The sequence below is a fragment of the Capsicum annuum genome, chromosome 3 (genome assembly GCF_002878395.1).
Source record: "Capsicum annuum cultivar UCD-10X-F1 chromosome 3, UCD10Xv1.1, whole genome shotgun sequence".
NCBI classification, from domain to species: domain Eukaryota; kingdom Viridiplantae; phylum Streptophyta; class Magnoliopsida; order Solanales; family Solanaceae; genus Capsicum; species Capsicum annuum.
This window is the reverse complement of record NC_061113.1, coordinates 4,343,464-4,414,747: the sequence shown is the minus strand read 5'-3', so window position 1 is coordinate 4,414,747 and position 71,284 is coordinate 4,343,464. Positions and strand designations below refer to the sequence as shown.

General features: G+C 37.2%; 6 protein-coding genes across 9 annotated transcripts; 4 read left to right on the top strand and 2 right to left on the bottom strand.

The window, feature by feature from the left end:
* Positions 1-13,851: 13,851 nt before the first annotated feature.
* On the top strand, positions 13,852-24,711 carry LOC107865622. The gene is made up of 6 exons (XM_047408083.1): positions 13,852-13,995; positions 14,389-15,141; positions 16,116-16,453; positions 16,880-17,879; positions 24,249-24,355; positions 24,579-24,711. The coding sequence occupies exons 1-5, from the start codon at positions 13,852-13,854 to the stop codon at positions 24,306-24,308; spliced, it is 2,295 nt and encodes a 764-aa protein (XP_047264039.1). The 3' UTR covers positions 24,309-24,355; positions 24,579-24,711.
* A 768-nt stretch (positions 24,712-25,479) lies between these two features.
* LOC107864316 (protein NO VEIN) lies at positions 25,480-36,964 on the top strand. Its single transcript, XM_016710655.2, has 3 exons — positions 25,480-26,949; positions 33,430-33,641; positions 35,081-36,964. Exon 3 carries the CDS (start codon positions 35,306-35,308, stop codon positions 36,962-36,964), a length of 1,659 nt encoding a protein of 552 aa, XP_016566141.2. The 5' UTR covers positions 25,480-26,949; positions 33,430-33,641; positions 35,081-35,305.
* Positions 36,965-38,063: 1,099 nt separating this feature from the next.
* Positions 38,064-45,615, top strand: LOC124885481 (protein NO VEIN-like). Of its 2 annotated transcripts, none has more exons than XM_047408908.1 (5): positions 38,064-39,636; positions 40,670-40,779; positions 41,693-42,095; positions 42,211-42,528; positions 43,929-45,615. In XM_047408908.1, the coding sequence occupies exons 1-5, from the start codon at positions 38,071-38,073 to the stop codon at positions 44,493-44,495; spliced, it is 2,964 nt and encodes a 987-aa protein (XP_047264864.1). In that variant the 5' UTR covers positions 38,064-38,070; the 3' UTR covers positions 44,496-45,615. The 2 variants fall into 2 exon arrangements, with proteins under 2 accessions (XP_047264864.1, XP_047264865.1); XM_047408909.1 differs by having other exon boundaries at positions 43,614-45,615.
* On the top strand, positions 44,498-45,687 carry LOC107865621 (protein NO VEIN-LIKE). Its single transcript, XM_016711846.2, has 2 exons — positions 44,498-45,019; positions 45,119-45,687. Exons 1-2 carry the CDS (start codon positions 44,668-44,670, stop codon positions 45,541-45,543), a joined length of 777 nt encoding a protein of 258 aa, XP_016567332.2. The 5' UTR covers positions 44,498-44,667; the 3' UTR covers positions 45,544-45,687.
* Positions 45,688-45,960: 273 nt separating this feature from the next.
* On the bottom strand, positions 45,961-51,576 carry LOC107864315 (alkaline ceramidase). 3 transcript variants are annotated; one of them, XM_016710653.2, is made up of 3 exons: positions 51,067-51,576; positions 48,025-48,280; positions 45,961-46,739 (listed from the first exon to the last, which is right to left on the bottom strand). In XM_016710653.2, exons 1-3 carry the CDS (start codon positions 51,161-51,163, stop codon positions 46,226-46,228), a joined length of 867 nt encoding a protein of 288 aa, XP_016566139.1. In that variant the 5' UTR covers positions 51,164-51,576; the 3' UTR covers positions 45,961-46,225. The 3 variants fall into 3 exon arrangements, with proteins under 3 accessions (XP_016566139.1, XP_016566140.1, XP_047264866.1); XM_016710654.2 differs by having other exon boundaries at positions 48,025-48,273; positions 51,067-51,452; XM_047408910.1 differs by lacking the exon at positions 51,067-51,576 and adding an exon at positions 49,707-50,703 and having other exon boundaries at positions 48,025-48,273.
* Positions 51,577-53,570: 1,994 nt separating this feature from the next.
* On the bottom strand, positions 53,571-64,743 carry LOC107864313 (probable sucrose-phosphate synthase 2). The gene is made up of 12 exons (XM_016710652.2): positions 64,142-64,743; positions 59,715-59,947; positions 59,177-59,240; positions 58,384-59,082; positions 57,307-57,438; positions 57,095-57,226; positions 56,828-57,004; positions 56,692-56,745; positions 56,532-56,594; positions 55,303-56,244; positions 55,078-55,205; positions 53,571-54,007 (listed from the first exon to the last, which is right to left on the bottom strand). Exons 1-12 carry the CDS (start codon positions 64,451-64,453, stop codon positions 53,725-53,727), a joined length of 3,219 nt encoding a protein of 1,072 aa, XP_016566138.2. The 5' UTR covers positions 64,454-64,743; the 3' UTR covers positions 53,571-53,724.
* Positions 64,744-71,284: the final 6,541 nt, after the last annotated feature.

Sequence of the window (71,284 nt, the reverse complement as noted above, 5' to 3'; positions counted from 1 at the left end):
GAGATTCGTCAGGCCCGTGCAGATCAGTTTTTAAATCTTCATCAGGGGAATATAAGCGTGAGGGAGTACAGTCTCCGATTTAATTCCTTGTCAAGATATGCTCCTAATGTTGTAGCTACTATGGATGACAGAGTTCATCAATATGTGGATAGGCTGGATCTATATCTGGTTAGAGATTGTACTATTACCGCTTTGAACAAAGATATGGACATAGAGAGGATCCAAGCTTTTGCACAGAAAATGAAAGATCAGAGGCAGAGGAGAAGAACACAGGAATTAGAAATAGGATATTCTAAGAGGGCCAGATCTACAGGGCAGTTCATGGCACCCTAAGAAGGGTTCAGACCACAGTTTTCTGCTAGACCACTAGGCCATCATCTTCTTATTCTGCAGCTAGTGCCCCACCACAGTTCCAAGGGTCAAGAGGAAATCAATTTGGGCACAGAAGTGAGAGTCATAGTTCGCGTACAGTGGGGTACCAAGGGTAAGGGAATATGAGTCAATCAAGACCTCCTCGAGAGCCATGCAATAAATGTGAAAGGTATCATTTGGGCGCATGTCGGCTGGGGACCAATGTTTGCTTTTGGTGTGGTATGTCGGGGCATATGATGAGAGAATGCCCACGAAGAGGCATAAGGGGTATGGCACGACCTACGGGGTCATTTGTTGCATCATCATCATCGATGCCTTATTCAGGAAGGGGTGCACAAAAAATGGGTCGTGTTAGAGGTGATAGAGGAGCCACGAGTTCTAGCGGGGCTCAAAATTGTACGTATGCTCTAGAAGATCGACAGAATTTAGAGGCTTCCCCAGATGTGGTTACGGGTACGTTTTCTATCTTTTCATTCGATTTATATGCCTTAATTAAACCTGGTTCTACATTATCTTATGTTACTCCATTAGTTGATGGAAAGTTTGAAAGAATACCCGAACTGTTAGTTAATTCATTTGAAGTGTCCACACCGGTTGGGGAATCTATTATAGCTAGAAGGGTTTACCGAAACTGCATAGTAACTGTTTGTGGTCGTGATATGATGGCTGATCTTGTGGAGTTAGAAATGGTAGATTTTGATGTTGTAATGGGTATGGACTGGTTGGCGTCTTGTTATGCCACAATTGGTTGCTGCACGAAAAAGGTATATTTCCATTTTCTAAATGAATCAGTCCTTGAATGGAAAGGTGAAATTAGTGCGCCAAGAGGTAGATTTATTTCTTATTTTAAGGCAAGAAGAATGATTTCCAAGGAATACATATATCATTTAGTTAGAGTAAGGGATACAGAAGAGGAGCCACCAACTCTTCATGCTATTCCGGTGGTAAATGAATTTTCTGATGTATTTCCTGAAGATCTTCCAGGTTTACCTCCTGAACGAAAAGTAGAGTTTGGTATTGATGTAATACTAGGAACCCAACCAATCTCCATTCCTCCATATAGAATGGCCCCAGCAGAATTACGAGATTTGAAAGAGCAATTGAAAGATTTGCTAGAGAAGGGATTCATAAGGCCTAGTATGTCCCCCTGGGGAGCACCAGTGTTATTTGTGCGCAAAAAGGATGGCTCGCTGAGAATGTGTATTGATTATCGGCAATTGAATAAGGTGACTATTAAGAATAAATATCCTCTCCCAAGAATTGATGATTTATTTGATCAGTTACAGGGCACCAAGTGCTTTTCTAAGATTAATTTGAGGTCAGGTTACCACCAAGTGAGGGTCAAAGAGAAGAATATACCTAAGACAGCTTTCCAAATACGGTATGGTCATTATGAGTTTCTAGTTATGTCATTTGGGCTAACAAATGCATCCGCATCTTTTATGGATTTGATGAATAGGGTGTTTAAGCCATTCCTGGATGTATTTGTGATAGTTTTTATAGATGATATTCTAGTTTATTATAGATCAAAAGAGGACCATGCCAATCACTTACGGCAGGCACTGCAGACTCTTCGTGATTGTAAGCTTTATGCAAAGTTCTCTAAATGTGAGTTTTGGTTAAGGTCGGTGGCATTTTTGGGTCATATTGTATCTAGTGAAGGGATAAAGGTTGGTGCTCAAAAAATAGAAGCTGTGAAGAACTGGGCAAGGCCCACAACACCTATTGAGATTCATAGTTTTCTCAGGTTGGCCGGTTATTATAGAAGGTTTGTTAAAGGCTTTTCTTCCATTTCAGCACCCTTAACCAAACTAACCCATAAAGCATCCAAATTCCAATGGAATAATGCCTGTGAGAAGAGTTTTCAAGATTTAAAGAACAAGTTGATTTCTACACCCGTGTTGGTACTTCCAGAAGGCACCGAAGGGTATACAGTGTATTGTTATGCTTCCAGAAGTGGTTTAGATATGTATTGATGCGGCATGGTAAGGTAATAGCATATGCTTCTAGAAAAGTGCAGCCATATGAGAAAAATTATCTTAAACACGATCTTGAGCTGGCAGCAGTTATTTTTTCTTTAAAGATATAGCGCCACTACTTATATGGGGTTCATGTTGATATATATACTAACCATAAGAGCTTGCAATATATTTTTAATCAGAAGGATCTAAATTTAAGGCAGCGGAGATGGCTTGAACTATTAAAGGACTACGATGTTGATATCTTGTATCATCCAGGGAAAGCAAATGTGGTAGCTGATGCGTTAAGTCGTAAGGCTATGATGGCGCCTATAGAAAGGCAAGGGATGATTAAAGATCTTCACCAGTTAGCTAGTTTGGGAGTTCGCCTTCTTGAAACTCTGGATAAAAAGCTTATCGTACATAATGTTGCGGAATCTTCATTAGCAGCTGAAGTGAAAGAGAAGCAATATGCAGATCCTATTTTATTACAGCTTAAGGAGAACGTTCAGAGTGGTACGACCAAGGCATTTGAGCTTACGTGAGAAGGAGTACTTTAGTGCCAAAACTGATTGTGTGTGCAGAATGTAGACAGGCTAAGAAAGAAGATTATGACAGAGGCACATTGTTCAAGATATTCCATTCATCCAGGATCAACCAAAATGTATCAAGATTTGAAAGATATGTATTGGTGGAATGACATGAAGAAGAGCATTGCAGAATTTGTAGCTGAATGTCCAAATTGTCAAAGTGTTAAAGTTGAGCACCAAAAACCCGGAGGTTATATGCAATGCATTGATCTTCCAAGCTGGAAATGGGACATGATCAACATGGATTTCCTTATTGGTTTGCCTCATACATCCCGGAAGTTTGATTCTATATGGGTGATTGTTGATAGGCTTACCAAATCCGCACATTTCCTACCAGTTAGGAACACTTACACAGTTGAAGAGTATGCGAAGTTGTACATTAAAGATATAGTCCATGGAGTGCAAATCTCTATTATATCAGATCGGGGAACCCAATTTACCATAAAATTTTGGAAGTCTTTTCAATGCCAATCTCTATTATATCAGATTGGGAAACCTAATTTATCGCAAACTTTTGGAAGTCTTTTCAGAGGAGTTTGGGAACACAAATGAAGTTGAGTATAGCTTTTCACCCTCAAACAGATGGACAAGCAGAACGTACCATGCAAACACTTGAAGATATGCTACGTGCTTGTGTAATAGATTTTAAGGGCAACTGGGATGATCATTTACCTCTTATTGAGTTTGCCTACAATAATAGCTATCATTCAAGTATCAAAATGGCACCATATGAAGCTTTATATAGAAGGAAGTATAAGATCACCAATAGGATGGTTCGAAGTGGGTGAAACTCTTTTGTTCGGACCGGATCTTGTTTATCAAGCTATAGAGAAGGTTAAAGTAATTCGGCAATGACTGAAAATAGCCCAAAGTCGACACAAGTCATATGCGGATAGTAGAAGGAGAGGGCTAGAGTTTTCTATAGGTGATTGGGTATTTTTGAAGGTATCACCAATAAAAGGGGTAATGAGATTTGGCAAGAAAGGGAAGTTGAGTCCACATTATATAGGCCCATATAAGATCACTCGACGGTTTGGACAAGTTGCATATGAATTAGAGCTACCCCAAGAGCTCTCATCGGTACATCCGGTATTTCATGTGTTAATGCTTCGAAAGTGCATCGGAGATCCATCACATATAACTTCTACTGAGGATGTGCAAGTTGCGGAAGATCTCACCTATGAGGAAGTGCCTATTGCTATTCTAGATCGCCAAGTAAAGAAGATGAGAAATAAAGAGATAGCATCTGTGAAAGTACGTTGGAGAAATCATCAAAGAAAAGAGATTACATGGGAAGCTAAGGAAGCAATGAAATCTAAGTACCCTCATTTGTTCAAAGATGAAGAGGAATTTCAAGAAACGGAGTTAGAACATTAACAAGTAAGTTTTTTTTTATATTTGCATAGTATTTATGTGATGATGTGAATGTTAATGATGGACTTGAACTTGTTTCGGTTGAATAACTATGCTAACATTCGAGGACGATGTCCTAAAGGGGGGAAGGATGTAACACCCCGTATTCAAGTACGTGTATTGGCGTATTCAAGTATGTGTATTGGTCTTATTTATATGAAATTAATTTTTTTATTTTATTTATACCAGAATTTACCCGTCGATGGTTCCATGCAAAGGTTATTGAATAAGCTTTCCAACGATATAAATATTGCCAAAAATGGATAGGTTTCAAATATAATCGAGCACGTTCGAAACTATAAAATGGTGGCCGGGATATTTGGGCATAGTAAATGTGCAGGAAAATTTCCTGCATACAAACTACTGAGGCCAGCCGAATTTTTGGGTCAACTTCGAATGATCATAACTCCCTTAATATAATGAACTAGAAGAGCTGAGACCTATGAAAAGAAATATCTTTGAGTCTTCTTTCCAATGCAATTGGTTTCATCCAAATCCAACATCTGAGTAAGGAGTTATATTCGTTTTACTTTAGCCTATCAAAACAGATTATTAGGGTCAACTTCAAACGACCATAACTCCTTGTACAGGATGAACTGGGTGACCTACTTTATATTAAATGAAAGCCCTTTGAATTATCCTTCCAACGATACCAATTTCACCCAAATTTGGTATCGGAGCAAAGAGTTATGGTCGATCTACTTTAGATTATCAAAACAGTCCACCAAAGGACAGATTTGACATTATTTAAATTTTAAAGGTATTTTGGTTATTTCCTATTATATTATGGACGAGAATATGTGTATATATACATGTATATGAGTTCAAAACTCATTTTCACCATCAATCATTGAGAAAGAACAAACCCTAGCCAAATTTGACCTTTAAATTACTTTTGATTCAACCGTAGAAATTCCAAAGTAATCCGGTAACTGTGTTTGTCATCTCGAGAGCTTCGAACGGCACCTATTATTTGTGGAAATAGGATTTCATAATCAAAAGGTGAATTCTAAGGTATGAATATTGTTTGCCTTTGTTCTTTTCCATATGTATATGTGTGATAGAGGATTATATGTATTGGTTGTTATTGAAAGGTGATGAAAATAGGGTTGTGGACTATTTTGCATGGTTTGGTTGTATTGAATTGTGGAAGGTGGATATGGTAATTGAGTTATGGAAGGTGGATATGGTGATATACTATTGAATTGATGATTATTTATGTCTATGGCTCAATTTGGTTTAGTGGATTGGTTGGAAGGATAAATGAATCCAAACTTGATATTGGAGGATGTTGTATGAATATGCATGACATGTGAATGTAATTGGAGTATAAGAGGGTTAAAGTGACATCCTTTATAGTGTAATTAAGGCTTACTACTTAACCACTAGTTTGGTGAATTCAAATAATTGAATTTTGACGTTTGGTCGCTAATACTAGATTGCTATATATGTTCATTGTAGATAAGTAATCCGAAAAAATGGGAAGTCCATTTGGGACTAGTATTTAAGGTTGACAGTCAGGTATGTAAAGCATACTCTATACCATATCTTTGGCATGAAAGTGAACAATTGTTCTATTAAGAAAGTTTCCAAAGTTATTCAATAACATGCGATCCATAATGGTTTTGTATGATGTCCTACGTTACCAATGAACTTGTTTCCACCCTATAAGATGTCAAGACATTCCAATACTTACTTGTCTTCCAAATCTTACATGTTTATTGCACTAATGAATGTCAGAAGGTATCCGGTTACTTAAACAAGATCTATGTGCTATTAATGACTCCAAAATGTTTTATTAATATACCAATAAGTTCCTACTTCATTGTTATGGCATTGATGACTCCAAAACACTTCATTTATGTGCCAATGAGTTCTTACTTCATTGTTATTGCATTGATGGTCTATTTATATGTCTCTTATTGATGTATCATTGTTTCAAAGTATCAAAAATGCGGTGGCGACCGAAATAACAATCTCAAAGATTAATTGAACCAAGTGATGGAAGTTCTCTCTTATCGGGTGCTATCCTAGGGGCATAAACCTCTCATGGGTTGATCCCTATTTATGTGTTTATGGGTGGTATCCCAAGGGCATAAGCCTATCATGGGTCGATTCCAGTTGATATGTACTGGAGGCAGCCTAATGGTCACAGTACAGTAATGATACAAAGATGATAAGAACGAAGGTAAAGTGATTGAATAAATACAATGTACAGGTTGTCACAAGTTCTAGTAAGTGTGGTCCACTCCTATTACGATTTATTCACTTGTTTCTGATTTCTATTGAGCTCCTATATCATATGTGATTATCTACAGCTTTACATACTCAGTACATATTTCGTACTAATGTCCCCACAGGGGACCTGCATTTCATGCTGCAGGCACAGGTACCTCAGCTCATACACCGCACAAGTAGAAGCCAGGATATCCAGCTACTTTTGGTGAGCTCCAGTTTGCTTCGGGGCTTTCCGTGTCATATCCAGTCACTTTTGGTATTGTATAGAAGTTAGTTATATGGCGGGGTATGTCCCGACCTTAGTTAAACTCTTTGTATTGTCTAGAGGCTTTGTAGACCTAATGTACAGTCAATGTGGTGTTTTGTTAATAGATGTGATGGCTCCAACGGCCAAGTATTGTATATACATATATATGTGTGCTCGAGCTTATACAGGTGATTATTTTCTTTTATATGCGACATGATGTTGTCTAAATTTTGGGTTGTCATAGAGGTATGCATGGGAAGTATAAGGTTATGAGCTGGTTCTCCTGGGCCTCCTCGGTTACGGGTGCCAGTCCACCCCAATAGGTTTTGAGGCGCGACAGTTGGGTTGCGTATTGATGCAGAAGGGTAAGGTTATAGCTTATGCTTCTAGACAGTTGAAACTCCATGAGAAAAATTACCCCACCATGACCTTGAGTTGGCTGCTATTGTGTTTGCTTTGAAAATCTGGAGACACTATTTGTATGGTGCCCATGTTGATGTTTTCACTGATCATAAGAGTCTGCAGTATGTGTTTACCCAGAGAGAATTGAATCTTAGGCAGAGACGATGGTTAGAATTGTTAAAGGACTATGATGTGAGTATGCTGTACCATCCGGGCAAGGCCAATATTGTGGCGGATGCCCTAAGTAGAGTGTCCATGAGTAGTGTTTCGCATGTGGTAGAAGGTAAGAAAGAGTTGGCTCGTGATGTACATCATTTAGCTAGATTGGGGGTTAGGTTGTTTGACTCTGCTGAAGGTAGTATAGGGGTTTAGAGTAGTTCTGAATCCTCCTTGGTTTTGGAAGTGAAGGAAAAGTAATACTTAGATGCTAGTTTGGTCAGACTGAAGGAGTCAGTCAAGGACCAAAAAGTAGAGGTTTTCTCCCAAGGGGGAGATGATGTGTTGAGATTGCAGGGTAGGTTGTGTGTCCCGAATGTTGATGATCTGAGATAGAGTATTATGGCTGAAGCGCACGGGGTGCGATATTCTATTCGTCCTGGTGCCACCAAGATGTACTGAGACTTGCGAGAAATCTATTGGTGGAGTAGCATGAAGAAAAATATAACAGCGTTTGTAGCTAAGTGTGCAACATACCAACAGGTTAAGGTTGAACACCAAAGACCTGGTGGTATGATGCAAGAGTTTAGTATTTCCACCTGGAAGTGGGAAGAGATAAATATGGACTTCGTGATTGGTTTACCTCCTTCCCGACGCAATCATGATTCCATTGGTTGATAGGTTAACTAAGTCTGCTCATTTATTGCCTGTTCATACTTCATATACTGCTGAGGATTATGCTAGATTGTATATCCGAGAGCTAGTCAGACTGCATGGGGTTCCCTTGTCTATCATTTCGGATAGGGGTACTCAGTTTACTTCACAATTTTGGAAAGCTTTTCAGAAGGGTCTTGGTACCCAAGTGCTTTTGAGTTCTGCTTTTCATTCGCAGGCCGATGGTTAGGCTGAGCGGACCATCCAGACCTTAGAGGATATGTTGAGAGCTTGTGCACTTGACTTTAAGGGAAGTTGGGATGATCACTTACCGTTGATAGAATTTACTTACAATAACAGTTTCCACTCTAGTATTGGCATGGCTCCATTTGAAGCCTTATATAGGAGGAAGTATACATCACTCATAGGTTGGTTCGAGGTGGGTGAAGCGGTTGTGAGTGATCGTGATTCGGTATTTGAGGCTATGAAAAAGTTAAGTTGATTAGGGAAAGGTTGAAAACTGTGCAGAGACGTCAGAAGTCATATGCGGATGTTAGAAGGAGAGACCTTGAGTTTGAAGTTGGTGACCTAGTGTATCTGAAAATTTCACCCATGAAGGGGGTGAAGAGATTCGAAAAGAAGGGGAAGCTTAGTCCCCGTTATGTTGGTCCTTACAAAATTCTTAGCCGTATTGGTAAGGTAGCTTATGAGGTCGAGTTGCCTTCCGAGTTGTCCTCTGTTCATCCAATATTCCATGTCTCCATGCTTAGAAAGCATATTAGCGATGCTGTGGTAGTGGATTCCTCTGTGAGTGCTGAAATTCAAGAAAATCTTTCTTTTGATAAGAATCCTGTTGAGATTCTTGATTTCAGTGTCCGAAGACTAAGGAACAAAGAAGTTTCCTTGGTCAAGGTGTTGTGGCGAAACCAATCTGTTGAGGGTGCAACTTGGGAAGCTGAGGCGGATATGCGATCCAAGTACCCACACCTATTTTCCACAAACTCCGATCAAGCCGAAGGTACCGTTCTTTCCTAAATCATGCACTTTTGATAAAATTTGCAGCAGTTCAGCTGTCATTTATTATGTGTTCAGATTTAGTTTCTTGAATTTATGCATTCTATGTTGCATTCGGAGTGAGAAACGATGTGGTGATGAGTCTAACGAATGGTTTCAGCTGTATGCTCTATTCCCTATCTAATCTTGGCATTTCTAGCATCATTCGAGGATGAATGTTTCCAAGGAGGGATGATGTAATACCCCGAAAAATTTTTCGTTGAAATTTTGTGCATAAACGTGTTGGGTTCTATCTTCTAGAATGAATTATAAATTTTTCATGCGGAATGTCTTAGATTATGACCCACCATTGCGTAGAGTATCGAATAAGCTTTCCAACGATATGTGGATCATCCAAAATGGACACCCGAGCGATGAGTTATGAACATTTCGATCGAACCGTAAATAGTAGTGAACAGTAAAACGTGCAGGAAAAAGTACTGAGGCCTGGCGTATTTTTGCTCCAACTTTAAACGATCATAACTCCTCATACACAATGATCTGGGTGAGATACCATATATCAACGGAAAGATATGAGAGTCGTCTTTCTAATGAAATTGGTTTCATCCAATTTGGATATCGGAGTAAAACGTTATGGTTGATCTACTTCAGACTATCAAAACAGTCCACCAAAGGACAGATTCGAGAATTATTTGATTTTTAAGAGCGTTTTGGTCATTCCCCCTCACCCAAAATCCGTCCAAACCCTATATTAAAGCCTATTAGAAGCATTATATGTTATATTTCATTAAATTCCCTCAAAAATAAAACCCTAAGCTCCTACATCCAACTTCAAGAACCTCCAAAGTTCACCATTAATTCTGCAAATTTATTCAAGATTCCAAGTTCCTAGTTCAAGAACTCCAAGAACCATCATTCAAAGGCATGATTAATATCTCAAAAATGAGTATCGATCTAAAGTTCATCATTCAAGGTATGTGGGGTTTTTCAACAAGAACTCTCTTTCGTTCTTGTGTCCAAAAGTAATTTTCTTTACAAAGGCATGATTTTTATTTGATTTTTACGAATTTGAAGCATGAACCCATATCTTATGATGATTATTATGAAATCTTGATGTTTATGATTTTGAAAGATGAATTTACATGTGTGGAGATATAAAGCATGAATCTTGAACGATATTTATCATGATTTTGATATTTGGGTCGTGAATCCCCATTGGAAATTGTGTTTTTTTTAGAAAGTGTGTGTTATAAGCACGTTGATGTTGAATATTTTGAGATATTTTGAATTATTTGACCTTTTGGTCTTAATGGAGTTGTTTTGAACTCGAGTGTGAAAGAAATCCACAACGTGGTTGATTTTGATAGATGGGAAGCATGATGGCTCCCGATGTATATTTATATATTACTGAAATTATTTTGTTGTGGATTGTCTTTGAAATGATCTGAGCTAAGTCCGGGAGAAATCTTTAGCACCGAGTGGGAGGCATAAAGAGACCTTACTTTCCTAGAACTACGTGCTCCCGTAGGAGTGAACCTGAGGCTGATTTATATAGTGATCACTAGTTTGTGTGGATTTGATATCGATAGTTCTACTCCGATGGCAAGGATAGGACGGCTCTCCCCAACGTGGCTTGTACGTTGGACTCCATGTAGCTCACATGATTTATGTAGGTTATAGGATCTCCCAGTGTGTGTGTGTTTCCTTGTGTCTATGGTGAATGGTGAAGTGATTTGAAAGTGGAATTGTGAAAGTTATTCTTTCGAAAGATTTAAATGACATTTACATTATGAGAATTGATATTCTTGATGAACTGAAAGTGATTGACAAATTATATGACTCACATGTGTTATTGTACTTATTTCATCCTCTCATGATTATGATGATTTTCTTTGGGCTATGTGAGTCTTTCATACATCCTGCATATTTCTTATAAATATTTATGATAATGATGTTTATACAACTGCATACACCCCCATATACTCGGTTCCTTTCCATGGTACTGACCCACATCTTCGGATATGGGCTGCATTTTCTCGAAATGTAGGTTCAGGTGCTCAGTTCTAGGTTCGACAGTGATTCTTCGGGCACACTGTTGTACATCCTCTGTTGTGGTGAGTCCTCATGTTCCGAGGACGTGATGTCTGATGTTGGTTTTACGGAATTGTTTACATTTGATAACTGAGTATGAGTCAGTTGTGACATGTCTCAATGGCTCGCTGGTTTTATTGATTTTCTTAGAGGCTTGTCAGACTAGTATAGATGTTGGGAGTTGACTAATAAGTCGTATTTTGTTATCTTTTTGAAATTATTTTATTCTTGGATGATGATTACTTTGTTGATATTTGAGGGTTATTTATGAAAACCCCATTAATTTGTGTTGAACTGAATGAAAATGGCTCAAAGAATTAGCTTGGGGCTACTCGTAGCCTCAAGCACCGTGTGACGCTCCGGGACTCATTTTTCGGGACGTTACAATTACCCAAACAAGGAAGTGCGTCTCCTTACAAATGTTGCTAGAAATACTCAAACAGGAAAGTGTAAGATTAAATTAGGTGTCTACATATATTTTTCTGGCAAATTGTAAGATTAAAATAGCAATGGCTGAGTGTCGAAGTCTGACACTACTTGGAGAGGGTCTCCCTCACTAATAATTAACAAAGCTCAAATTAACAAGATAACTTATAGCGATGACAGACCTCACTTAACCGCATGGCTAAAACAAGAGTTTTCAGTAGTGAGCTTTCTTCTCTCTCTTTGGAGTCATCTTCCTAACCCCACACGATATATATATCTATGATCACATGCATACATCATATCATTTTAATTAGTTGGCCCCTTATATTAATAATAAAAATAATATAAAGATACATCATAACATGAAATTTGGATCAAACTATTGTTAAATGAGGAACAAATTCAATGAGTTTGTCTGATTTTTCATGATCAAAATGCTGAAAACGCATGGAGAATACAATACCTTAATTAAGTGTGCAATTTTCACGTTAAAAAATAGACGGATCATTAAATATATTTGTACCAAAGGTGCTCTATCCTCATGAGCATTCAATGAATCTTTTACATTTTAAATAATGAGCCTTCAATATTAATTTTACTGTTCAAGAATCTGAAAAAAAACTGTCATTTTCTGAACTGATGGGACAATAGAGGACAATTTTTTTTATACTCTAAAGGCTCATGCAAAGCAATGCACCTTCAATGCATCTAGGCTCATGCAAACAATGTACTTAAGATTTAAAACTTTCAAATTAATTAAAATTCTTATTTTGATTTAAATAAGAAATAGTAATATTTAACATTTTTAAATAAATCAGAATTTTGGTTCATATAATAAAATGTCTATAATACTATTTAAATAGTTTTTAATCAAATTCTAGAAACATATGAGTGATTGTTGTATTTTTTTTTTTAATATTTTATTTTTGCTTTTGATTGGTAATTGATTAGAGTTTTCTCCTTGCATCCGTTACAATCATCCTTTTTATTTTTCTCTATTTATTTAGTTAGTAAATTTAAAGATTATATGTGTGTTACACATAATCAATAACTGACTATGGATTCTCCTCTTTTGATAATTTCTCATATTTCTTTTTAAGTTGAATATTTTTTATCAAAAAATTATACTAAACAAATATTTTGCAAGTAATCGAAAAAATCAACGATTTATCTCTTTTTTTTGTTCAATTATTTTTATAGAAATTGTAGTTCTCTTTCCAATTACTGGAAGCTTTACTCCTTTCACATATATTCGATAGTTTATAAATATATTTACTATTTATTTCGAAAATATGTAATACTAAATTTTTAAGGCGACATTATATAGCGTTCTTATTATAATGATTCTTGTTGATTTGGTTATTTTTAACCCCTCTTCGTCAAGGTTTATGCACTTTTTATTTGCTATATCATACAGTTCATGTTGAAAATAGTTTATTTGTTGAAATTAGAATTTTTTATTATAAAAGTAAAAAATAAATCTTTCTTTTTCAGATTGGAATTAATGTTTTTGAGTGCAAGTTAATATAGCTTGAATCACATTTATGAAATACTTATGATTTTTAAGTTTGTTTTTCAATCCTTCTCTTAGTCGTGTCGATTTCAAATTGTATTATTGATTTCTGGCCTCACGAAAAAATTGAAGACTTATCTTTTTGAATGCTAAGTAATTTATTATTTTTAATTACTTATTACAAATAAGTAGTATGTGAGTTCATACATGGTACATTTATACATTCAATACACTCACATTGCTATTTTGTTATCTTCAGTTGTTGCCTTCTATTAATGCGTTGCTTGAAGGTGCATTGCTTCGCATGAGCTTTTAAAGTATTCAAAAGTTGTCCTTTATTGTTCCATCAGTTCAGAAAATAACAAACTTTTCCAGATTTTTAAACAATATATAATATTGAAGGTTCATGACTATTAATGAATTTTTGTTTAAAATGTAAAAGATTCACTGAATGCTCATTAGGGTAGAGCACATTTAATGTAAATATATTTAAACGGTTCCTCTATTTTTAACGTGAAAATTGCATATTGAAGGTGCTCCATTCGCCATGCGTTTTCATCATTTCGGTCATAAAAATTCTGACAAACCCATTTATTGAAATTGTTTCCCATTTAACACTATTTTAATCCAAAATTCACCTAAAGATATCACTATCTCCATCGTCATATCCGAACAAATCTCAGGAAATGTAAGCGAAAATCTTAGTGGTCGAAAGACCTAGAAAGCACAGGTTCGAAATCAAGAGTTAGGGGTTCCTGAGATACAACCTATAAGACGATGGATGATCTAGGTGAACAAAATACAATCTTGCAGATGAAGCCACGGTCGACGATAGAAGAAGAAGTACCAACCGATAAAGTCGCAGCTCAAGCTCAACGGAAAATCGAAAGGCTCCTACAAGATAACCAAAAAGAAAGGACTGTGATAGCGGACCAATATAAGAAGAAAATACAAGTTTAAATTCGTGACCTCCTGATCACATGCCAATAATTTTACGGTTATTTCAACACATTGATACACAGTGCTACTAGATATAGTCAAAGTCAAAGCCCATTTGTCAGTGAAGACAGTCCACGCTCTTTTTTACTACTTTTTACTGTCAAAGATTTTCTTGTACCCTTTTCTCTAATGTACGGATACCCACCATTCAATGGCGGCGCCGCCGCCGGCTTTCCCGTAGAACTAATGTCACCGCACAACGGCGGAATCAGCAACTGGAACACGGTGGAGTTATCTCTCAACGGCGGAGGAGACAGCGGAATCAGCAGCTGGAGCGGAGCAGTACCACTGCGTGAAGGCGGAGCCAGCAACTAGAACGGAGCAGTGCCACCACATAACGGTGGAGGCAGCAACTGGAACGGAGAGCCGCCGCCGCATAACGGTGGAGGCAGCAACTGGAACGGAGCAGAATCACTGCACAACGGCGGAGTCAGCAGCTGGAACGGAGCAGTACCACCGCATGACGGCGGAGTCAGCAGCTGGAGCAGAGCAGTACCACTGCATGACGGCGGAGGCAGCAACTGGAACGGAGCGCCGCCACCGCATAACGGTGGAGGCAGCAACTGGAGCGGAGCGCCGCCACCTCATAACGGCGGAATCAGCAGCTGGAACGGAGCAGAATCACTGCACAACGGCGGAATCAGCAGTTGGAGCAGAGCAGCAACACCTTACAACGGCGGAGTCAGCAGCTGGAACGGAGCAGAATTACCACACAACGGCGGAATCAGCATATGGAACGGGGCGGCACCACCAGTAGGGTATCACAGCCCTAATTTTTCCATCCAAAGACCTAATTTTCTTCGTTTTTTAGTCCAACCAAACCCAAATACCCAATTCCAGCGTCCTCAGCCTCCTAAGGGTTCCTCTAATCTCAGTGAAATTGTTCAGAAAGTTGATAAGGCTGCAAAGAAGGCGCGGCGAGACCTTATAGATGCAGGTGAAAATGTATCTACTTGGAAAGTATCTCAAGCTGCATTGGCTATAGTTAAAGCTGATTCTTGGGAGTCTTTAGGCGTTCAAATGCAGCGAGTCCCCTCTCTGAATAGCCTCATACTTATCCAAGGGAAGGTACATTTTCGTATACTGATAGTTTTGTGAACCATGCTTTGAACAAAATCCTAGGGAAGCTACATTTTCATGTTTTGATAATTTTTGTAATCATGCCTTGAGCAAAAAATTATCTGGGGAAGTGGTATGGATCGCGTACACTTTACCCTCCTCAGACCCAACTTTGTGGAATACACTAGGTATGTTGTTGTTGTTAATGCCTTGAGCAAAAATCCTAGGGATGGTGCACCCTCCGTCTTGTAATGAGTGTCACTTTATCTCATAACAAAGTACTTCCTCCGTTTCAAAAGAATAACTTGTTTTGACTTGGCACGGAGTTTAAGAAAATAAACAATATTTTTGCATCTTTTGGTCATAAATTATAGATATGTCAAATGTACCAAAATTCTCTTTAGGTCTTAAACATGCTTGTGGAAAGGTGGCATTATGGAGTTGCTAAAAAAGGAAGGGGTCATTTTTTAAATGGACTTAAAAGAAAGTAGGTCATTCTTTTTGAAACGGAGGGAGGCAAAAGTATGGTTTACTAAGTGTACCCCTATTTATTACTCATGTATTTTTTGAGAATTCCGTATATTAAGGAAGTAGTTGCGCAGCAGCCACAATATAGGAGTTAGAAATAATATAGAATAACAATGTACAAACAAGAACCAATTCCAAGGAAAAGGCAGAATATATTGGATTGGGAAGTGGGAAGTAATATCACTCCTAGATCCCCCAATATAAGACTCGAGAAATAGTTCTTCAGTATAAGGGTATAATTGAAAAAAACATACTAATTTTTGTCTTGCATCTCTAAGGTTTTGCTAAAGTGACTTATTTTGGGACAGAGGGAGTACATTTTTGTTAGGTTTATCTACTTTTGTTGCATTGCTGTTGATTAAGCTTACAGTTGGATGATTTATTTGCTTTTTTCTTTTTCGTTTGGGATATTCTCTGGAATACTAAAATTCATCTCCCAATCTCTACTTCCCCAGATTGCTGCTTTCATCCACTGCTTTGTCGCTGTTCTAAAAGTTACCACATTGTATGATTTGGAAGTTGCCATATGCAAGAATGAGGGGGTTGGGAAGTTTGAAGAGCTGGAATTGGGTCCTCTGCTGAAACACCCGCTTATCGTTCATTATTTTTCTGTAAATCCTGGTGTATCAGAAGTTTTCAAAATAACGAGTGAGGAGATAATGTCCTTCGTTTCTGAGTTTATGGATCGTAATGGAGGTACAGCTGTGAAGATAGATGAACTTTTGAACTTCATTGCTGAGAAGAAGTCTGCTGGATCCAGAGAGAATCTTGGTGTGCGTATTCAGAGCTTGGGGTATGTGATATAGTTTTACCCATACAAAATCTGATTTACAAGAAACTAGATATTTGTAGAAGATGTTGGTGCTTAAATCTTTCAGATGTGATTTCCTTTTGTGCTGATGACTAATTGAGACCTGATATAACTAAAATGCAAAGATGAAACTTCTTCCTTTGAGACCTTTATCTCATATTTTATAAAATAAAATTTATCTTTTTCACCTACTAATATTACATCTGTAGTCTCTCAGCCTGAATATACGAAGCTTGATAAAATTTAATTAATCTTGGTGGAGAATGGATTTATCCCCTTTCTTGTCTGTGTCAAAACTTCGTTAAGGTATTCTGTATTCTCTAAATACATGCTACTCATTCTTCCTCTGCTATCTCAAATCTGATCATTAGTATTTCCTCATCTCTGCTCCTTCCTTGTCCCTTCCAGGATGCATATTACATTCATCCAGCAAGCAAGGCAGTTTGAAACTAGTGCCATGAACAAATATATGCATACGGAGAAAAAAGAGTCCAGTAAAATTATTAGGAAACATCCTATTCTATCTGCACAAAAGAAGCAGTTAGATAAGAATTTCATTTCCGCATCATCAAATTCAGAAGATGCAAGTAGTGATGATGATCAGGATGAAACTGAAAACATTAAAAGTTCAGAGGAACCACACATTTGTATGCCGTTTGGTTTGAAAGCTGAAGTTGAGGAGTTGGATCAGAATTTCATTTCCATCTCTGAACGCATCACATCATTTTCTTCAGCTAATGGGAAATTTTGTGGTAAACACATAAGATTTATATCATCAGATTCAGAAGATGCGAGCAGTGATGGTGATCAGGATAAAACTGGAAACATCAAGAGTTCAGAACGACCAAGCACATGTCCTTACCCATCAGCATCTGAAGAAATGGCGCGACTAGGTTTGGAAACTGAAGTCAACAGTAGCTTACATACTGCTAGTGGCAGTGATGGATATAGAAATGATATTAGGCAAACTGGAAACATCAAAAGTTCAGAGCGACCAAGCATATGTCCTTACCCACCAGCATCTGAAGAAAAGATGCAACTAGGTTTGGAAACTGAAATCAGCGGTAGCTTACGTACTGCTAGTGGCAGTGATGGATGTAGAAAGGATATTGGGCTATCCGAGATTGATAGTAACTTTCTCGTTCTTGCGGGTAAGATCAAGCGTAATATCAAGCCATCCAAGAGAAAACGAAAATTTGATGATGTTCAGAGTCCCGTGGTTTCAAACAAAGTAGTCAAAAGAAAAGTGGTTCGGACAAAGCCTTTTACTCGTAGGATGGGAACAAAAATTTCTCCATTGAGGAATCAAGCTTCAAATGGTTCATGTAATTTTTCACAAGGTGATGATTCAATTAAGATGTTTGTTAACACTTGGAAAGAGGCATGTCGGACAAACAATGTATACGAGGTATCAATTATTCAGTTTCTGCTGTTTTTCCGGTGTAGTGGAGAAATGAACTTATGCTACACCATTAGATATAATACTGTCCCTAGTCAACTGGCCTTATTTTCTAGTTTGGATTGTCTAAATTGTGCTGCCCACTTTCCTAAAAGGAAAACTTATTTCTTTCAATGCTTTTTCTATATTTTTCATCCAAAAGGTCATGTCTTCCACTTCTACATTAAAACAGGTGCACGTTCTTCAGAAAGTAAATTTATCTTTGCTTTAAGATGTACTTTCCATTTGGAACACTGTAAAACTTGAACTCGCACATTACAATTTTTGATAAACTAGAATGGAACACCTAAATTGAGACACAGTGGGAATAATTCATTGGATTGAATATCATGATGTTGCTTTTGGAAGCTTTTAACAGGAATGTATGCTCTTTTTTATATGATAATTTGCATTTAAGCTACCCTAGCCTACCTACTACAAGTCCCTGTACTTGAGTCAATAGTGGCATTTCTACACTTTTTCCTTTTGGTCACTATCTTGCAGGTCAGAGCACTTTTTCCAACCTCCCCCTCATGTTTGATTGAGAGGGAAGACTATTGTATACATTATTTGTTTATATGTGTAATCGAGTATTTTTCACATCATACAATAGTATGTATACATATCAATTATCAAGAATGTCCTAACTTGGGAAAGTTGGAGCATAGATTTCTGTCATGCCCAACTTGTTACAAAAGTGATCAGCTCGAGCTCCAATCAAGTTTTCCTTTTGTCTTCTTACGAATAAAATGGCGGTCAACCTCAATATTTGGTTCTTTTATGGTACACTGGATTTGAGGCTTTTGGAGAGAGACTTGATTATCACACCAAAGTTTTGCTGAAGTTGGATGTTTCAACCCAATTTCAATTAAAAGATGATGTATCTACATGATCTCACATGTGGCCCGTGCCATAGCTTTGTACTCAGATTTCACACTGGACTGAGGCACAACATTTTGCTTCTTGCTTCTCTATGACATCAAGTTCACACTGATAAAAACAATAGTCGTAGTAGGTCTTCTATCAGTTCTGAATCTATCCTAATCCACCTCTACAAAACTCTCTGTGCAAGAATGCCCGTAATTGCTATATATATGTCAAGTCTAGGAGCTCCTTGTAAGTAATATAGGATCTGTGCCAGAACTGTTCGACTTTAGGTGCATATATGAACTGGCTAACGACACTTTGTGCCAAAACAATATTTGGACGAGTCATAGTTAGATAGTTTGATCTCCCAACTAACCTCATGTATCTCTATCTTTCATAAGGTACACATTAGGAAATATTGGAGTACTGCATAACTTGACTGCCAACTTTCTAGCTTCTGCAAGCAAGTCAAAGATATACTTTCTCTGATGTAAACTTAATGCATATTATTAAATGCGAAAAGTGAAAAACATTGAAATCTGTATGGGTCTGTTGGTTTTTTAAAGAAAGTTGGGGCAGCGAAAAGGGGTTTAAAATGGCTCTCAATGGATTGAATAACTTTTAATAGCTTTCAATAAGCTTTCAATAGCTTTCAATGATTTTATTAAGCATTGAGGGGCTTTAAATAGTTAACATGAAACAAAAAATCTGCATAATTTCAAATTAAAAAACCTACAATTTCTCAACTTGTCACGACCCGAACCGGGGCCCTGGCCGTGACGAGCATTCCGAACCATAAAGGCCCGAAACACCCCTATCTGTCTGATAATCATGCACATAATTCATGACAAAAGAAATGCGGAAGATACACAATATAACGGAAACATGGTCAAGAATCATATGAAAACGAAAATGGGGAATAGTGTCCCACAATCTAAATCAACATCTCTAAAACCATTTGCGAAATCTCTACTACATGACTGAAACAATGTCTATCTGAAAACTGGGACAAGGCCCCCAGCAGACCCAAAACTAATAAATGATAAATGAAATAGCAGACGTCAGGCCTTCCGAAATATAGAAGGCTCACCACTTGATTCTGCGATCTGTCGGAAGAAATTTACTGGTTATCAGGACTCCTAGACTGTGCCTCCGAACCTGGGAGGGAAGGGGGTCAATACAAAAGTACTGGTACGCAGAGAAATCAAAACAGAAGTATAATATTTTTACACAATATAGGTGAGAGCCATTATAAAGCAGTTTCATATCAAATCATTTGAAAACACATGGGCATAATGTAATTGTTTTCAATAACAATGAAATGCAGCCGAGTTAGGTGGAATACCCTACATAATTTACACCAACTGTCAAACCCCGGTTGCCGCCGAGATTAGAGTATACGTGAGGGGAAGACACACAAGATCACACAGCATGGTGTCTCGACCCAATGGTAGTGCCCAAGATCACTTAGCCTGGGCTCCTACCTATAATCCCAATTTGGGAATGGCATAAAGTCAAGTACTCAAGATCACTTAGCCTGGTACCAAATTCCCGTGTCGGCAAACACGGTTTCCAGCGATGAGCCCTTACACTCAAATGCCTTCTTCAGGCATCCACCTATCTCATGTAAAATCAATGCATTCAAATTTCATCTGATTCAATCACATATCATATTCTGTAGGGTATCGTCATACCCGACTTGTAAGCCATCAATATCACATTATTCTTCTCATTCAACCATTGTATTCAACATGTTTCAACACAAATAACCCTCTCGTTTTCAAGTCAAAATCATATCAATTCTCAAAACATTTCATGTCATGCTTTTCAAGATGTTTTCAAACAATTTACATCATATGCACATTCAAAACAAATTCACATTAAGAGAGGGATTTCATATAATTCATGCTCTAAAAATATCACCTTTTCGAAACACACGCATATACATATATAATATGTCAAATCGTTTGGAAGTAGGCCTAAAGATCAAATTCAATATTATAGAAACGTTCAAAACATAATTATATTCGTAGTTTCAAAACCCTCATTTGTAAAACATGAATTTAAAGACCCATGAGATTTTTGGATAACCCCACGTACCTCTATATGCGAATATGATAGGTGCTTCTTGAAGCCTAAATTGCGGGGATTCCAAATCTTCAATTTGTTTTGAAAATCCATGGTTGAATCTTGAACTACTTGGGTTTTTATTTTGAAACCCTAGAGAGAGTTCTTGAACATTTTTGATGAATGAAGGTGTATTTTGGGGTCTTTGGGAACTAAATTTCGTGTTTAGGGCTAAGTAAAGGTGGAAAAGGACCATTTTGCCCCAAAAACGGAGTGTCTAAGTCACTTGAAACCTTTACTTAGGCGCCGTCTATGCTATCGCCTATGTTTACATAGGCGCCGCCTATGCTATCGCCTATGGCCTATACTATCGCGTATGTTTACATAGGCGCCGCCTACTACTTTGAAAGGCCATAACTTCTTGCCCGGGTGCCGGATCTTAGCAAAATTGGTATCGTTGGAAAGCTACCTCAAAGACCTATCATTTGACACATAGTAGGCTCTCTAATTCGACATATACAGAGAGTTATGGTCGATGGAAGCTGACACAAATTACAACGTCCACTAAAACTTAATCGATCGAAATAGTTTCAACTCGTCCTTGAGTTGAAAGACCTCTATGGTTTAAATTCAAGCTTGAATGGATTCACATACTACACAAATAATTAACATGCCATATTGGCATAGGATTTATGGCTTCGGGATTATCAACACATCGGAATCATGGTCTATATTATAGCCCGAAATGCAGGGCGTTACATTATCTCCCCTTGAGATCATTCGTCCTCGAATGATGGGTAGGAACATATTGAAACTTAGAGGTATGGAATAACGCGGACACGACATGTCCTCTAATAAAGAATACACTGATCTGAAACATGACCATATGGCTGAAACTACTGATGTTCTGAATTCTTATACTGGACATGCATATCTGATGCATGGAATACACGACTGAAGCTACTCATAAGCTGAATTCTCATAATGAACATGCATACCTGATGCATGGATTTGTTACTGAGTCGTTCTCATGAACGCAGAATTGAATACACTGATAAGCTGAACTTTTTCTATTGGACATACATTTCTAATACATGTATATCTGACCGAACTGACGTATGAACGTATGACTGAATACGCAATGATAACTGGTGCGGAGCTTGTAATAAGAATCTATGCATGCAACTGAATGGGGTATCTCTCCCTTGGGACCCTATGTCCCTCTATGAATGCTCAATTCACTAAGATGCTCAGAAAACTGAGCCGATGCACTAGGCACCTACAAATTTAATCATAACTGAACATCTGGATTTTGAATCTAGTACATGATGCATGAATTGAGCTATACTCGCAAATACTAGTATACTCTATCTTGGAATAGTAACATATCTGAGATTTTTGGGTAGCATGATTAAATAAAGAGACGAGAAAACAAGCCATACGAATCTGCTTGTTAAACTGACTATACAGACTGAATTATGCTGGACCTTCATACTTAACTGGAGTTTTCTCTTCAACACTCTCTCTAAGGAAGTTCTAGAAATAATAGGGAGCCACGAATCTTGGGTATGGATTACACAAGACACCCACTAAGTAATCATCACAATGACACCACTCTGTAGTCTGGAATATAGACATATAACTCCTAAATTAGGATAGAATTACCAGACCTTTGGCATTACAACTTCTTACTTTCAAGCTTAGCACACTTCTCGAATATCCCTTAACTATATTATTCCCTATAAATATCATATTCATTCAATTCAGCTTAAAATTCTCATATGAGCATTGATAAATTTTTTTTTCTACTAATGTCTAAAATAGCTTAATCCTTACACCGCGATCAAGCCCAACTCTAAATCACAAAAATACAACATGCTACACCACGGTATTATTCTAAACCATATGATGCCACCTTTTATACCTCTTTTAAAAATCACATCCTAAGCATAACATGCCTTACCACTTCAATGACTACTCTGAACTCTTAATATGAAGTCGCTAATGCATATGGCGACCTTCCACTACAATCCCAAAACGTCATTCAAGCCTAATTTATAAACAATATTGTTTTGTTTGAAAGTACTTTCATCGGCTTTGCAAAATGTTGCAAGTATTTTTCTTTCATCACAACATCACATAAATCATAGTTTATAAAATATGATTTCATTTTCACTGACCAAATCTTGTAGTTTTCGCCAGTGAAAATTTTTGAGGCATTCAATGAGAGAGTGCTGCTTGACATCTTTTTGGTTGAAAATATCCCAACGCTTTGAAAATAAGCGCGGATTGAAAATGGTAGCCCTGACGGGTTAAAATGGGTAGTCTTGACGGGTTAAAAAGGTAGCCCTTATGGGTTAAAAATGATATGGTAGCACTTTGGAAGAACTCACGGATCCCGAAAGATCAATGAGGCTCTTGATACCACTGTTGTTTTTTTAAAGAAAAATGGGACAGCAAAAAGGGGTTTAAAATGGCTCTCAATGGATTGAATAACTTTTAATAGCTTTCAATAAACTTTCAATAGCTTTCAATGAATTTATTAAGCATTGAGGGGCTTTAAATAGTCAACATGAAACAAAAAATCTGCATAATTTCAAATTGAAAAACCTACAATTTCTCAACTACTCAAGCAATCTAGTTAAAATTCAAAATTCAACTTCATCTTAATCTGAACAACTTATTTTGCTAAAAACTAGTGCAGTAACTTAAAGTAATTTTCAACAGTCTTTAAGCAGAAAATGCTAATGAAGTATGTGCTTTAAGTAAAAAGGTTCAATTGATGGAACATTCAAGTATCACAACGATTGATCACCACAGTACGTAGATAAAAGAATAGTGTCACTCTCTTCAAGGTAGAGCTGATGGGTGACGAAGCGCATGCCTTTGCGTCTTGGTGCCTGCTCTCTGCCTCTGCTTAATAAGGCGAGGCACATAACTGCAGTTGCATCTGCTTTGGAGTTAAAAGAGTGTCTGAGGAGAGGTTTGACAAAACTGGTTCTCGTGTACTCTTTATCATATTCTGTTTATACACCTCTGTTTCTGCAGTGATCAATTATTTAGTCTAACATCAAGGATGGTTTGGGTAGGATGGGATAATGTGGATGTTGCAAAGTGATATAGGATTTACATTGATATTAAAAAGTTGACTTGTTTTTCTTTGAAACAGATGTATGAAAAGAACAAGCCAGCTTTTTTTTTTTTTCCATAATTAAAAAGTTGGCTTGATCTTTTCATATATTAACCTTTATCTCATCACCTGCTTCTCACAATATTTTTGTGATTTTGCAGCTGTTTTTTTTGCCTTTTGGGCGCTTTTAAGCATATGCTATTGGTATATTGACCATCCTTCAGATGTTGGCAGTCCGAAATCACATGCTGACTTCAGACACTTTTTCTTTCTAGTTTAGGTTTTTGAAAGGATGCTTGAGTTCTATAAGAAGAAGAAGAAGAAAGCTAAAGTGACGGCATTGTTTTCATCATTTACATTTTGTGGGTTGCTTGAAGTTGCTGTAAGTTTACTGATCAGTTATGTTGGTAACTAATGAAATTTAGACACCTGAGGGATATCTGCTTGTTCATGGAAGATATAGAATTCTTGTGTTGAGTAAAACCTCTTTCGAATACACTACCTCTTTAATTATTTCTTATGCAGGCAGTTGCCCCCAGTGTCATTCTAATTCCTGTGATTTTACTAGTTAGTTTCTAGCCTGAATATATAATGTGACTTTGCAGGTTACTTCTATTAAACATGGGATGTGGGATAGTTTTTACGGTAAGCCCCAAACAGTTAACCAATGTGAGTTAACCAGCACAGGCGCTGAAAATTGTACCAGTCACACTGAGAGGCGCTTGGTGTGTGAAAGTGGTGAGTTAAACACCACCAAGATTTTTGTTTTACCTATAAAGAATCGTAACTTATCGTCATGGTTTTCTCTTCAAATATCTTGTATGTAACATCAATATGCGTTCAGCCACTACTTCAAATGAAAAGGGGGAAAGAAGTCTGAGGTACCAGTAATTAGAAGTGTCTAGCCTGAATATGTCTTTTCTGATTGGCTGAAGATTTACATAAGATAATGCATGACTCCGGTAGATTCCAGTGGTGCTTTTTTGATAGCTTTGCTAAGTGCATTCTGATAGTCGCCGCACCTTTATGTTTTTCTAGCTAAACATATGCAACGAAAAAAGCCTGTTATTACCTGCCTTTCTTAGAAAAGAACTTTTGCTTCTTCATTCTGCTAATACCATGATTAAATTGTCTCTTTTGATAAGTTAACATGACTAAAGTCTCTATGCTCTGATTTTTCATTAATTTGCTTCTGGAGTTTCTTGGTTACCCTCCTCTAGTGGATTGCTTACTTTTCCACTAATTTGAATGATTACATAGGTGTCACCGTTGGGGACATAATTGGTAAACTTTCTACATATTTTGAGGGTGATGATAATGCCCTGTCCACTGCAAGTTCACACCATGAGAAGTTCATCTTCCTCTTGAATAAGTTTCGCAAGCTTGGATCTTGGTTGAGAGAGCAATTTTCTGTCACTTGGTTATGGAGATATCTGGTCTTTCCTGGAGAAAAATATGCACCTGTTTAGTCATACTTTACCAAGGTGCTTGACAGCTGGCATGCATGAGAAGCCTTCTCTGGTACCTTCAATGCTTGATTATCAGTTTGATCTGTTGCTATCACAAGCTTCACATTGCTTATGGGAGACTGAAGAAGTGGGCAAGAGAAGAATTTCTGACTTTCTAATGAGACAATTTCCTTTAGTCTGTTTAAAAGTAGCTGGAAGTGACTTAATGATGGCTGTAGATGGTTTTATGAAGATAAGTAAAGGTGATATGACCTTAAAATCTGTTGTATTCTCTGAACCTTTGCTCAAGGAAGATGTAGTTGGAAGATTTCACAAAAATATGTTGGAGAAAATGGGTTTAGAGAATGGTGAAGGACACGGAGCTCATAAACTGATGTCCAAAGAAGCCATGAAGGTCTTGCTAAACGCTCCAGTGTTGATAGATCTGAACTTGTGGTCACATTGGGACGTTGTCTTTGCTCCTTCTCTAGGCTCTCTTGTGGGTTGGCTGTTGAACGAGGTAAATACCAAAGAGTTGTTATGTTTGGTGACTGCATGTGGGAAGGTTGTCCGCGTTGATCAAACAGCAACTGTTGATTCTTTTCTAAATGTACTGCTGCAAGGAAATCCTTTTGATACGGCTGGCAAACTGTTATCTCTTTTGGTCTTATATGGTGGTGAAAAAAATGTTCCTTTTTCACTCCTTAAATGCCACGCACGTCATGCATTTGAAGTTTTAATTGAAAATTATGAGGAAACAAAATCACAGGATCCCCTCAAGCATACTAAATTTCTGCATAGACAGGTCATAAGTGATAAAACTACATTGACTATTAACAGCAAGGTACCGAGGAGTGATAGGGTGGATAGTGCCATGTCTTTTGAATCAAGATTTTTACTTGATTGCCTGGGCTATCTGCCAGTTGAGTTTTACTGTTTTGCTGCAGACATATTGCTTGCAGGATTGCAGCCGTTTGTCAAAGATGCTCCTTCAGCTATCTTAAGTGAATGTGAATGCGTAGAGCAGCGTATTATGCTTCATCGAGTTGGAATGTTTCTTGGCATAATGGATTGGGTTGACGATCAACAGAAGTTGACTTCCAGTTCTGCCTCTAGCTTGTTAATGTCTTCTGGATCATCATGCTTGGGAGTCACAGAGCTTAGCCTCAGCACAGACTCAACCGTTATGCATTTAGTGTCAAACAAATATCCTTTGTGTAGAAGTGGAATTAGCCTCTCTCCGGATCCGATTCGGCAAAATGAAAATCGAGAAGCCTGCTGCTCTGCTGATGTTACTGATGTCCCTCTTGATAATTTTGCTGGTTATTCCAAAATGCGCTTATGTGAGCTTGAGTGTTCTGCTGCCAGGGTTATTTAATCTATTCAACGAGAAGAATTCAATCTGCAGCCCGATCAATCACTAGTTGAAAGTGCATTTTTGAAGAAGCACAATGCTCTCTTGGGGAGAGCACTTCATCGTCTTTCCCAGGAGTTGTATTCACAGGATTCACACTTGATACTTGAGCTGGTCTGTATACTTCACATCTTGTTCTTGTCTGTTCAGTGTTTTCTCAATTCATTGTATATCTAACTCATTCTTGTGTTGGGTTATATTTATAAACTCACAATTCAATGTGGTTAGAAAGGAGTTTGATGTTGATCTTAATACAAAGGTTGTGGTGGTGCTTCATTGAAGGAAGTAAGTTGGAGTTGGAGAACAATTACATGAATTAGACCTACACTAACCTGCAGTTAAAAGATGGACTGTAAAATAACTGAAATGGTGAATTATTTAGCAAAATGGAGCTACCTAGATGGTTTGTAGATGGAACAGAAAGAAGGCAGGCAAAAGTTGGAACACTAGAAAGGTTAGCAAGGTGGTGGAAAAAGGTTAATTCTGATACGGCACTTACCATGGCCTTATAGGGAGAAGATAGGTACCTATTAAATAACACAATGTTGTCCATATCAACTATAAGAACTACACCCACCTAATTCTAATGGAAGGTCTTATTGTTTTTTTCTTTTTTTGAAAAGTCTAACAACTTCATTATTAGACACCAACTCGGAATCAAAGAATGGACAAGTTGTTCATATGACTCAAGTTAAGTCATTCATAGGTATCTAACAAAGTTTGCCGACTATCTATTCAACTTGGAATAATCTACTTATAGGCATATACTGATAGGTTACTTTAATATCCAGTAAGGATTTTAAAGTGAGATCGCCTAAAGAGCAAGAATTACTAGAATTGCCCTTGAACAACTTTCCCAATAGTTACAAGAACCCTAGATTTTGAGAAGAAGAGAGAAAAGAGAAGTTTACTGATATTTCTTAATCCACAAAAACTGCTTACAATTGAGAATGCAATTGTTGCTTTATACAGGGGAATTCCAAAAGTTAGTTATAACTAACTTTCACCTAACAGCTCCAACAACTTTAACTAACTCCCTCTGTCACGTGCTAGTCATGTGACTATTTAATTCCTAATTACAATTGATTAAATGAGAAAGAAAATTACAAAAATCACTAGAGTTGTAACAATACTCCCCCATCACAACATCCTTGTCCTCAAGGATGGAAATCAGGAAACTGCTGGCAGATAATGTGGTAATCCTCCCAAGTACTATTCTCCGTAGGGGCATTGAACCATTTGATAAAGCCATTGTGAAACAGCTCAACCTCTCTTTTGCACCATCCTCGTATCTATAACAGCTTCAGGTACTAGCAAAACAGGTCCTGAACTAGAGTGCACCATAGGTAAAGTAGCAGAAACTGGACGGGATCCTACCTTCAATTGCTGTTGTGATATGTGGAAAGTAGGGTGGATTTTAGCATCCGCAGGCAAATCCAGTGTATAAGCAACCTTCCCCAACTTAGCAACAATTTGGAAAGGTCCAAAAAACCTAGCTGAGAGTTTGTAAAAAGAGTGAGACTTTAGTAACACTTGCCTATAAGGCTGCAACTTAACGTACACCCAATCACCAATGTTGTAGCACCTGTCAGTTCTTCCTTTATCAGCCTATACCTTCATTCTACTTTGAGCTTTAGTCAAGCAAGCCTTGATAGACCTCAAAGTGGCCTTTCTAGCCACTAAGCTTCTGTCGACAGCATCCAATTGAGAGTCAAATGCTAAGTAAGCAGTAGAGGAGGTGGTGGTTAACCATATACAACCTCATAGGGAGTCATCTTGATTGAGGGAATGGTAAGTGGTATTATACCACCACTCAGTTAAGGGTAACCATATAGGCCACTCTTTAGGTTTCTTAAATGGCATGCATCTCAAGTAGCATTTTAAACATCTGTTAACCATCTCAGTTTGCCCATCAGTCTGAGGATGGTATGCAGTGGATGTCAACAAAGAGACCTTCTGAAGAGCAAACAATTCCTTCCAAAATCTGCTAGTGAAAACAACATCTCTGTCTGAAACAATAGACTTAGGCATGCCATGCAACCTAAAAACTTCATTCATGAACAACTGAGCTACATCTAAGACTGAATAGGGATGTTTGAGAGGCAAAAAGTAAGTAGCCTTGCTCAACCTATCCACAACCACAAAGATCACCTTTTCCCAGCATCACAGTGTTTGACAAAGGTATACACCTCTTGCTTCATCTTTTTCCAGTAAAAGTCTTGCCTCAATCTTTGTAAAGTGGCTTTGATCCCTGAATGACCTTCCGCACTCTCATGATGGAAAACCTTAAGTTTTCTTCGAAGAGCTTCATCATTCCCAACCATTAGCTTGCCTTTCCTACTTAATATACTAGCTTGATATTTGAGGTAAGGTTTGTGTGGTAAACCAACTTGAATTGTTTGAATCAACCTCATGAGTGCAGGATCTATCAACCAAGATTGTTTAACCTCTTCCAGTAGGTCAGAAGGTCAGACTGAACTCCGGAAATGCTGTTGAGTTGGATTAAACTATCCTTCCTGGAAAAGGTTCCAGGCATCCGCCACAGTGTTATCTTTCCCTTTCTTATAATCAATGGTATAGTCATACCCTAGCAACTTGACCAACCACTTTTGTTGACTAGGAGTAGTAATCTTCTGTTCTAACAAATATTTAAGGCTGTGATGATCAGTCTTGACCACAAAATTCCTACCAAGAAGTAAGTTTTCCAGTTCTGAACTGCTGAAACCAAAGCAAGTAGTTCCCTTTTATAGACTGACAGATCTTGATTCTTATCACATAAGCCCTGGCTTAAAAAAGCAATTGGTTTACCCTCTTGAGTCAACACTGCACCTATGCTTCCACCTGAGCTGAATGACAAACTCTTTGGAAAAATCAGGAAGAGTGAGTGATACTAGCTTTGAGTGATTCAAATGCTATATTGGCTTTCTCATTCATGCAAACTTCCCATTCCTTGACAAGTCATGCAAGGGCCTCGCAATGAGGCCATAGCCCTTTATAAATTTCCTATAATATTCGGCCAACCCCAGGAACCCTCTTAATTGTTTAATAGTTGCTGGTAAAGGCCAATTCACCACTGCATCTACCTTGTGTGGATCCATAGCTACCCCTTGTCCAAATATAATGTGACCCAAATAATCAATTTGAGAAACTCCAAAACCACACTTGCTTTGTTTGACAAATAAGGTATGATCCCTCAAAATTTGAAAAGTGATTTCAAATGAACTAAATGATCAGACATTGTAGGAGTATATACCAAAATGTCATCAAAAAATACCAAAACAAACTTCCTAAGATGCTTGGAAAAAATCTGGTTCATAAGACTTTGGAAAGTTGAGGGTGCATTTGTCAAGCCAAATGGCATGACCAAGAACTCGTAATGTCCATGATGAGTTTTGAAAGCAGTTTTTGGAATGTCAGGTTCAAACATTTTGATCTGGTGATAGCCAGATCTCAAATCCAACTTAGTAAAGGCACTAGCATTATGTAATTCATCAAGTAACTCTTCAATAACAGGGATAGGAAACTTATCCTTAATTGTGCACTCATTCAGTTGTCTATAATCGACACACATTCTCCAGGATCCATCTTTCTTCTTCACCATGACAATGGGAGAAGAGTAAGGACTATTACTATGCCTGATAACTCCAGAACTCAGCATCTCATCCACTAACTTTTCTATCTCATCTTTCTGAATGATAGGATATCTATAAGGTCTGATGTTAATTGGTGAGGTCCCTTTCTTCAAGGTGATCCTGTGATCATGACTTCTAGAGGGGGATAGCTCCTTAGGGACTTCAAACAAGTCTTTAAAGTCATGCAACAATACCTGAACATCCCCTTGCACTTCTTCTTCCTGAACCAGTTCTAAAGAAAATAGGCTAGCATCCTCTTGTGATGGCTCTTCTCTAAACATCCCAACAAAAATCATGCAAAGTTCCACTGGTTTGGCCAATAACTTGGACATGCTATCCTGCCGAATCACTTTACTTGCAGGAGGTTGCATACCTCTCAAAGACACCTTGTGCTCCCTTACACTAAATTCCATCTTGAACTTCTTGAAGTTCCAGAGAGCATCTCCTAAAGAAATCAACCACTGAACTCCTAGCACCATGTTACAATCTCCAATCTCCAATGGGTAAAATCAGCATGTCTGATTCAAATGTGACCGCTTCCATCTTCCAAGACAAATTCTTGCAAATATCTTTTTATTAGCAATTGACACATCAAAAGGTGAGATAGTGGTGAGTAAACATCCCAACTTCTTAGTTGTATTCAGGTCCAAAAAATTATGTGTTCTTCCAGTGTCTATCAAAACCTGGATAGCTTTTCCCTTGACAGAAACAGTTACCCTCATAGTTCTAAAGTCATGGAGCACATTCATTGCGTGAACTGACACATAAGGTAAAATAACCCCATCCTGATCAGTCTCAAAGTCATGGCCTATCATAGACAATAGTTCAGCACTGTCTACACATCCTCCACTTCCATAACATGTACTAAATCATCCCATTCGTCCACTTTCATGGAAAACAATTGTCTCCTACCCTTACACACATGACCAAATGAATACTTTTCATCACAATTATAACACAAACCCTTACTCCTCCTTTCATTCATTTCCTTGGGTGTTAGCAATTTAGCATTTCTGAAGTTGGTTTTAGGAACAATATTTGGTCGTGGTTTTGTAAAGGGCTGAGTTAGTCTAGTTTGTTGGTTAGAATTCTGAGGAAAAAAAGAGTGTCCTGTAGGAAATTTAGAGATTCTTTGGAGTGCGCAATACTGCAGAGGTGGCAAAAACCTGTTTCTGCACTAATAAGGTTTGCTCTTGGATTTTTGCCAAACTTATAGCCGTAGATAAAGTCGTAGGAGCTAACATTTTCACAGGTAATCCAATTTCGGGCTTTAAACCTCTAATGAAACAACTTATTTCATACTCTTCTGGTAATTCCACCCTAGTTAACAACTCATCAAAAAGATCAATATACTCTTGAACTGAGCCTACCTGTTCCAAGTCCTTGAAACACCCATGGGATCATCAAAAAGTTCAGTCCCAAATCTCGAATACAAACACCTTACATACTCCCCCCCACCTTGGCCATTCACGAGTCAATCTGCTCTTGATATATGACTGGTGCCATTGTAAAGCTTTGCCCTCCAAATTGCATGAAGCTAACTTTACCCTCGTGTCCTCTGGTGTCTCATCAACATCAAAAAATTGGTCACATTTGTACAACCAATCTCGGAGCCCTTCCCTATCAAATTTTGGAAATTTCAGATGAAAATTTCAAGTTGGTATTTGATAATTCCTCTGTCCAGCATTTCCTCGAACATCTTGCACGTCATTGCCATTACCTGGGGAACTGGTCCACCATGATTGTTTTCAATCAGCAACCGTCGAATCTCATTCATGGCCTGGTTAACCCTCTCATCAACAGCTTGTCGAATACCAGCGATAGAATTCGCAATTCCCTCGATCGAGCCTTTGAGAGTGTCAACTTCCTGACGAATTTCTTGCATTCTAGTGTTATGGTCGCCCATACCTGTGGTCAGAGAAGAGAATCACTGGTTCTGGTACCAATGATAGGTTCCTTTAATATCGAGTAAAGATTTTAAAGTGAGATCGCCTAAAGAGCAAGAATTACTAGAATTGCCCTTGAGCAGCTTTCCCAAGAGTTACAAGAACCCAAGATTTTGAGAAGAAGAGAGAAGAGAAGTTTACTGATATTTCTTAATCCACAAAAACTGCTTACAATTGAGAATGCAACTGTTGCTTTATACAGGGGAATTTCCGGAAGTTAGTTATAACTTACTTTCACCTAACAACTCCAACAACTTTAACTAACTCCCTCTGTTACGTGCTAGTCATGTGACTATTTAATTCCTAATTACAATTGATTAAATTGGAAGGAAAATTACAAAAATCACTAGCGTTGTAACATATACTCTTCTGCTGCTTGTTTGTAATTAGTATTGATTCCCCAGGAAAGAAGATACTGTTCTTAAACTTCATGAAATATTAGAAAAACTTGATGCTGGAAGATAAATTCTTTATTTGATTAACAAGGATGTGGATGCTTGAAAAATGATAATGTGCTGATTATAAAATTTTCAATTTTTGCACAACAGGCAATTGGGTGCAAATTGCAACTAAGTCTTAGAGCAATTATGTGGCTAAGTACCCGTTATAACAGGTCTTTGGGTGCCCCTTTTATTTAAATAATGAATCCACTGTATAGCCTGATTAACCTTATTAATTTGTTTTTTTGTACCTTGAGTTCAATGAAATGGTTCCTGACTGCTAATGTTGAACTTACTATAGTGTAACCGCTGTTCAGTGAGGTGACTAGACATCTCTTTGAGATTTCGTAGAGTAATCTCTAATGTTGATTACCTTATTACTTTCTATAATCTTTCATTTGCTCTAGAGTTATAACTTTTGGTTCTGCAGATTTCTTATCACTGCAATATCTCTTATTAGGAATTCTAATAGCTTCTTTATAGTAAAGTTAAATAAGATTGGGGTGCACTGTCCATTTTAGCAGTCAAAAGCATGAATAAACTGATTGCTTCCTTCACAATGGCATGTTAATTCAGGTGCAGAATGCTGATATAATACCTACCCTGAGACTGTCGAGCCCAGTTTGGTTTTCATTCTTCAGGATAAAGGCATTATAGTTCTAAACAATGAGCGTGGTTTTTCTGCTGATGACATCAGAGCACTCTGTGATGTTGGGAACTCAACTAAGAAAGGAAGTAATGCTGGATACATTGGCAAGAAAGGCATTGGTTTCAAATCTGTATTCCGGGTAATATGCACAAACATCTTTGCTGAATTTTATCTAGTTCCTTATAGAATATGTATGAACAATCAAAAAGTTTTGGCTGTATGACCTATCAAAAAGTTTTGGCTGTAAGTGAATGGTTTAGGTGATGTGCCTGTAAGAAATGCTGAGAGAAGTATTTAACACTTGAACTGTGGCCTACTCTATTTATTCTGTTTTGGGTAGGAGTTCTCAACGCTTACTGAGTAGATAAGTACACAAATCGAACCTTTTCATTTGTTGCTTTCAGGAATAAGTGGTAAAAACACGAAGAACAACGTGGATGTCCAGCATTTAGACAATGTACTATTACTTTCCGTTGGTTGTACCCCTCTATCCTCTCCACGAGGTGCCTATAAGACTGCTGGGGCACGGTTCCCAAACATCACGCACTGCGCTCTTGTTTTATGTTGCCTTCTAGTTCTTACCTTTTCAAATTGTTAGAGTGGGTTGGAGTCCCACATTGGTTGGGGAATGGACTGGCGGTTTGTTTATATGGACTTGGGCAGTCTTTCCCTCACGAGCTAGCTATTGGGGTTAAGTTAAGCCTAGGCGTCATATCTTTACATGGTATCAGAGCCAGGTCCATCCCCATTTGGACTCCCAGTCCACGCGCCAGTTGGGCCCTAGGCGTGAAGGGGGGTGTTAGAGTGGGTTGTGGAGTCCCACATTGGTTGGGGAATGGACTGGTGGTCTGCTTATATGGACTTGGGCAATCCTCCCCTCATGAGCTAGCTTTTGGGGTTGAGTTAGGCCTAGGTGTCATATCTTTACACAAATGAATGGCTGATCAATGCATAATTAAACAACTCATGCTTAGGTATAGAAGACTCAACAGACTATGGCAAGTAGCTTTGCTAATAGTACAAGCTGCTGCAATAGGTGCCACTTGAACATTTTTCTCATTTCCTGTTTAATCAGCTAGAATAGTGAGAATATTTACATTCAAGCGCCTGCTACATATGCTTGCACTAGTAACTGCTAAAAATCTTTCACGCTAGTGGCACTACAAAGCTAATCCAGATAATTCCCTTCTTCTCGGAACCACAAGCTGATCCAAATATGATAATTACGATAGAAACTCAGCATCTCTAGGTGCAGAATAGGGAATGTTCTGACAACCAATTGTGGGTGAGTCCTTTTTCTTTTTCTACCTGGATTAGGTTTGTATAGTTTCATCATGCATTTTCAAAATGCTGATGGTGAAACTATTTATTTGCTTGCTCATGCTTCTGGTTGTGCCTTGTGTTATTATTGCTTTTTGAAATGACCACTCCTGTCTGTGGTGTAGCATTTCATTAATTCTTGCTGGATTTCAATATTTTTTCACTTTACCTGCTGTGTCTGAATTCAATTTGCTGGTGTGCCTTGTCCATAAAGTCTACAATCTGTTTTTGGCTAAACTTTTTGTTTTGTTTTTACAGGTCACTGATGCTCCTGAGATTCATTCCAATGGCTTCCATATTAAGTTTGATATCACTAATAGCCAGATAGGTTTTGTTTCGCCAACTGTTGTTCCTCCCTGTGACATTGACCACTATTCCAGATTGGCATCATCAGATTCTGATTGCAATCATTGGAATACATGCATAGTGCTTCCCTTGAGGTCAAGTCTCTTGGAAAGGTCCAGCGGGAAAAATGTTATATCAATGTTCGCTGATCTTCATCCATCATTACTGCTTTTTCTTCGCCGTCTTCACTGTATCAAGTTTCGAAATATGCTAAGTGATTCCATTATTGTTATGAGGAAAGAAGTTGTGGGAAATGGTATCATTAAGGTTTCCTTTGGAGAGAAGAAAATGACTTGTTTTGTCGTATCCCAGAAATTACGGGCTGACACTATTCGTCCTGGTACAGCAGCAACAGAAATTTCCATAGCGTTTACCTTGCAGGAAACACTTGATGGAAGCTACAACCCACATCTGGACCAACAACCTGTTTTTTCCTTCCTTCCTTTGAGAAAGTACGGCCTGAAGTTTATACTTCAAGGTGACTTTGTACTCCCTTCGTCCAGGGAAGGAGTTGATGGTGATAGTCCTTGGAACCAGTGGTTGTTGTCAGAATTCCCTAGCTTGTTTGTTAGTGCTGAGAGGTCATTTTGTGATCTACCATGTTTTAGGAATAATCCAGCAAAAGGTGTTACAGCTTTTATGAGCTTCGTTCCCCTTGTAGGAGATGTTCATGGTTTCTTTTCTAGCCTTCCTCGGATGATTCTTTCTAGATTACGCACGTCAAACTGCTTGTTACTAGATGGTACAGAAAATGAATGGGTTGCTCCGTGCAGAGTTTTGAGCAATTGGACAGAAGAATCTCGTAAGCTCTTGCCTGATAGCTTGCTTTCTAAGCATCTTGGTTTGGGGTTCTTGCATAAAGATATAATTTTACCAGATTTGTTAGCCAGGGCCCTAGGGATTGAGAAGTATGGACTGAAGGTTCTATTTCAGGTTATGACGTCTTTGTGCTCTTCAGAAGATGGTCTAAAATCAATGGGTTTGAGATGGCTTTGTGCGCGGTTAAATACTGTATATAATTTGTTGTCAAAGAGTGAAAACTCAGCAGGTTTTCGGACAGAAAGAGATCTCATGAATGACCTCAGGAAAATTCCATTTATTCCCCTTTCGGATGGTAAGTATGGATCACTGGATGAAGGAGTAATTTGGTTGCATCTTGATTCACTGAGCCCTAAAATTGATGATAAGTGTGCGGCAGAAACTTTTCCAGGACTGTACACTAGTCTTAGAACAGTGAGTTCTGCACTTCTTTCTGCTGCTGCTGCTTTTGGCACATCACATTGTGAATCATCAATATTAGATAATGTTGCTTGGATTTTGTATAGAGCTGGTGTCCAACCGTTATCGGCGCATCAAATAGTAAAAAAACATATTGTACCATCTCACTACGGAGAGCGAAATGGACAAAGCCGTAGAGAAATAATGACAGAGGATCTTGCCTTCTTAATGTTCCACTTGCAATCGAGTTGCCCCGATTGCAGATCAGAGAAGGAGCAAATTATCAGAGAAGTGCGTGACAATGCTTTTTGCCAATGTGACTCTTGCATATGTCGATGTCCAGAACTTCATAGCAACAGCTTGTTTTTTGCGTTTCTTCCTCTGAGAAAGTATGGCCTGAAGTATATACTTCAAGGGGATTTTGTAGTCCCTTCATCTAGAGATGAAGTTGCTGGTGATGGTGCTTGGAACCAGTGGCTGCTGCAGAGTTCCCTGGCTTATTTGCTTGTACAGAAAGGTCATTTTGTGATCTTTCCTGTTTTCAGAATAATCCAGCAAAGGGTGTTACAGCATATATGAGTTTTGTTCCTGTTGTAGGGGAGGGTCATGGTTCCTTTTCTAGTCTTCCTCAGATGGTTCTTTCTACATTACGCATGTCAAACTGCTTGATACTAGAAGGTACAGAAAATGAATGGGTCACTCCATGCAAAGTTCTGCGAAATTGGACAGAAGAGTGTCGTAACCTTTTGCCTGATAGCTTGCTTCGCAAACATCTTGGGGTTGGATTCTTGCACAAAAATATTGTTTTACCAGATTTATTAGCCAGGGCTCTTGGAATTGTGGAGTATGGACTGAAGGCTCTAATTCAGGTTATAACTTCTCTATGCCCTTCAGAAGATGGTCTAAAGTCAATGGGTTTGGGATGGTTATCTGCATGGTTAAACACAGTTCATACATTGTTGTCAAATGGGAATGACTTAGCAGGTTTTGAGACAGAATCAGATCTCATGAAGAACCTTAAGAAAATTCCTTTTATTCCCCTTTCAGATGGTAATTATGGATCACTGGATGAAGGTGCAATTTGGTTGCAGTTTAATTCAATGGGCGCAACGATTGATGGTGACTATGCGCCAGAAACTTTCCCAAGATTGCATACTAGTCTTAGAACTGTGAGTCCTGCACTTCTTTCTGCTGCTTCTGCTCTTGGCACATCAAATGGTGAATCAGCAGTAGTAGATAATGTTATTAAGATGCTGTATAGAGCTGATGTCCAACCGTTATTGGCACATCAAATTGTAAAGAAGCATATTCTGCCATCTATCTATAGTGAGAATTATGGAGAAGGATACAGAGACTTAATGACAGAGTATGTTTCCTTCTTGATGTTCCACTTGCAATCGAGTTGCCCCAACTGTCAATTAGAAAAGGAACAAATTATCAGTGAAGTGCGTGGTAGTGCTTTTTGCCAGTGTGACTCTTGCGTATGTCAATGTCCAGAACTCCACAACAACAGCCTATATTTTGCATTTCTTCCTCTTAGAAAGTATGGGTTGAAGTATAAATTTCAGGGTGATTTTGTGTAGCCTTCATCTAGGGACGAAGCTAATGGCGATAATGCTTGGAACCAGTGGTTGTTGTTGGAGTTTCCTGGCTTGTTTGTTAGTACTGAGAGGTCATTTTGTAATATGCCGTGTTTTAGGGATAACCCAGCAAAGGGTGTTGCAGTTTATATGAGCTTTGTTCCCCTTGTAGTGGAGGGTCATGGTTTCTTTTCTTGTCTTCCTCAGATGATTCTTTCTAGATTACGCATGTCAAACTGTTTGATAGTAGAAGGTGCAGGAATTGAATGGGTTGCTCCGTCAAAAGTTTTGCGCAATTGGACGGAAGAGTCTCGTAAGCTCTTGCCTGATAGCTTGCTTCGCTATCACCTTGGTGTTGGATTCTTGCATAAAGATATAGTTCTACCAGATTTATTAGCTCGGTCTCTTGGAGTTGAGGAGTATGGACTGAATGTTCTATTTCAGGTTATAACTTCTCTATGCTCTTCAGAAGATGGTATAAAGTCAATGGGTTTGGGATGGTTATCTTCATGGTTAAACAACGTTTATACATTCTTGACAAACGGGCAAGACTTAGCAGGTTTTGGGACAGAATTGGATCTCATGGACCTTAAGAAAATTCCATTTATTCCCCTTTCAGACGGTAAGTATGGATCACTAGATGAAGGCCCAATTTGGTTGCATTTTGATTCCACGGGTGCTGCGATTGATGGTGACTATGCACCAAAAACTTTCCTAAGATTGCATGCTTGTCTTAGAACTGTGAGTTCTGCACTTCTTTCTGCTGCTGCTGCTCTTGGCACATCATGCTGTGGATCATCAGTAGTAGAGAATGTTTCTATGATGCTGTACAGAGTTGGTGTCCATCAGTTATCCGCACATCAAATAGTAAAGATACATATTCTACCTTATTTTTACAGAGACAAAAATGTACAAGGACATAAAGAAATAATGACTGAGTATCTTGCTTTCTTGGTGTTCCATTTTCAGTTTAATTGCTATGACTGCCAATCAGAAAAAGAGCAGATTATCAGGGAACTGCGTGACAATGTCTTTATTTTGACTAATCATGGGTGCAGGCGCCCAATAGAGGTTCCCATCCATTTCAGCAAAGAATATGGAAATCCCATAGATATGAGTCGATTAATTCAAGGATTAGATCTTACATGGCATGAAATTGATGATATGTACTTAAAGCATCCAATCAATAGAATGTTAGCTGGAGGTGTATTAAAGTGGCGAAAGTTTTTCCATGAAATGGGGATCAGTGATTTTGTACAGGTTGTCCAAGTTGAGAAAAGTATGTCTGATGTATGCCCTCTTCCCATGAATGTGACATGGGATAAAGATTTGATCCCCATAGGATCAATTGCAAAAGATTGGGTGTCTGAAGAATTTGTCAATATGCTGTTACAACTGTCTTCTACTCGTGACAAGGAAAAATGCAAGTACCTCTTGGAGGTACTTGATAGATTGTGGGATGATTATTTCAGTGATAAGGCTACTGGCTTCTATTTCACTTCTGATGGAGAAAGGAAAATTTTTGATTCCTCATTCCGCAGAATCCTCTGTGATGTTCGGTGGATAGCGTCAACTCTCGATAATGAGCTCCACTCTTCAAGGGAGTTATTCCATGATTGCGAGGCTGTGCACTCAATTTTTGGTGATAATGCTCCTTATACTGTTCCCAAGGTTAGTGATCTTGACTGAATTTGAGGTAGAGATCTTGAGTCCCAAATAGAATGTCTTAAATCAGTCTCGTTAATTGTATATTTAGTAATCATCACACTTTTGAGGTTTTTGTTGGTCTAAGACTCTACGTAAAGAAAATAACTAAGAAGAAATTTAAAAAGTTAAACTTCAGCCTTATTTAACAGCTATTGGGATGATTGACAAGACAGTCTAGAGTTTTATCGAAGTTTCTTAACCTGGTAATTTGTCTTGTCAGTGAAACATTTCTACGAGTAGCTTTGACCTGCTAATTTTTCATGTAAATGATTGTTTGTATGAGTGTGCTAATAACAGCTTAGCCATACTAAAAATATGATGTGGTTGATTATTCACATATACTGGTACAATGAACTAACTCTTCTAATTTGTGCATTATTATTGCTGTGGTAGAGAATTAACTTAGTGGACAGCTTAAACATGATCTATTTTATGTCATCCAAGCCTTGGTTCAATGGCATGAGTAGAACAATGTGGGATGAGTGGTAGGCACATGTCAAGAGCTTGAATCTTTCAGGTGAACCAATCTGGTATTTAAGTGAAGGTTTGGGTAGGCCTATTATCCATTGGGTTCTGAAGCTAGGAAACAGCGGATTTCTAGGTTATCACAGAAGAAAAGAAAAATGATCTAGTTTTATTTTATTTATTTTGTTCTAGTTTAGTTTTACTATCACAACCTTTTTCGTAGTTTTGGTTAGAAAACTGTATGTCTGAAAAGCCAGCTTGAGTTAATTTGACTTCCAGGACAAGTTAGATTTTCGTTTGAGATTTTTCTATTATGCTCAATTATTGTTCTGTTCACATCTGTGCATGCTTGTTTTGTTTATGTTCCATTGATATGTGAGAGTACCTTAAAGATATTACTTTAGCTTCTTCCTGGTATAGGGTAGTACCAAATCATATTTTTGCTTGTGTTTTTAGCTTGAATTTGGTTGGACTTCTTCCCTTATCGCTGCTCTTAGTTAGAGCTAATGCTTTTTGTTTTTTGGTGAGACAGGTGAGAAGTGAAAGGTTGTTAACAGCTCTTGGTTTGAAAACCCAAGTTGCAGCCGATGACACGCTAGCAATTCTTAAAGTTTGGAGAGCCAAAGCACCCTTCAGAGCTAGGTATTTGATCTTCCTTCAGCTGAAAGCGACGTAAAACCAGCAAGATGGTTTATGCTCTCTTTTACTGAAAAATATTGTTTTTTTTTTCAGCAATTTCTTTTCCTGTGGATTTAAATAAGAAATACAACAACAGCAACAAATCCAGTGTATTCCCACATAGTGGGGTCTGGGGAGGGTAAGATGTACGCAGTCCATACCACTACCTCTACCTCTGAAGAAGTAGCAAGGGATTTAAATAAGAAATAGTTAACTAAAATATGAATACTGTATGCTGCATGAATTGGTTGCATATATCACATACTAAGGTTGTTGGTAGTGGTCTGCTATTTGATTAATTGATGGTCATTTCTCTTTCTTTTTCTTTTCTTTGTTAAGTGATGATCATAGTGTATAACAACTACCTTCATTTAGGACGTTGAAGCCTTGTCAAACTTCGTAAAAATGGTCCTTTGAGTCCTGTTTATATTGTTTTCCACAACATTGTCCGATATCAGTTAGTCCTACTGAAATCCTAAAAGAATGGACTCTCAGTTTTTCTAGATAATCTGAAAGAATGGCTACAGAATTTTTAGTGCTATGTGGGAGGCTGACATTGGGCTCAGAATGTTATTCTTTTGAAACATGTGTGTTCCTATTTCCCTTAAATGTAATGCATGTCTTGGAATGGTAACTTTTCTCTGTTTACAAGAATAGAAGGAAAGCTAGAAACAAATAATTTGTCTAGTGATTGCCTCTTTCAATGTTTAATTATGACTTGTATGATACAATGATCAAGCACTGTCAAGCCATAACATGTTCCCTTTCAACAATTTAGGGTCCTGAAGTCTAAAGGTTTAAGCATGTCCTTCATCGTGAGATCTTCTTTCCTCATTATTTTGAACTAGCACACTCATTCATTAAATACTTTTTTCAGTGTGTCACAAATGTCCAGATTTTACACATTCGTGTGGAATAGGATGAATACTTCAGAGAGAAAAGTGGTTGAAGAATTACATGATGGACCTTCTGTGTTTGTCCCTTCTGAGTTTGGTGTTTCACTTGAAGATGTTGTCCCTGGTGTTCTGTTGTCACTTAAAGAAGTCTTTTGGTGTGATTCAACTGGTTCTGCGGACCAAGTGAAGATGGTCTCTACAAAATTTGTCCAACACACAGTCCAACAACATCCTGTTGCCAGAATATTATGTAACTTGTACCCAGGCCTTCATGACATTTTTGTTAATAGATGTGGAGTGGATGAGTTCCCTCATTTCCATGGATATGTTCAAATATTGCTGCATTTATCTGCAGTTGCTTTACCTTCACAAGTAGCTAAGAAAGTAAGCCATTTTTTTAATAAACTTAATTTGTCATAGTGGTAAATGAATGACTGCTAACAATGCCAGGTTTTTATTAGTTTCTGAGGTTAAAAATGATTTCACATTTGCTTTTCAGGTTTTCCGTATATTTCTCAAGTGGGCTGATGAGCTAAAATCTGGCTCTTTGAGATGTGAAGATGTTGATTTCTTGCAAAAGTGTCTTGAGGAAAAGCAGCATCTGATTCTTCCCACTACAGAAAATAAATGGGTATCTCTCAACCAATCCTTTGGGCTCATCTGTTGGTGTGACGATGATAAGTTAAGAACGGAATTTGAACATTTTGATAATATTAACTTTCTCTACTTTGGGGAACTCAATGACGAGGAAAAGGAGATTCTCCGAACCAAAGTTTCTATCTTCATGCGCAGATTAAATATTCCTTCTCGTTCTGAGGTAAGCTAAGTTTCACCCTCCTCTCTTTTCGTTCTTGTCCACATGCATATCAAATAAAGACTAGATATTTCTTAGATAGATGATATATAGACCCACTGGTCTTTCCTACATCAATGAATCACTCTACTCCATTTTTTATTATACATGGTTTACCATTTTCTGTCATTCTTCGCAATCAACTTGAACTTTACTATCTATTTGGCCAAATAGAAGTTTTTTTTACTATGACCATCCCAAATAATTTAAAGCACTTTTTTATTGTTGGTATGTCATTGCTTTTGTATTTTATGTAATTGTTTTTACTATGACTTTTAATTGCTTCAAACAATGAGTCACAAATAATCCTAACTAAAAGCAGACAGCTCTTTGAATCTCAACTTTGAAAAGTTGGATTACTATCAAAATTATTGTATATTGGATGTTGAGATTAGTTACGTTAATCATTAATTGATTCTTATAGTTGTAACTTTATACCTGTTTAGAATTTTTTAAATTTTTTCTATAATTGTAGACTTTACTTCCAAGAAGTGCATGTTCGCTTTTCGTTTCGGCTTCAAGCCCCAAGGACCTCAATTTTTCGTGCTTTCCACATTTAAAAAGTTGTTCAAAACTTAGTTGATCGATGTCCAAAACAAAGCGGAAGATTCAATAATTTAATTCTTCTATATGGAATCATGTAATGCTTTGGGTGGATGAAGTAGTTACGAAAGTTGCTATCACTCTATGTTGGCCTTGTTATTGTTAATGAAATACTTTACCTGATAAAAGTCTTTCAACACAACTTAGTTCTTGATATCAACTTCTGAAATCCAACTATACTTTTTTCTGGTTCAAATGTGTATCATGTACTAACGCTATTCTAATTATATGGTTTTCTTTCCACTATGGAACATGGATATAGGAACTCATTCACTTCCTTTGTTCCATATTGATTGTCCTATTTACTATTTTGGTTTTGTTCCAAATTGTGTCCACTTCCATAATACGGAAGTTTTCCCATACTATTCAATACTTTCTTACTATTTTATTATTAAAAAGGTACCATGAGGCCCATTTTTTTCTCAACGTTAACCTCTCATTTGCAGGTTGTGACCCGTGAAATCATATATGATGGTCCAACAGACACTTGCTTTATAGCGTCAATGGTTAACTGGGCTCGGCCTGGACACCATGGTCAAAAGGAAAATTAATTTGCTTTCAAGAAAAACAATTCTTCATTAAATAGGGAAAAAGTAAAGAGATAGCTCTTTTTCCAGCTCCAGGGAATGTTTGTCTTGACTTGTGGAAATCTAACTTGATTATGAGTGCATATACAACACTTACTTTTGGTATATGCTATTTGTATGTGGTCTTTGTCTATTTAGTTGTCAGTAAAATCTTATTTTTGGTATATGCTCCAGGGAAACGTCCTGTATGTCACTCAAGAATCAGATTTTCATTCGATATTCATGGAGATTTCTCGTTTATTCTGTTCTAGAGATCGTCACTTGCACATGGCAAACTTTCTTCATATGATCACGACAATGGCAAAGTCAGGTTCCTCTGAGGAGCAAATTGAGTTTTTCATTCTGAATAGCCAGAAAATGCCCAAGCTTCCTGTAGGTGAATCTGTTTGGTCACTTGCGAACATTCCATTGTCAACTGATAGTGTGACGTGGTTGATGACTATTTGTGCTTCTAGAACAATTGGTGAGACAAACACACTGAATTTCAAGAAGAAACCGGGAGGCAGCTCAAATTGTGTTCCTGGGGAAACTGATCATGCTGTCCATGATTCTCGTGCTATTGTTATGAAGACACAGGCAGCCAGTAGCATCCAACCAAGGAAGGAAGAGACTGTCGAAGAAGTGATAGAAGAAACACCTGCTCAGGCTCCAACTCAGATCACTTGTGTTCACAATGATTCAGTAGCCCCTGTGGACTGCAAAACTAATCACCATTTACACAGACTCTCAGGCAAGTGCTGACAAGACACTGGCAGCCGGAGGCATCCTTTCAAGAAAGGAGGAGAGGATTGAAGAAGTTATAGCAGAAACATCTGTTCTGGCTCCAACTGAGATCACTTGTCGTCTCAATCATCCAGCACCCAGTGCAGACTGGAAAACTGATCATGGTTTCCGTGGTTCTTGTGGAAGCGTTATGAAGATGCAGGCAGCCAGTTACATCCAACCAAGGAGGGAGGAAATTGTTGAAGTTGTAGAAGAAACTTCTGCTCTGGTTCCAACTCAGGTCACTTGTGTCCGCAATGATCCAGTACCCACTAATGGGAAAACTGATCATGGTTTCTATGGTTCTAATGCAAGTGTTATGAAAACAGAGACACCTAGTCGCAATAATCCAGCATGCGCTGCATCTTTACTAGGCTCACGAGACACTGATCATAAATGCAATGTGCTTGTACCTTCTACTGTCAACGCTGTGCATAGTTCTCCTTATAATGCGACTGCACAACAACACCTGAATTATAGCTCATTTGATATGAAAGAAACAGGTCAGCCTTCCGTAGGCATGGGTTATCCTTAACAGACGTTAACGGATAGATTCTCCGATCATGTACATAATATGCTGATGCCTTTTACTGTGAATGCAGCAGTTAATAATGTGCCAGCGCTACAAAACCTGAGCTATAACTCATTTGATGCACGAGAAAGGGTTCAGTTGTCTTTTGGCACGGTTGATCCTCAACAGGCATTGTCAACTGGCAGACTCGGAGAATCTGCTGCATATAATTACTTCGTGGGGATATTTGGCGAGCATTTCGTGAAATGGGTCAACGAAACTAATGACACGGGGCTTCCCTATGAGTATATCGAAGTAAAGGCAACTAGATCAGTGACAAAGGATTGGTTCCATATTACCTTGAGGGAATGGCAGTTTGCACTTGAGAAAGGTGAACTTTTTAGCATTGCACATGTTGTATTATCACCTCATAATGCAGTAAAAGTGACTCTTTACAGGAACCCAGCCAGACTTTGTTGTCTTGGTAAACTACAGCTAGCTCTTATAGTACCATAGTGACATGTATGGCTAATTCATCTTTCAGATTTAGATAATAGAATATGATAAAGAAATTTTTGACTGCCTTCATTTTGTGTAAAACAGAAGTCAGCTCTTTGGTTTAAAAGTGTTCCCAGTTAAAACAAAAGTCAGTTGCCACTATATCAATACACCATCTATCATGAAAAGTTGAAATTTTAACGCCATTTTGAATAATGCAACAGGCTTCTCTCTTGTAGAAATGCAGGTAAAATTGCATACAATAGACTCTTTTGATTCGACCCTTTCCCGATTCCCAGGCATATCAGAAGCTTATACTGACCTGTGTTGTATAAAAAATTGAGCTAAATATAAATCACACAAACCACCATGATGCATGTTCAAGTAGCAGCAAAACATGTAAGCAAATTTTCAAGAGAAACAGTAGAAAACTGATAATCAGAAAAAGAATCAACTAGTTATGTCATCTTCTGTGGGAGTATAAAAATATGGTACACTGGGAAACAACTAATTGTACAGTCAAAAATTAACCACTATTCGGTCAAGTCAAAACTATTCCAGACTTTCATTTACATTACATTCTGCAAAATGGGAAAAGAGAAACAAAAAATTGCAACTGTTTGCTTTGTGCTGCTTCCCCGAGCCATTTCCTGCACAAGTTTGGTATTACAGGTTCGGCTCAAAAGAGAAGTAACTTCTGCTACTGAGTTTTTGGCTTCTGGATCTTCACATATGGGAAAAATCCGAACAAGTGCTTGATTTTGGGATTCCATTCACGTTGCTGAGCACGGCAATACATCAAGAACGTATTTGCAAAGTACGAGTTGAAGCCCATTAAGACGTGCCACACTGCATGGCCTTGAGGGTTAACGTACCAGCCCTGAATTTGCTTGCAGAATAATCTATCACATAGCCAGCAAGCAGCTCCGATCGATAAAGTCGCCACATATAACTTAGCTAGACGCTTTGCCAACTTGTCTTCTGTATGAATGTAATACTTATACGCACGAGGAGCGCAAAGAAGGCACAATAGTGCATAGTGTACTTTGAAACCAATGCCAAAGCGAAGCTGTGAATGCACAATGGCAAATAGCGCTCCATAAAGGAACAAAAAGGTGGGCATCGTACTTCGATAATGCCAATCTGGTGAATAAAGGATATAAATATACAGAAGCATCTCCCAGACCATTGGTGTCTCATCACCTTGCTGCTGCCTGTGAATTTAATACATGGATCATAGTACAAAACAATAACGGGACACATAAAACACAAAGGCAGACAGTATTTTCATCACTGCTGTCTCCTAGAACGCATAGAGAATCCAAATTTGAAAGTCAGGAAAGTACTCTCAACAAAAAAGCAAGAGGCACACTGAAGGTGGCTTTATCTTGTTATTACAAATATTTTCCACCTCGGAACAGAACATATAAATAACAAGCGCCACTTTCACAGAACCAATACGGACAGTTTCTTTACAAGTCAAATCTTCCCCTCCCAACTTAGTACATCAAAATCAAAAGTTGGGAGGGGATCTGTATATGAGGCTGACCAAGATTTTGTTTAAGAATAGTATATAGTACTACATCATTGCTATGGCATAATGCATACAGACGTAGTCTTTCCTTAACATAAATCAGTTAGTCTATCACTATTTCTTTCATGAACATTATTACTTAATGAACTAGAAACTCCTTGACAGGATCAACCATGCATCCCTGTGCTCCTCTTTCCACTCTTTTATAAAAGCAGAATTAGTTTTGGCACTAATATAGTTTTCAAGAATGAGTAGCCAGGAGATTTGGAATAGATGGGACCATGCTACCAATAAAGTAACAAAATATGCAATTTGTGTTCATCTGCAAGGAAATGCCAATCAATTTTTCGAAGGAAAGCTCATGGAAAACATATTACACGATGTTGGAACTATTCACTCACTCAAAACTTCACAAGCCATTATTTTAGATACCCAACATACAGGAAATTTTTTTTAAAAAATCCAAATCTTCTATCTTTATTCTCTTAACAGGTTCAGTCTAAAAAAAACATGACCATACAAATCCTACAAGGAGGGGGGTGGGATTGGGGGTAGCTTCGATTCAGCAAGAGTTTATTAGCTGCTATGTTGCTCAGACTCTTCAAAAATATCAAGCATGTGTATCAAATCCTTCAAAAGTAATGCATTTCTGGAGGATCGGACACAGTGAGGCAAAATTTTTGAAGAGTCCAAGCAACATAGAATGGCTGTCAGGCCATGATACAAGTTCTCAGTTGCATAAGGTAGTGATAATTTGCAATCACATTAGCATGCATCATATAGTATCTTCAGTTCAGCATCTTCCTGTTCAAATATACCTCTACAGAGATGTACACAATATGGACATCTCCTCGTACTTTAGCAAACGAAGGATGACAAAAAAACATGTGCATACATACATGTCTATTATCCAACTAGTAAGCTTTACAGAGAATCTAACAGAAAAGAATGGAAGGAGTGCTTACATCTGCCGCAAAGTGGCATGATATGTCATGCTTCCTAAGGCAAGTATTATGTTTGATATATGTAGGATGCTGAACCTTTTCTCAAACCGTTGTCTGAGGGCGTTCACAAGACCAATTAGAGCCAAGAGTATGCATGGGATATTTGAAATGGTGTTGAAGAATTCTGCAATATAGGATGACTGCACATAATTTGGCTCACACCACTCTTTAGATGTCACTGGGCCCCAAAAGAATATGCCATCCGCCATTCTGCAATCTTACTTAGAAAAAGTCAGCTTGTAGGCACATAAAGTATTTGAAGCAAGTATGTTATAATTGAGCACTTTGACATGTCTCAATAGTTAACATTTAATTAACGAGAGAAATTTTCTAAATATATCCTTAGAAGGATTATAATCAGATGTGAATGAACCCAATTGCAACATTAATGTTTTGACTATAACCTTCAATACAATTACCATACACACAAACAATGATCGTAGATGAACCACAATGATAGACACAACATGAAACTGAAAAAGAAGAAGGGACAGGGACCAAAGAACTCTCAAGACAGTATTGAGTCACAATATACATATGACACTACGACACAGAATCTCTGTGTAAAGGATATGCTAGTGCTCATGGCAGTTTGGTGACATTTCATTATCTCAAAATTTGGATCCAGATATAAGTACCACCGAACGCGTTAATTCAGATTTCATTTCCAATAGCTTTTTGTTTTTATTCCTAGCGGTTTTATATTCTTTCTTATCTCATGTTAACTTTAGGCGACTTTGGCATTCAAAATTCTAAAATCAAATATTATTCAGAAAATTGGCTAAATTGACCATCAAAGTCTTAGATCCCTAAACTGGGTCAAATGGAGTAAATATGAAGTTATGATTACATTATTTCTTCTTATGAATTGATCAATCATCTCCTCTTTTTTCAATGCACATATCTTAAGGCAAGAATATCTCACTGAAAACTGGAGCGTAGTTGCTCCCATAGACGATCGGACGAGATTACTTGTAGTGAGAAGAGCAAATATATCACTAAACTAATATACCTAATGAGGCTGACATTGCTTGAATTTTTTTCTCAAGAAACAGTTTCATTAACTTTTTAAGTAAACATCACCCAATTTAAGTTTCAGCACAAGGAAATAGGAAGTCTACCCATCCATCTCTATGCACCATAAGTCTGTACAAACCATTGAGAATAATGTACAATAAGCGACTAACTCAATTACAAAAAAATTTCATAGTGATCTATCCCCACTATATCAATAAGGATAGGTATTCTTTCAGTTCTTCTCTAACTGAGTGAATAGATGAAAAGTTCAGTAGGTGCTTATAGTTTAATTGATTGAACGTGCAACAGACACCTAAAAACTAATTTAATCAATTATGATAGGAAAAAAGAAACTCAAACCAAAAGCATGACACTTAACTCCAATTTGAGAAACTACTTCAACACATGTTCCTAGACCAACCCTTCCCAAAAAAACTACGAACAAAGCCTTGCCGCAAATCATTATCAATGAAGTTATTCCATTTTAGTGCAAACTTTAAACATTTTTTCAGAGCAACCACCCAATCACTAACCCAAACAGTTTCCATTCAAGAAAATTTATTCCTCCTCTTTCATGAACTAATGTGTGAAACCTCAATTAGCGTAAAGTTGAACATCAACATTACCGTGAGCTATTACAAGCATTCCCTTACAGGCCTACACAGTATACAAAGCAGTACTGTCTGAGAAACCATCTTTCAGCTACAATCTCAAAACTTTTTTTTTCTTGTTTCTTCTTTTCATTTAGACTACGGTGGTGCTTAGCCCAACTTGCACCCACCTCGACTAATCCACTAATCGACTGAGCATCCTCCTACAGCACACAACCAACGGCGCATCAGATAACATCTATACTCTCCAACATACACCCCTAATACAGTCAATGACCTAAATATAAAATCAATTAAATTTCCACTAACCCAGAAATAAACTATTAATCCATACAATCGTTAACAAAATCCAACTTCAAAGATCCATTTTTTACCCCCATTAAACCACATCCTACACTGTTTAATCAAACTACAACATCACCCTTGACACTACTCAAAAAGAGGCAATCTGATGCACTAAGCTCCCGCTATGCACAAGGTCCGAGAATGGTCCAAATCACAAAGGTCCTACATTTCTGCAAAAGTCTGTTCCCACAACTTGAACCCATGACCTCCTAGTCACATAATAACAAATTTACCAAATACGCCAAACATCACCCTAAACACAATCCTAAAAAAGCCAGTACGATGCACTAGGCTCCTGTTGTGCACGAAACTAAATCACAAGGGTCAAGAGTCTGTTCCCACAACTCGAACCCATGACCTCCTAGCACATAACAACAAATTTACAAATTACACCAAACATCACCCTTGACACCTAAGTTGCTCGGACTCTCCAAATATGTTGCCGCACCTGTGTTGGATCCTCCGAAAATGCACTACTTGAAGGATCCAACACGCCCCTCATGACATTTTCGAAGAGTCCGAGCAACTTAACTTGACACTATTCAATAAAAGGCAGTCCGATGCACTAAGCTCCCGCTATGCACAAGGTCCAAGAAAGATCCAAACCACAAGGGTCCTACATTTCTGCAAGAGTCTATTCCCACAACTCGAACCCATCACCTCCTAGTCACATAACAACAACTTTACCAATTACCCCCAATGCTCCCCTTTCACCCCTTACACTATATTCCCATAACAAAAATACCCACAAATTTTAACCAACATTAGATCCCAAAAAAGTATCATTTTTTCCAAAAAAAAACACCCCTCTTCCCCCTTTTTCCCCCATTTTCCCCCAAATACACACACACACATAGCAACAAATACATGTAAATATAGTTGTACTACAATACGCAATCATTTTCCCCCCAAAAAAACACATTTTTCCTCCATTTTCCCCAAATACACACATATAGCAACAAATACATGTAAATATATTTATACATAATACGCAATATTCTATTTATAATAAAGAAAAATACAAACAAACCTTTCAACGTCAGATCCAAATTCCAAATCCTACAAATCTTCAACAAATTTGCTTCTTCCAATTCCAACAATACAGTGTATATTATGTGTGTGTACATACATACATATACATATACATATATATAAACACACACAGTATATCTCTCTCGATCTCGATTTCAATTTCTTTTTTGCTTTTTTTCTTCTTTGCTAGGGTTACGGGAAAATGAAAATGAAAAAAAAAGCATATAGAAAAAAAAATAATAGATACAGTAATTAATTAATAAGATTTTTTTTTTTTTATGGAGTATAATTTAAAAAAGAAAAAGGGAGATTCCTTAATCTAAGGGGAATTTGAAGCTTTTCGGAGGGGAATCTTTTGTTGATCCGTCTGTTTATTTTAACTTGTTAGTGTTTCACTTTTTGGAGGTTAATTTTCGCTTTTTCGAGGTTAATTTGTATGAAATTTAATTGATATTTTAAAGTAATTAATTCAGTATTTTGAAATGAGAGAATATTTAATTTTCATGTTGAATTATATGCGAAAAGGCTAAGACACACTTAAATTTTAGAAGGGTTACCACTGAACTAATTAAAATCATATTTTTGACTATCTTAATACCTACATGGCACAACACACTGAAAGGTCTACATAGGCACAACACACTGAAGGATCTACAGGTACACGTATGTGCTACGTAGGTACTAAGGTTGTCAAAAATAAGGTTTTAATTAAATCAGGGGTCTTCGGGTGTATGTCAGTTTTTTTCGTATATAGTTCAAGGAGAAAATAGAGTCTTTTCTCTTTTGAAATTAAAATTTAGATGATCGAAAACTGTATGAAAAATATTGTAAATTATTATTTTTCTCATATTAATTTTTAATCACAGTTGGCTCTAAATCATTAAAATAATAAATTATTAAATTAGTTGACACACCATGTGAGGTAATAAGTGTTACGAGAAGAATCTTAAGACATGTCAAGGAGATTTATTTGAAAAAATAGTAGTAACTCATAACAAATTAAGCAGCGGTTTGACCATAAAAATTAATTATTTTTTTTTGAAGTTAGAGTTGAAGTTGAAGATGAAATTAGAGTTGAAGTTATGTTTAACCGTGTCTTTTTTTAAAAAAATTTTAGACTATTGAAAAATCCTTTTTAAATATGATTTTATGCCCTCAACTTTTAAAAATTATCAAAATCACCCAACTACTAATTTACCTACTAACATACAACCAAATGTTGAGAAAATAATTTATATGTTTTCAATTGATAAAATAATTAATAACAAACTAATTATTATGATTGCTATTCTTCTAAAATTTGAATAAAAATATCACAAGCACGAGCTAAATAGGTTTATCTAACCATAATCGATTAAATAGAGAAAAATATATTTTAATAAATATGATTGATAGATATAAATATATTTTATATATTCTTAAATTTGTTGATGAAAATTCTTAATTATTTTCACTTGAATTAATTATTTTATTGAATTTGGTCTTTTTAAAAAAATTACGAAATTTTGTTAATAGGAAAGGTTTGTGTAAAAATTTAAAGATTGGAGTTATATGTAATAATAAAGGAAGTTGAAATTAGAAGTGGAAAAAAGGGAAAACAACAAAAAGTTGTTTTCCATTTTCGGAATTTTATTCCGGAATTGTTTTTCAAAGTTTCATGGCCAAACACCATAATTTCTAACTCCGGAAAAATTTTCCGAAAGAAAGGGAAAAATATCCATGGCTAAACGGGCCCTTAATATTGCAACACTAAATTGTGAAAATCAAATGACAAATATTTGATTGGCTTTATTTTATCCTTCTAAAAAATTTGAACAAAACAATGGATTTTATGTTAAAGGGATGACAAAATTGATCTTGGAGTCATGCTAGCTCCGCCCCAATAACACTCATATTATAACAACATTGATTTTGACATTCGCAGGCAGTGGCGGAGTCAGGATTTTCGTTAAGAGGGTTCAAAAGTATACATGCGAACTAATCGAAGGTGGTTCAACCTCTACAGTATTTATATAAAAAATAATTTTTAACTATGTGTAAATAGTAAAATTTTTCACCGAAGGGGAACCCCTCGACCAAGTGTAGCTCCGTCCCTGTTCGCAGGCTGCATAATCGTTTCATTTGGATTCAGTAAGGCTCCAACGCTTTAACGCCATGCTAAATAGAGGCAAAATTGACCTTCACGAGCATACATAGCTTCAACTGAATCCAGTATTTTCGACACAAAACATAGATATGTAGTGTAAGCCTATTGTCGAATTACACATGGCCAAGTGTAGCTCCGTCCCTGTTCGCAGGCTGCATAATCGTTTCATTTGGATTCAATAAGGCTCCAACGCTTTAACGCCATGCTAATTAGAGGCAAAATTGCGTAGCTTCAAATCCAGTATTTTCGACACAAAGCATAGATATGTAGTGTAAGCCTTTTGTCGAATTACAATGAGTTCAGCTCAAGGAACTTTAAAGGTTGAACGCATCAAATTTAAATCAAGAATCCGTCTCTGGTCAGCTAACATAACATAATATATAATATGAAGACATTATTACATTCCTTACACTTTGCCAAAAATATAACCTCCACAATGGAAGAGCAAAAAAAGAACTCTTGTATATAGTATGTTCCTTCTGTAAAGGAATATAGTATAAGTAACCATTTTTATGTGGCTAATCTAGACACTTTCCTCAATGCATTGGCAAACACTTCGACGGTTTCATTCCCGCTGGTGTAAGTGATCGATGGGCTGTCTGGTGGAACGATGTCTTCTCTTAGGTAGCTCCCTGATGTTCTTAGCAGATTTTCTGAACCTTCCTCGACAGCACCTTTCACGATCAGTGTTTTGTGAGTTCCGGCTATAAGTTCCTCATAATCCGTGTCTCCAGTTTCACCGAGGATGACACACATGTTTGCCACGTTCAATTTCCAACGTACAAAAAGATACCTACAAAAATGACAGAGAGTACCTAGTGAGATTGATACTTCTTGTTAAACATCAACTCAAGAAAGCGATAGGTGAATGGGGATAGTCAGTCCCGGAGAAGTTATTTCCCCTTAGACGACTAATATGACCACTAGCCTTCAAGCCCGTTCCTGAGACAGGACTAAAGCATGCCACGAGCAAAGAAGTACTCGGAGATGCTGATACTCCAACAAATCTTCCTATATGTAATGACGGATTCTTAAGCTAAAGACCGTTACATCCAATTCCACAATGACCATTTTTTTCTTGTAGAATGAATTTCTTGTGTATAAAGGCCATTTTGAAGATAAGATAAGGTTTAGGCTCACCAACACAGTTTACATGCCTTAAAGTATCAGAATTTCTTGTTCGTATAACTACAATAACACAGATACTTTTACTTTTTTGGGCGTCTATAGACTATACACTATAGTGTTTCTACTCATGGATTAATGTCCTATTATAGCTACCATCTTCTTAACTTATACCCTTTGTTAGTGATGAAGACTAAGATCCAGAAAAAGTTGCAGGTCTTTGCAAAAAATTCCATCAAACGAGCTGCTTTTCAAGCGAACTCAGTTATCTTGCGGAAAGTGAAAACAAAAGCCTAAATGAATAAGCAACTAAAGCCCTGAGATTGTTTTTCTCTTAGCAAGTGAAGTTCATCCCGTTTACAATGCTTTGACATCCTAACATTTGCAATATGTGCATGTTAAACTGAAACAGAGCTCGCCTACATGCTGAAAAGGTGCAGTTAACACCTTTAGTACAAGATCAACTTGCTATGATATCAAATGAGATGGGCAAGCAACAGATTAGCAAACTTTAGCCTTTAATATCAAGTTGGATGCAATCAATAAAAGATGAAAGTTTTTAATGGTTTATAAGTCTTCAAAGAAACTAATCGTGAACAACGTATGATTGCCATTCGCATACATGAGAAACATTGTGAAACAAATCGATGAGGTTAGTGATCCAGACCAAGGACATTACAACAGTATGTGATATAATTTCCAGGTTGACGATTAGCCCATCAACCTGGAAGACAGTACCTGAGTGCCTGTGACCGAGATGCAAGCAGAGGAACAACTTGCATTCTTGTTGAATTCCTGCAGTACATCAAATGGCAGCGAAGACCCCTCATCCTAAGCTTCTGTCTCATATCATCGACCTTCTTTGCCTGACGAAAGATTAAACATACGTATGTTACTTAGAATACATTAAGCTATTAGATATAATGGTTGAATTTCTTGTTCAGGAAAAAAAGATATATCCACCTTACTCCGATCCTTGATCAAGAAAGAAATGCAATGGGAATTGCTTGATTTCACATCTTCCTCAATAGCATTAGTTGCAGATTTTTCCTCTTTACCTTCTTGTGTATTCATTAATTTCCAAATCGTTTTCCTTAAACCATCGCCACCCCACCGATACTCAATATGTGATGAATAATCAGGGTCCGGAGAAAGCTTGCCTTGTTCTTCAGTGCAAGTTCCTGGATAGTACACTTCACTCCCACTGCTACAGATTAAAGCATCAAAATCATTTACTTTGATGTTCCCGGATTTTAGAAATGCTGTCAGTTCGGACATTGACATTGCTGTTGAGATGGCAAATCCTGATACTCTTGCAATCTGTGGATCTGACTTAATGGACTTAAGAATCTCTTGGATTATCTGAATCATTTTCTTTTGAGGAGCTCCATCTGTGTCATAGCAATCTAGAGCAATTACAACTAATTTACGTCGCCTCCTTAACATGGGATATTTGCTAGGAACATTGTCCTTTTTGTCTCCCTCAGGCTCCTGTTTACCTGTCTCCGGTTTCTTCATTTTGCTTAAAACCCGATTAACCTGGTCTTGTACGGCATCAGCAGTTGCTGATGCATCAAATGATTCATTTAATGATGTCTTTTCTCCATCAACAGATAGTCGCAAGGACATATCTTGCACGTCTTTGAGTGAATCATTCAGGGACGACTCTTCTGCAGCCAGTTCATCTGATGGATTGTCAGTTTTCCATTGCGGGTGTCTCATTCGACATGCAGCAACTCTAGTTAAGTATGTTCGACAATGTTCAGGCCATGAGAAGAGGTGTATGTTCTTCCAACCATTCTTCCTACACTCGGACCACAGGTTCTTTTCTGATACTAATTTAAGTAGTGCATCAGCAATTGCTTGCTGATCATGTGGATCCACAAGCAATCCATTGTGGAGTGCCTAATAAGGAGAAGTTTCCACAATTGTCATCAATAGATTATTTCATGCTTATATAGCAATAATAGAATTAATGTATAAAATGAAAATTATGCTGATCCTTCGAATAAATCCTTTTATTTTTATGTTCCTTTCCATTGGTACCTTATCGACAACTTTGGGATAGAGTAATATGATAAGATATCATGCTCAAATTGTTATTAATGCAACAGCAAACCATAGTAGAAATTGAATTAGTGATGAACGAGAGGAGTGAGGGTAACTAAAGCATGGAACACAGGTTCTTTTACCCGATGAATATCAACTGGACCACCGTTCTTAGTAGCCACCATAGGAAGTCCATGTGCAGCAGCCTAAAGAATTGTACAGATACATATAATCAAATTTAGGAATTAACAATAACAGAAACTTGAAGGAAAGTGCCGGAAATGGATTAAGTTCAGAACAAACCTCAATTAGAGTAAGTCCAAAGGGTTCAACTAAAGCTGGATTTATGAAGACGCCCTGTGAAGTTTCTATACCATGAGAACCATCATCATGAGGAAAATATTACGCAAATTGCAAGGACAAAAAGACTTAAAAAAACCTTTGTTTTGCCAGCGAGACGGTATATCTCTGGAACGTCGCTTTGCTTATGATGTTTTGGGAACGCAACTTGGCCATAAAGGTCATACTTATCAATCAACTTCAGCACAGTTGTAAGAACACTAGCATTTCCCGCGGACATCTCATCTATGTCATCTCTATTTCCCATTATAAGTGTCTGCATCAAATATTTTACCATTGTATTAGTATTGGACGTACAATATGATTCATTCTCAGCAAGTTTAGCACTTGTGTCAGACAAATTTACCAGATTCGCAAGCTCCCTTAGCGGGCGACATTCTCCAAAGGCCTTCACAAGAGTAGTTATATTCTTTTTCGGGTCTGGTCTGGACAATGCCAGAATCATTGGCTTGTGTGGATTTGTTAGAAAACGCATAACCTGCAAAAACACACGTACTTGAGCCGAATCATTATTTGCACGTGAGCACAGCGACATTTTTATTAAAGTTTGCTACCCACCTCAGACCATATAGTGGGGACTGATTTAGGAGATTGTCCATCAGCATTAGTGAGCGCTGCAAGATCGCTATCAAAATCTGTTGTTTCCTCCTGAACCACAACACTACTGAAGTCCATTCCGGGAGGAATAACCTACAAGTTTGTGTAAAAGACTCTCAGAAACCCCAACTACAAATTTAAATATGGCAATAATTTCTAATTGAAAAAGGGGAAGCCCGGTGCACTAAAGCTCCCGCTGTGGGCAGGGTCATGGGAAGGGCTGAACCACAAGGCTTATTGTACGCAGCCTTACCTTGCATTTCTGCAAGAGGCGATTTCCACGACTTGACCCCGTGACCTTCAGGTCACATGGCAGCAACTTTACCAGTTACTCCAAGGCTCCCCTTCTGTGATAGTTTCTAATAACAGCATACAAATAATTTTTCCTCGACTGTCCCAGACTTCATGCAGCTGTGTTAGTCAATATCCTTGTTATAAAGTAACCTACCATAACCCCAATCACAGCCAGAGAAAGAACTACAACTGTAGGAGGCAGGCATATGAAAATCTGTTGATGGAGGCATTTGTGACCATCTTAGGAACATATGAAATTACGAATTTCAGAGAGTACACTCCTTAAGTTACCACTGATTCAGTCCCTAGTTTTGAAGTCACCAGGCACCAGCCTATTAGATACTTCTTGTCAGAGAGAATAATGAACATCACCGACATCTATCAGTTTAAAAGGGCATGCTTATTTGATGTTTTCTACACAAGCTTTTGGACTGCATTGATGGGACAATTAGAAATATGAATTTCTTGGGAACAGTAGTATAAGAACTTAATGCCGTGAAGTTATATCGCAAGATCTCAAACGTCACATTACTTTCCCCACATGACCACAAATGCATATGAACTGTGGATCTGACATATCTTTCATCAAATCTTGACAACCATGATTACCGGCATCTTGACTATGGAAGTACGGAATTAGATTTTTCATTTTACCAATTAAAGAAAAACTGTGAAAAAGACATTATATATGTGCATGCATGAATTGTGTGTCTACATATATAGTTCATGAAACGGCATTCTTACCGCCATCCTTGGCATGTAACGACCATGGCAATTGACTCCTCGTCTTGCACGAGCTCTTAAAACTTTCTCAAGTTTAACATCGAATCCATCATATAGTCCCCATTGTTCATCAATCTCCTGTTTGGTACTTGTGATAACGAGTTCTGCAGCATCCAGCGAGAGCTCCTCGCCTTCAATCCTCCTCATGATCCTGTATGTTGAATTAATATCCTCTTTTGATTGTCTCGCTTGCTTGATAAGCTGTTCTAGCTTGTTTCTACCAAGTGAATGTCCTGTTAGGACCATCGGAACATTTAAAGCGCCTGAAAGGAGAGCAGCACTATCCCCTGCATCTGCATAATGACCGTGGATTACATGTGGCCAAACAGGTTGGCCTCCACCTATTTGTTCACCCAAAGCCTTTGACATATTAATGATGTGAGCAAGAGCGCCATCTACAAACTCCTGAATATAAGGCCACAACAATTCTTTCCGGAGGTACTTATCACGAGGACCAAAGGGTATCCTTATGATATAAGCTCCGCTGCTTTCTCCATGATCAGTGTCATCACCATCTTCAGGACCTGTGTTTAACATCTCTGCAGGCTCACCGTAGCTCCAATCCACTTCAGGTGACGCAATTTGGCGAGTGAACAGATCAACTCTATATACACCGGGCATCTTAGCAAGTGCTTTAGCAAGCTCCACAACATACTTAATCTGAAAATTGGATAGACTCGGATAAGGATCTTAGTGATAAGAAGGCAATTTGAAAAGAAGTTATTCCCATACCAACGAAGATTATCAAGTTTACCTGACCGCCTGTATCAGAATCACGGCCAAGCTCCATATTCTCACCTCGGACCAGTCCGTGCAAGCTGGTCAAGAAGATTGATAAATTAAAACTTGTACCCCATTCAGTTACTAGCATAGTCAAACAATTGCAGCTTAAAAGGAAGTCCATATTGAAAATACCATCACTTAGACAAAATCTGATAAGCTAGCAGTACAAACTTAACCACAGAAACAGTAGAAATACAACCTGAATCGGGACTAGGTACAAATTACAAAACCACAAATATTAAGTTACGATATGGCGATCCAAATCTGATTCCAATTCTGTTAGAATAATAAAAAGTGGCGATTTGCACTTGCAAATCAAGATTGATTAAAGTTTTGACCTGACATTAGCTTAATTTAGAAGAGAACGGAATCTGCGTTTTTCATCTTCACATGATGGAATGACAGACCCCTAAGAAACAAGATTTTAGCAACACAGAGAACCAGATGTATAACACAGAATGGTAATAAGTATTTCAAAACTACTCTAGTTTGCATCAAAACATGCGTACCTAACTAGGATGATATAAAGCTTCTTTTCCTTGTTATTGTCCGACCACACTTCCAAATTGGAAAAGTTCCTCTGAAACCTTTTCCTCGGGCTGTCAAGTGTTGGTGTCTCCCCTAAAACATCACCCTTTTCCCCTTCAGACAAGTCCTCTGACATGTCCTCTGTAACGTCTTTGCGTCCTTGTTCTCGTTCCATTCTTCTGTTTGTTAACCTCTGGAGGTCTTCCCATTCCAACTATGAAAAGAGTGGAGTGTTTCAGAAGAATAATTCTCTTTGATAAGTATGAAGATTCGAAAAAAAAGCTTCTTTATATCTTAAATAAAGATGAGGTCGAATATCTTGCAACATAATGACATAGTTACTGAATACGAAAATGGAAAATATATGTTAAGTTGCAACAATAAGTGGAAAATCATGCCACTATGCCAGTACATTGGTGAAACAATAAAATGAAAGAATTACGAGAAGATTCAAAATCTGTAAATAATTCATCGTCCACGATCTTCAATAAATGATTCAATGTGTTGTGGTTAAAAAGAAAGCTTCATCGCTACAATGAAACATTGAGTTCTGACCATTATGGTTTCTCTAATCAACAATGAAAGACGAGTACATTTTCTGTAGAACCGATTCCTATGTCTGGCCAAAACATTGAATGTTTTACTGAGAGGACTAGAATTTAAACAGCTAACGACCAATCAGAATGAGTTGTTTTAAACAAAATTTCTATACTCCTCTAGATTACTTGTTTCTAGAGAAACGAATAAATAAGAGAACACAATTCTAAGGATGGGGAAAATCAAAAAAATCATCGTGAAGCAAGAGGAAGGTTAACAAGCAAATTTGTTACGAAGTATGATGAAAGTGGAGAGGAGTCTAAAATCACAATAAAAAGTAAACTTAGAGAAAAGTGCAGAACTTCCTCAGCATACAACATTTAATCCAACAGTGACTAACTTTCAGCAACTGCTCGATTGAAGGTTTAGATTTGGCACAAGCTAAACCTAGAAATGATCAAATCCTCTTTCCTGAAATAATAATTGACCGTAGAATTTTCATCCACACATGTATCTCCCATAATGGAATCAAGATTTTCACCGAGGGGATATAGTAAAAAGGAATTGTCCTTATATATCTCGGGTGAAGGTGGTTCGGATATATCTCGACAAGTCAAAAAGAGCAATTTTATCAAATTTCCTCTATGTTAAGTACACTAATAATTGAAAGCTTATTCCCAAATAAGCAAAATATACTGAAATAACAATCAAAGCTACAGTATACAGTGATATACACAAACATGTAGGTAGAGAAAAACACTGAGTATTCTTTCCCATCTGCCTAAAAAGCTTTGATGGATCGGTAGAGTTACTCGGTATTTGTTCTAGTGGGAGTTAGCTGCTACCTGGTGAATAGTCGAGGCGTGCGAGAGCTGTTGGCCCGAACACCACCATTAAAAAACACATGAAAATTAAATGCACAAAGGAATGTACAAATATCATACTAGAGAAAATCCTGAAAACACAAAGCACAACATACAAAGACAAAAACCTTACCAATGCCCCCAGTAGCGGACCTAGGATTTAGGGATCGTGGGTGCTCGAAAGGTTCGAACACATATATTGACGCTCAAAGCTTTAAGATTCCGCCGGCAAACTAAAGCACCCAACCATCTTCTTGGTTCATTGGGTGCTTTTCTAAACCTTATACTAAATTTTATACCTTTTTATATAATTACTTGGTTCATTGGGTGCTTTTCTAAACCTTATACTAAATTTTATACCTTTTTATATAATTATACCTAACCTGCGTCGAGTTTAACGAGTGCCGGAGCACCAAAAAATAGGTTATAGGTCCGCCCCTGAATGCCCCTTTATTCCACAACCCCAAACAAGTTACAAGCACACAAATAAAACATAGAGCACAATCAAAAATCAAAACCATTTTGACATTCAACCAATTCAAGAAATGAGCAGAGCTGTAAAACACAAGGGAAAATAACAAAGAAACCCCTGACAAAACTTGTGTTGCTCGAACTCTTCAAAAATATCGGCGGGTGCCTATTGGATACTCCAAAAATGATGTATTTTTGAAGAATCTAACATGGGTGCGGCAATATTTGTAGAGAGTCCAAACAACATAGGACGAAACCATTTCCACATATTCATCCAAATTTCCAAAATGATATAAACACGCTACTCCCTCCGTCCCAGTTTATGTGAAGGTTCCAAGTACAAGGAAAAAATAATTAATTTTGACTTTGAATTCGGCTATAGATTTTTCAAATATTTTAAAATAATATTAGCATACTTAAAATTGAGAAATTTATAATTAAAAAACTGTTTGACCCCTTGAATAGGAAAAAAAAAATGGGACCAAGAGAGTATTTCACAACATCTTTTGCATGGAAAAAAATAATTAAAACTTAGAACACTCAAGGTTCAATTTCCAGCGAAGATAAAAATACTAGATAATTTCTTTACATATGTCCTAGCTTTGGTCGACAAAATTACCATATCGGTGAGAAACAACAACTGCCTTTAAAATTAATCGAGGTGAGCATAAAATGATTCAGATAAAAAGAAAAACAGCTCAATGCATTAAAGTTCCCACTATACGTGTGGTACAGGGAACAACCAAACCACAAGTTCTATTGTCCGGAACCTTATCCGAAAGTAAGATGACTCAGATACCACGATTATTAAAAGAAATCATTAAAGCATCGAGCCCTAAGGTTCAGACAAGAGGAATTCTTAGATGGAAAACATCCTTCACCCTTCACCTTCAATCTCGATGTCGTAGGTTCGACTCACAAAGGAAGCAAGGGGTAAAAAAAAAAAAAGAAGGTTCAATTTCCATCGAGAACAAAACATTAGGTGATTTCTGCGCATCTCTCCAAGCTGGATACAAATACCCGTGGGAAATAGCGCATAAAATTAATCAAGATACACACAAGCTAATTCAAACATGATGGTTATAAAAAAGAAATCATTAAAACAGAGAGCTAAAACAGAAAAAACAGATATGCAAACAAACAAAAAAAGAAAATAACTAAGGTTCAATTCCTAACGGAAACAAAAACATTAGGTGATTTCTTCTCATCTGTCCTAGATGGAAACCAATGCCGATAGGAGATAGCTCATCAAATTAATCGAGATGCACACAAGTTGACTCGAACACCGCGATTATGAAATCAAAATCATCAAAACAGAGAGCTAAAACAGAAAAAGCAGATATACAAATAAACAAAAAAGGAGAAGAACTAAGGTTCAATTCACAATGAAAACAAAAACACTATCTGATTTCTTCTCATCTGCCCTAGATAGACTCTAATACCGATAGGAGATAGCCCATCAAATTAATCGAAATACACACAACCTGACTCGTACACCGCGATTATAAAAAAAATCATTAAAACAGAGTTCGAAAACAGAAAAAACAGATATACAAACAAAAAGAAAAGAAAAGAACTAAGGTTCAATTCCCAACGAAAACAAAAACACTAGCTGATTTCTTCTCATCTGTCCTAGATAGACACTAATACCAATAGCTGATTTCTTCTCATCTGTCCTAATCTGTCCTAGATAGGCACTAATACCGATAGGAGATAGCTCATCAAATTAATTGAGATGCACACAAGTTGACTCGAACACCGCGATTATGAAATCAAAATCCTTAAAACAGAGAGCTAATACAGAAAAAACAGATATACAAACAAAGAGAAAAGAAAAGAACTAAGGTTTGATTCCCAACGGAAACAAAAACACTAGCCGATTTCTTCTCATCTGTCCTAGATAGACACTAATACCGATATGAGATAGCTCACCAAATTAATCGAGACGCACACAACCTGACTCATACACCGCGATTATGAAAACAAAGTCCTTAAAAGCAGATATACAAACAAAAAACTAAGGTTCAATTCCCAACGAAAAAAAAATAGATAGGTGATTTCTTCTCATTTGTCCTAGATAGACACTAATACCGATAGGAGAAAGCTCATCAAATTAATCAAGATGCCAACAAGCTGACTCGTACGCCACGATTATATACTCGGAATCATCAAAACACAGAATGACAACAGAAAAACAGACATACAAACCAAAAAAAAAAAAGGAAAAGAACTAAGGTTCAATTCCCAACGGAAACAAAAACATTAGTTATAGCTCATCAAATTAATAGAGATGCACACAAGCTGACTCATACGTCACGATTATATACTCAGAATCATCAAAACACAGAATGGCAACAGAAAAATAGATATACAAAAACAAAAAATGAAAAAGAACTATGGTTCAATTCCCAACGTAAACAAAAACACTAGCAATAGCTCTCATCAAATTAATTGAGATGCACACAAGCTGACTCGTACACAACGATTACAAAAACAAATAAAACCATTAAAACAAAGAATGTAAACAGAAAATAAACCTGTTTCTTCTTTCGAGCAAGATGCCAAATACGCCAACACATATTCTCCAATCTTGAACTCCTCTCCCTTGTGTTCCTTGTTGCTACAACTTTTATCCATGTCCTATGTAAATCAGTTTCATCAACCCCTGTTACAACTTCCTCAACAAAATACTTTGTTGGATTAAAATTTGTCCTTTCACCCAAATTCAAATGTTGTCCTGATGATGATGAAGATGCTGCTGCTGCTGTTGGTGTTTTATCATCAATGGCTGATGCTCCACTGCTTAAAATAGCTTCTAAATACCCATTAATCCACTCATTTCCAGCCATTTTTGCTCACAAAAAATGAAAACTAAGCAAATGGGGTTCACTAAAATGTCAAAAAGATTGAATCTTTGTAATAAAGATTGATTTTTTTCCAAAAAAAAAATTATGATTCTTGAATTTTATTCATATACCAGCCATTTTTCTCCTCAAAAAACACCAAAAAAATGGAATATAACCAAATGGGGTTCACTAAAATATCAAAAAGATTGAATTTTTTTCCTAAAGAAAAAAAATTCTTGAATTTTTTTAATTTATTTTTTTGGTTTTTTTGGGCTACAAAATTGTGGTGAGATATGAAAGAGAGGCTGGCTGATTTTGTATATTATGGGAAGGAGAAGAGGGAAAAGGGAGAGAGCCACGTGGCAGTTTGAAGGTGGGACCCAGGGAGTGACACGTGGAATTTATGAAATATAGGACTTTAGGAAAGACAAAATTAATAAAGGAGGAGAATGAAGGAAGGAAAACAGTGGACACAAATTTTAAGGTTTGTGCGATTCCCAATGCAAAGTGGGCGCCTACTTTGGATGGGATGATGAGAGGGGTTTTAGGAGAATTTAATGGCTATTTTTTAAAATAAAATATAAAAAGTAAAAAATTATTTTTTGATAAAAGAATTTGGACCTCAGATGATAATTATAATAAAAAAAAATTCTCAAAGTAATTAAATGAAAGTATTTATAAATATTTTTTCTTTTTGAAATTGTTATGTTAATGTAAAATAGTGTACTCATTTTCAAGTTGCTAGGCTGAGACACACATAGCAGAGTTAATGTTAGGTTAATGTTAGGTTGGAGGTGTGGAGATAAACTATGAAAGATGGAGGAGTTAGGTTGAGCGTGGAAATGTGGCTTGATGCACAGGTTATTTTGAGGAAAGGCGGTTTCAAGTATCTTAGGGTTATAATTTAGGGGAATGGAAACGTTGGCGATGATATCACATGCGGTATTGATACAACGTGAATGAAGTGGAGAATTGTCTCCGAAGTCTTGTGTGATATCATCAAAATTTAAAGGTGAAGTTTATAGAGTGATGATTAGACTGACATTGTATGGAGCACAATGTTTGTCAATTAAAAACTCCCACGTTCAGAAGATGCATGTTGTGGAGATAAAGATATTAATGTGGATGTGTGTCATATTAGGTGTGATAGGGTCAGTGGATATTGGAGAAACAGTGGTAGTGGCCTCCATGGAGGACAAAATTAGGAAAGTGAGATTGAAATGGTTTGGACATGTGAAGAAGTGAGGTGCTGACACTCCAGTGATCGAGACGGTGTGCGAGGTAGCATATTGTCAATGCGAGAAGAGGTAAGGATAGGCCTAAAAAACTTTGGAGAGAGGTGATTAGACAAGACATGGTACAACTTCAGGTTGTTGCGGACATGACCTTAGAAAGGAGGGTGTGAAGGACACGTATTAGGGTAGAAGGTTAGTTGGGTAGGGGTATTGTCTTGTCTTGCTTTTTTAGCGTCTATGCTTATTGGTGTTTGTTGTTGTACTAGCTGTCGCGTTGTAGCTCATGCTTGTGATATCTATCATAGTCTGATGTTCATTGTGTTTCGACTGTTATACTATTTTATTGTTGTTCTCGTTTCTCCCATGTAGACTTTGCATCATTTCCTTGTTAGCTACGTTGCTACATTTTCTTCATTGTTTCTTTCTCCTTTGTATTTGAATTTCAGTGTTAGGTTTTGACATTATTATCGTATGTATATGATAGTACTATAGTTATGAGAATATTATCGTAAAGTAAATTTAAATAGATAAAAATACTTTTAAGTTAACCAAATTTGAATTTCAAAACTTGGGAGAAATAAAGTTGATATACTATATCGGTAAACTAAGAAATTCCACGTTGGAAATATGCAATATTGATGAAAATGAGAACTTAGTGATGTGAATGCTCTATGTTTATAAAATATGATATGGTTCATTAATTAAAAAAGAATCTAAGTATCAGATTTTTGCTATTTAATATTTATCTAATTTCTATATTTATCATTAAATTTTCAAGAGTAGTTCTTCAAATTTTGACAATTTATTAGAAAAATCTTTCACATAAATTTTGTTTTGACTTCAAAGGGGAATAATCTAATAGTGAGAAATGGGAAGTAATTTTGAATTCAAATTTTCTTTGGTTTATTTTGCTAGAGAGAAGGTTAATTAATTTCATAATAATCATAGAACTATATTTGTTATAATAATAAAACCTTAAAATTATTTTATTATATTAAAGGTAATTCAACTTTACACATTATAATATATAGTAAATTCATTAAATTTTGTCAACTTGTCAAGCATGACACTATAATTTTTTTTTCTAAAAGAGTGATTTGAAATTAGGTCATAAGGTATATATTTTTGGTACATGAGATAATTTTTGAGGTTGAATTATGATAAAAGTTTACTATTACGAGGTGATCCAAAATTCAATCTCAAGTCTTGATTTACCCAATGCTAGACCCTAATATTATGTTATTGGTCATGTTCCATTTGTCTAGTTCTCAGCATGCAAAGAGAGAAAGAATTAAAAAAAATAAAAAAATATATATTTTTGCTAAAAGAATTTGAACCTTAGGTGATAATTATAATAACTTTTTTCTTGAAAGTAATAAAAAGAAAGTCTTTATAAATATTTTTTTCTTTTTGAAATTGTTATATTAATGTAAAATAATATTCTCATTTTTAGGTTGCTAGGTTGAGATACATAATAGAGTTAATGCTAGGTTAGAGGTGTGGAGACAACCTCTGGAAGCTAGAGGATTTAGGTTGAGCGTGGAAGTGTGACTTGACACATAGGTTATCCGTTATTCCTAAAAGAGATAGTTTCAAGTATCTTGGATTATAGTTTGGGAGAGTGGAGAAGTTGACGATGAAATCACGTACAATATTGATGTAGTGTGGTTGAAATTGAGTCTTGTATGGTAAGAAACTATCACTGAGACTTGAAGGTAAGTTTTATAGAGCGGTAGTTTAGACTGATATTATATGGAGCACAATGCTGGTCAGACAAAAATTTCACGTTCAGAAAATGCATATTGCAGAGATAAGGATGTTAATATGAATGTGTGGGGCATACTAGGTGCAATAAGATTAAGGAATATTCGAGAAAAGGTGGTAGTGACCTTTATGGTGGACAAGATTAGGGAACCTAGATTGAGATGGTTTGGACTGTTGGGTTCATAGTATATGAAAGAAGTGTGAATGGAAAAATGGAGAGTAAAATGGTGGAGGGGAAAGAGACACAAAAATGGAAAGTGTACTCCCAAATTAGAAAGTTTACTCTTTCTCCCACATTGGTGGAAGAAGATAACTTGAAAGTGTTTATAACCAAGAACACTTACTCCACATGGCAAGTGAGGCAAGAAATAATAGATGCCTCGCACCGTCATCGTTGTCGCTCGCTCGGCTCGGATTTGGATTTGGATTTGACAAATGATCGATCGATGAGATCTATCTTTTTGGAAAAACTTTATTTGAATTACGAAGAATGCCAAGGAAAATGCAGTAACAGGTGAACTGCTGCATTGTTTTCGAACTGAATGGTTCGAAATGATGCTTTAGAAGGATGTAGTCCTTCAATGAAGTGACACACTGATTCATGGAATGAGATGACTGTTCAGGAAAAGATGCAATCTTTGATGAACAGACATGAACTTACAACAAAGGTGTAACCTTTGGAGTGAACCATTGCCTCTTTTCAGAAGAGGCATGTTATGGCTATATAAACCTGATTTCTTCCACAGGTTTAGTACGAAATTTTCAAATTAAAAACTCTCTTCTTGTTCAAAAATATTCTGTGTTATCACTCAAAACGTTCTGTGAGTTCGAAGATATTCCAACCGTTTGAGGTACCGCTACTGTTGGTCTATTAGCCATTTTATCCTGGGACGAGAAATTCCACCACCTCAGGTATAGTGAGGGGGATTATTTCATTAAGAAAAATCCGTGAATTCGGACGATTTGGCTATTTTCTGTTTCATCTTAATTTCTGCAAAATAAAATACACCTCTTGAAAAGGTCATTTTGATCTTGTGTTGAGGGTATTTGATATACTTCACTGTGTTCTTGTTTATACTTGAACTCAAGTTGAAGTTGGTGTTGTAATTAATACGATTCAAATGGCCTCCTTAGCTTTCAATGACATCATTCGAAGTCGGTACGTGGGGCATCAAGCTTTGGTCACATTAAGGAAACGGGATCCTACATGGAGGGGCCGATTTGAGTACACCAAAGAGTAATCCCACGTGCAAAAGATTGCTTGGAGCATTGAAGATTGAGGACTCATGGTTTAGGGCCTTCATTAAGAACATTTTGGTTACTTAGCCTTGTCCAAGTAACACTCCATGACCACCCCTTTTCGTTAAGGGTATTGTGGTTATTTTGTTATGTAATAAGTTAGACTATAAATAGGTTCTATTAGTTCATTTGCTAGTTAGTTTATGAAAGATTGAAACACTTGAAATCCTCTCTCTTGAGAGTAGACCACCTTATTATAGTCTTATTTAGGACTTGGAAAAGTCATCCTTACTATAGGGCTTGGAAAAGCCAATATTATTCTTTGCTTGGAAACGGTGGATCTTGAGGTGAGTCGATTACCTTAGCGGTCACCGTAAGAGCGTGGTTTTGATTATTAAGTTCATTAGAAGTTAATGTTGAAATATACTTGGTTCTTAATCTTGTAATATTCTTGGTTTCACTATCTATCCTTTCATTATTTTGCAAATCCGTGTGTTTTTGTGTTGGTCATCTTGTATCCCTTTGTGTTTCTTGTTCTTCTCACGTTTTGTGGACAGTTTTGGCATATTGGTGGACTGATTTGTATCAGTAATATATAGATTCTGTGTACCCGAAGTACAAACGAAAAATAACAATCTTAAGGAAATAATTAATTTTACAAAATTTGTATTGCTAGTTTTTGGAGATTAAAGTTTTAACTTTCTACTCCGCCCGAACTTAACTAGTGATTTGAAGTCATAAAAAATTCGTCACAAGTTAAAGATCATTCAGTTGACAATTAGAAGTCATAAAAACTTCATTGTTAACTAGAAACAAGAAGAAAAGTTGAAAAATTATTTAACTTTATAAGTAGTATTCTGAAAATACTAAATTTTTCTGTCTTGTGTTAACAGAAAAGATGACTAACAAAAGTCAAATGATGGATGCGACAACGTCTGTAGGGGCAACTAATATTGCCACATCAAGTCGCACAAATGCTCCGCCAACAATGGCACCAGTGGAGAAGCCCAAAAAATTTTTGGGCATTGACTTCAAGCGTTAGTAGGAAAAGATGTTTTTTTATCTCACCACTTTATGTAAGCAACGGTTCACTAGCGAAGATGCTCCTGAGGTACCCGAGAGAACCTCGGACAAAGACCGCTTCGTTATTGTAGAAGCTTGGAAACATTCAGACTTCCTTTGCAGGAATTATATTCTGAGTGATCTCCAAGACGACCTCTACAATGTTTATAGTGGAACCAAGACATCAAAGAAACTGTGGGGGGGGCACTTGAATGAAAATATAAGACGGAGGATGCGGGAATTAAGAAATTCCTTGTTGTACGGTTCCTGGACTTCAAAATGATAGATAGCAAATCTGTTGTCTCTCAAGTATAGGAGTTGCAAGTCATCATGCATGATCTCCTAGCAGAAGGTGTATCTTTGAAAAATATCTTAGTTGAACAAATTAAAAATGTTCTTAATACTCACATAAACTGTTTTGTAGGTTTAATTATGAATGATGTTTTCCAAGTAGCAGCGATAGTTGAAAAGCTACCACCTTTGTGGAAAGACTTCAAAAACTATTTAAAACATAAACGCAAGGAGATGACTGTTGAAGATCTTATTGTCTGACTTCGTATTGAAGAGGATAATAAAGCTGCCGAAAGAAGGTCAAAGGGGAATTCTACAATTAATGGAGCACATATTGTAGAAGATGACCAAAATAATTTCAAGAAAAGGAAGAAAGCTGAACAAGGAAGCAATCAACCCAAGAAAAAATTCAAGGAAAAATGCTTCAACTGTGGCAAGATTGGCCACAAGTCCACAGATTATCGTGCCCCAAAGAAAGACAGGAAGAAGGATCAAGCAAATATGATTGAATCCAACAAAGAATGTGATGATCTGTGTGCTATGTTCTAAGAATGCAACTTGACGGAGAATCCTCGCGAATGGTGGATGGATTCTGGTGCCCCCCGCCATGTATGTGCCAACAAGGAGTTGTTTTCGTCATTTGCTCTGGCTCAAGCAGAAGAAATGATCTACAGGGCTAACTCTGCTACTGCTAAGGTGGAGGAAACAGGAAAATTTTTTTTAAAGATGACTTCCGGAAAGGTCTTGACACTAAAAAATGTGTTTTATGTTCTGGAGTTACGTAGGAACTTAATTTCTGTTTCACTCCTAAATAAGAACGGATTCAAATGTGTTACCGTTTCTGGAAAAATTATAATTAGGAAAAGAGAAATGTATGTAGGAAGGCTATCTGACCGAAGGTCTTTATAAGATGAATGTAATGATTGTTGAAATAAATAAAAGTTTGAATTCTTCTTATTTGCTTGAGTCTTATGATTTATAGCATGAACGTTTAGGCCATGCTAATTACAAAACGTTATGAAAACTGATTAACTTAAAAGTTTTGCCAAACTTTGAGTGAAATAAATTAAAGTGTCAAACGCGTGTGGAATCGAAGTATGCAAAGCATCCTTATAAGTTCGTTGAAAGGAATTCCAATCCCTTAGACTTAATACACACTAACATTTGTGATATGAAGCCAACACCATCATGTGGTGGGAAAAAGTATTTCATAACTTTTATTGACGATTGCACTAGATATTGT

Bases quoted from the DNA above. Each gene is read 5' to 3' on its own strand.
- LOC107865622 (XM_047408083.1), top strand. From the start codon at position 13,852: ATGGATGATCTAGGTGAACAAAATACAATCTTGCAGATGAAGCCACGG. The intron at 16,454-16,879 runs GTATGTGATATA...TGTCCCTTCCAG, and splicing joins GTGCGTATTCAGAGCTTGGG to GATGCATATTACATTCATCC. The intron at 17,880-24,248 runs GTATCAATTATT...TTTTCTTTCTAG, and splicing joins GGACAAACAATGTATACGAG to TTTAGGTTTTTGAAAGGATG.
- LOC107864316 (XM_016710655.2), top strand. From the start codon at position 35,306: ATGTTCGCTGATCTTCATCCATCATTACTGCTTTTTCTTCGCCGTCTT.
- LOC124885481 (XM_047408908.1), top strand. From the start codon at position 38,071: ATGCCGTGTTTTAGGGATAACCCAGCAAAGGGTGTTGCAGTTTATATG. The intron at 39,637-40,669 runs GTTAGTGATCTT...TTGGTGAGACAG, and splicing joins CTCCTTATACTGTTCCCAAG to GTGAGAAGTGAAAGGTTGTT. The intron at 42,529-43,928 runs GTAAGCTAAGTT...TATATGCTCCAG, and splicing joins ATATTCCTTCTCGTTCTGAG to GGAAACGTCCTGTATGTCAC.
- LOC107865621 (XM_016711846.2), top strand. From the start codon at position 44,668: ATGAAGATGCAGGCAGCCAGTTACATCCAACCAAGGAGGGAGGAAATT. The intron at 45,020-45,118 runs GTCAGCCTTCCG...CTGTGAATGCAG, and splicing joins ATTTGATATGAAAGAAACAG to CAGTTAATAATGTGCCAGCG.
- LOC107864315 (XM_016710653.2), bottom strand. From the start codon at position 51,163: ATGTACACACACATAATATACACTGTATTGTTGGAATTGGAAGAAGCA. The intron at 48,281-51,066 runs GTTTGTTTGTAT...TTTCTAAGTAAG, and splicing joins TTTGGATCTGACGTTGAAAG to ATTGCAGAATGGCGGATGGC. The intron at 46,740-48,024 runs GTAAGCACTCCT...TTAAATTCACAG, and splicing joins CATGCCACTTTGCGGCAGAT to GCAGCAGCAAGGTGATGAGA.
- LOC107864313 (XM_016710652.2), bottom strand. From the start codon at position 64,453: ATGGCTGGAAATGAGTGGATTAATGGGTATTTAGAAGCTATTTTAAGC. The intron at 57,005-57,094 runs GTAAATTTGTCT...TATTTGATGCAG, and splicing joins TAAGGGAGCTTGCGAATCTG to ACACTTATAATGGGAAATAG. The intron at 56,746-56,827 runs GTTTTTTTAAGT...GAAACTTCACAG, and splicing joins GTCTCGCTGGCAAAACAAAG to GGCGTCTTCATAAATCCAGC.